We start from the raw sequence: 72089 nt of genomic DNA, 5'->3' as shown, positions 1-72089 counted from the left end.
GTAGCTACGCTGATGCTTGTATAATCGATTATGCTAAAATTCGGTGATCGATACTGATTTTTAAAGCTACAATGACAGATTAATTGCGTATTTGAATAGAAATCCAGTGATCGATATTGATTTTTAAAGCTACAATGACAGATTAATTGCGTATATAAAAAAAGAAATTCAGTGGTGCAAAAACTCCTATTAAAGTTGTCTGGCATGGAATTGGTTTTGTGGCTTACCAAAAGAAACAGATCGGTCTGACCCCTACCAAGATATTGAAAATCTTTTTGACTAGAACAAGATAAGATACAATCCTGATTATATGCATTGATTTTCAGAGCAAAGACTAAAAACTCGCATCCATGTCCAGAAGAAGCTGACACATTAATGTGGGTTGGTGGAGGTGGGATCCGGAGTGGCATGAAATTCCTGTGACCAACACATGACTAATCAAGAGAGCTGAGTAGTGAGAAGTCTAATCAAACCGGGGAGGAGTTTGCAGGAACCCGCGGGGGACCCACCCAACTAGGGAAGAATCGGGAATTCCAGCCACGTACGGCAGACGCTCAAATCATTGAACTGCCAGACAGATGGTCCTAGTCCATCAGATCAGATTATCAGAAGGGTAATTTAGTCATTTTGGCAGATCAGATAGAAACAAGCACCCAATAGGGGGAGTGAGGGGGAGGGGTCTGGCTTCACGTGCCGTCCACATGGGGATGGAGCCTTGTACGGCCCAACGGGTCCTACATCGGGTTGTCGGATAAAATGGACAAAACGAATCCATTCCTTTATTATTGAAGCCTAATTCTTCTGAAATAAATAAGCATCGAGTATGAGCTGCAAATAATACTGAAGGTGATTCTCAGGTAAAACGTCGACATGCGTTGTCGTTTTGCAAGATGTACTAGGGAAAGATCCATGGCTTCAATCATCGTCGACATTTTTTCTAGTTTGGTCTCTAATCATCGTCGACATTTTTGAAAGGCATCTGCTACATTCTTGAACAGTTTTTGAAGGTCCATGTATGGTCAAATCCGGTCTGTAGTTAATGATTATAATTATACATGATGAATTGCCAATTCAGAAGAATATGCCATAAAGAAAGAATGATAACTTTTTTTTTTTTTTGATCAGGTAGTTAGCTGTTAGTAACTCACACACCCATGCAGTGGTATCCCAGCACCAGGACACCTGCACCGACATTGCGGCGAAAGCCAGACTAATCCACTGCTAGTAACTCACACACCCATGCAGTGGTATCCCAGCACCAGGACACCTGCACCGACATTGCGGCGAAAGCCAGACTAATCCACTGCATCACAGACGCACGAATCCAAATGATCCCTCAAATCTGCTGGCCACGGGATGGAGCTGGGATTCGAACGCTAGACCTGGGGGTTCCAGACTAGGCCGTTCGACCAACACACCACACCGAAAGAATGATAACTTAAATATTTTTACTTACTTTCTATTCAATAACTTCAGCTAGTGATATAGAGTTATAGACACAAATTTTGTAAAAATTTCATATCATCGAAATTAGTTAGTGCATTATCTTTGATCAGTGAAAAAAAAAACTTGTAAAAGATTTTTTTTTTTTTTGAAAGAATTGGCATAGAGTGGAGAACCCTAAAACGTTTTAGGGTCTTAATCCAACTATTATAATTTGAATAAAAATACTTATGATTTTTATGCTAAAAAGACTTCTTATTCTTCTTTCATAATCATTTCTTAGTTTGTCCATCTCTTTTAGTCTTTTGTCTTCCTTTTGTTTGTTCTTTAGGACGAGGGTTCTACTACCATGTTTACCAATAGGAAGAGTAGCTGGTAGATCTATTAATTGCTTGTCTATGTTTAGATCCAGCTTGAAAGAAGTTTCCCCCTCTAAGGTCTTATGGAGTTCTTCATAAGAGAGATCAAGGCAAACAAACGTATAATTTTTTTTTTTTTTTTTTTTATTGAAAGAGGTCAGCCCATTATATTGATTCAGCAAGCAGTACAAAAACGAAACACCCCTAAGGGGTCGACAGAAAGAATCGCTTCTCAGAGTACCCTGAGACTCCTATTCTAAAACAAGAACAAGAACCCAATATACCCCCAGTACACCCACCTTTTAGACAGTTCACGCACTTTTATTCCAAACAAAGACCAGTAATCCCCGAAGCAAGAGTAAAAAACCCTCAGAGATTATGATCTTTGCGACCTAACAAAAATTAAATGTTTGCCAGAAGAGGAGCAGCAGCCTCCTCTTCCATGCCTTCTTCCTTGTCCAGTACTTCAGCAATAAATGCCCTTCGAGCCCAAAAGCGAGCGGGTCTAACCCTTGCAGCCCACCCAGAACCCAAGAGCCCTATTGCAGCCCATGACACCAGAACCCGGATCCAGGCCCAGTCCCCTAAGAGAGTGCTCAGGGCACCCAGACCACCAATCCGACGCCGCCAAGCTGAGCCACGCCACCTTTGGATTGCACCATCTCCGCCAGCACTGCCACTGTCGTCCTCTCCAACGGCCGCCGCCATCACACCAGTCCAGGACGAACCTAGCCATCCCACTCCACCGGACGTCCTCAAACTCCCAGATTGGGCTCCATTCTGTCCTCCAACGTCCCCGGCAACCACCAGAGAGCAAACCCAATCACCATCGCAGCAGCTCCGCCTTCCCCATGATGGGGAAAACGCATAACCAGGATCCCAGATCCGATTTGTCACCCAGACACCCGCATCAGAAACATTCCTCGAATGGCCAAATTGCCTCGAACAGCTGATTCCCCGACCAATCTCCTCACTAGCACAACCATGAAGTGTCGAACGGCAAGCCAATAAGAACCGGATGCCCCAACCCACAGGTTGAACATAATGGAATCTCGACCTCGAGGAGGGCGACAGACAGGCCTCACGGGGGAAAGAAATCTCCGCGGAAGCCAACGATCGCGACGAGCAAAACCCTAGAGATAGGGTCTGCCGCCGCCAGAAGAGAGGGAGGAGAGCTCTCGACATTCAACCCAATTTCTAACGTTTAAGGTGAGCAAGAATCTTTTGCACAGTTCCAATTGTTTAGATAAACTCTCAAAGAAAATGAAAATAATGTATCTGTGTTCTTTCAGCACAATCTACGTATAATTTTATTTGAAAACACGAATTTAGACAATAATTAACTTCATATCTCGTAGAATTGGAAAGACACTATCAAAAATTTGGTAAACTAATTTTGTCGAAGAAATCTGGGTCCCGAACACCAAATCTAAATGCAAATATTTTTTTTTAATTTTGGCAAAAAAAAAGTTTATAAAAAAAAGAAAGAAAATAAATATCAAATTGGGTGATGGAACAAGTGCAAAGGGGAGGGACCTTGTTCACGTGAGAATCAGGTGGGAGGTAGGGAAAGAGCCTCGTACGGTCAAAGGGGCCAAGGGCATGATGATGGGGATTGTCGGGTAGTGGGAAGGCCGAATGACTAATGAAGTAATAATGACTAATTATGACGTGGCAATTTTGGGGAACACGTGGGACAGCTAGCATGCACCCGTGGGGACACGCTTAATCATCACCCGACATCTTGTCTACCTTGCAATTATTATTAAATTATCCTAACCCTTCTTTTCTTTTAATCTGTGATGCCCACATCCCCTCTATCATCACCATCATTATAAGCATCATGATCATCCCCATCATGCTCATCATCATGTTCTTTCTAAGTTTCAAGTTCATATTACCTTTTCTGTAGGGCGTTTTTTAGGCCACGCTCTCGTTAGTGGCGGCCTTTTGGGTGTTGGAGAAGGATTATAACCTAATTGCTTTAAAACGTAATACGATTAACAAGTACGTCATGTCTTCATTGGTAATGTTGCATGTTTCTTTGATTTGAAATACCAAACGAGCAATCGTGCATTCATATTTTAGCTATTACATGCTCGATTTGAAATTAACTAAAAGATGCAATGCAACTTTTGCACATACTCAACTGTCCTATTAATTAGTAATCATATCACTAAGAATAAAAATAAAGCTACTTAATACAAGTGTCAGGATTCTACCGTGTTTATAATATTTTTCTAACAATTCAGACGTTCCATAAACGCATGGATCTATTTGTACCTTTTGATGGTATTTAAAAAAAAATAATTTAAAAAACCCTTAACCCACCCCCACGAACCCATGACCTTTATAAGGGTAGAATTATAACTTACCAACATATCACAACTTACCTTTTGATGGTATTACAAAGTCGTATGTTTAAAAACAATCGGTGGTACATTAGTAGGTTATTAATAAGAAAAAAAACTTGTTAATATTTTATATGAAAAATAATTTTTAAGACATAATTCAACATACGTATATTTTAATGTTATCGTGTCAGATAGGTGAAATTTTAATGTCGCGTATCTTTTTTGGAAATATATTAACATTTTCACTTCAATAAGCATAATGCAAGGAGCAATTAGAATTAAAAATTCAAATACACCATTTGGTGTTATTTTTATCTTAACTTAAAACAATGCAAGAATTTCATAATGACATCCAAACAAGAGGAAAGTGATGTAATCTATTCGGGTATCAAAATACACCGTGTTAAGCTTTTGAGAGAAGAAAAAGGTTCTTAGTCACACTCTCATACTTGTCACGAGTGTATTAATTTTTCTTATATCTTAAAAATGATAGGTATAATTGATTTGATGTTAAGGTTTGAATAACAACATATATACAAACGACGTAAATTAAATGATTAATCAAACAATATAAAGTTAAAAAAAAATTTATTCCACTAATAAAAATGATATACGATTAGCCAAAGAAAATTTAAAATATAACTAAAGTATGTATGTACGTGTATACAATGTGCATATAAATGATTAGTTTCCATATAACAAGTCAATGGTGTCGCTATCATCGATTACTCATCATCACCAACGTCATTCCTTTGTCTAAAATGACGTAATTTTTGCTTTAATTTCCATAACATTTTATAGTAAATATTAACCAAAATGACATTACAATCATTTTTCAGTTTTTTGTTTGTCGAAAAAGACAATAATATTGAAGGAAAATCAGTTTTGTACTTTTGTGTGCCTATTCAAACTAGGATTAGTTTCATGGTTGTAATAGGAGAGAAAGTTCTAGAATTCCTAGTCCTACTCGGATTAGTTTTCCTTATAACATTAGAACATGTACTTTGTAATCCCTATATAAAGGGCTCCTATTCTCAATAATGAAATACAATTCTCTCATCAATCTCTCTCAAAATCTCTTTTACTTAAACACGTTATCAGCACGAGCCCTAACCTTGAGATCAAAAATCCAAAACCAGAAAATTCTTCGACATCACCTTTTCACCGTTGCACCTAGCCCGTGCTAGACTAGCCGCTGCTGCCCACATGCGCGCCCCTGCGCTGCACGCTTCCCCTGCAGCCCTTACGCACCCGTGTGCCGCCTACTGCCCCTGCAGTATCGCCGCACGCCTGCTGCCCCTGCAGCACAGCAGGACGCTCGTTCCTGTGCAGATCAGCCTGTTTGCAAGCCCCGAAACGTCTTGATAGGGACCTCATATCAAAATTCTTCCTTCATCAAAGTTGTTCGTCTCTGTCTCTTCTATCTGACCTCCGAATTTCAGCCTTATCGGAGTTGTTTTGAGACCTGTACACCAATCGAAGTGAAAGATGTACAGAGGCAAATCTGCTCCGAATTTCAACAAACAATCCTTGAAAACCGCTGTTGCCACCTTCAAGCATCACTACAGCAGCTCCTAGCCCACGCTAGCCTCATTTTCGTGCCTGCCCCAGTAGCGCCTACGCGCCCCTGCGCACGCATCTGTCGGCCAGCTCCTCGGCTTACCTCGGCCAGACCTGTATCGGCCACACAGCAGGGATTGAAAGATAGTTTGGAATCCCCGACCCAGGATCGTTAGCACGCCTGCAATCCTACACGCCTGCATCAACACGCGCGTGTATTGAGAATTTCAAGTTCCAAAATTCATGAGTAAGTTTTCACAAGTAAGTTGTTCCTGTTTTTGAAATTTAAATTTACTTTTCTTCGGGGACTTACAAAATCTCTTCCTCTACATCCCACCTTTCTGTAACGTGGGTTCGATTTGCTAAAAGCAGAATCGTGAGGACTCACACTATATACGAACTAAGAGCGTTCGTGATCTTCGCGCATCGATTTTTACGAACTAAGAGCGTTCGTAGGCTACGGACTAAGAGCGTTCGTAAGCATAAAAATTTGACCATATAAACGTCATTGGTTTCAATCCAAATCCAAAAAATTTGGACACTATCAACAAAGACAGTAGTTATAACTCTTTCTCACTAGGCGTACTCAAGAGTAATTGTGATGTCTAGGAAAAGTTTGAACTGAGAGAACGGTTTTAAAAGTGAGCAACGCCCCACCAAAATCTCGCCTTACCTTACCTGGTCACAACCAAATTGGAATTACCAAACAAATTGAGTAACTACTACTTGTCTAAGCTTGATTATCCTTTTTGGATTAAATTTAGAAACTTTGACGTAATCATTGACTTTCATTGAAATAAAGTGTCGATTTTGATTCGAACTTTATTCATTCAAGTATGTTTTCCGGAGAGCTAGAATGCCTCGTGGATAGTGCTACTACGCACACCATACTTCGAAATAGGCAGTTATTTCTTGAGATGACGCCTACTCGATCTTCAGTGACTACGATGACTGGGTCATCTAAATTGATTCATGGTCGAGGACCAGCTCAATTCTTGTTGCCACATGGCACAATCATTAATGTCATTGAAGCTCTCTACGCTCTTAGGGCTGAAAGAACCCTTTTGAGCTTCATAGACATAAGAGCCATTGGTTTTCGTGTGGAAACACATTGTGAGAATGGACAAGAGTTCCTTTGCATCACCTCTAATGACTACGGAAATAAAAGAATCTTAGATAAACTTATGTGTCGATTTAGTGGGTTGTATGCAATCATTATTCGAATAATTCAATCCAATCATGTTATGAGAGATGATTTATGGGATTTTGACACATATAGGCTTTGGCATGACCGTCTGAAACACCCAGGTCGTGATATGATCATCCGTATATTAAAGACTTCACACGGACATCCATTCTTCAGAACGAAGAGAAGTAAAAACCAAAAATTGGTTCGAGGAGATGCACATGCGCCTCACGGCGCCAAGACTGTGCAAGATCGGCCACTTAGGGCCGATGCCGTCTACCCCCTACGGCAACAATATGGCTTTGACGCCATGGACCATTGTTTGACTCCTCCTTCTACTTCTAAAGTCAATTGTGACTTCATGGCTCAACTAAAATCCTCATTGGTTGTTTCTCAAGCCCATCATTCGTTCTGCAAAGCCTGCTCTTTAGCAAAATTAGGATCGAGACCATCCTATGCAAAGGACACTAAAGAAAATATACCATTCTTGCAAAGAATCCAAGGTGATATTTTTGGACCTATTCAACCACCATGCGAACCATTTAGATATTTTATGGTGTTGGTTGATGCATCGACACGCTGGTCACATGTCATGCTATTGTCCACAAGGAACGCTGCATTTGCTAAACTCCTAGCCCAAATTATTAAGTTAAGGGCTCACCACCTTGATCATCCTATTAAGTCTATAAGATTAAACAATGCTGGGGAGTTTACATCAAAAACTTTTGATGATTATTGCATGTCCATTGGGATTGAAGTTGAACATCATGTTCCTCATGTTCACACCCAAAATGGTCTCGCAGAAGCCGCCATTAAACGATTACAAATGGTCGCTAGAGCATTGGTAATGCGTACCGATCTCCCTATTTCTGCTTGGGGCTATGCAATATTGCATGCAGCTGAGCTTATTCGTCTGAGACCTACTGCCACTCAACCCTTTTCTGCGTCCCAGATGGTGACTAGGTATGAGCCTGATGTCTCACACTTACGCATATTTGGGCGTGCAGTTTATGTGCCAATTGCGCCGCCACAGCGCACCAAGATGTGTCCTCAACGACGATTAGGCATTTATGTTGGATATGATTCTCCAATGATTGTCTGCTACTTAGAACCCTTGACAGACGATCTCTTTACCGCTAGATTTGCAGATTTTCACTTTGATGAGACAGTCTTCCCGTCGTTAGGGGGAGATAAGAACATAAATGTTCAACAGGAACGACAGGAATTGTCGTGGTCTGTCCCCACTCTGTCTCATCTTGATCCCCGAACTGCATAGTCCAAAATTGAAGTGCAGAGAATTCTCGATCTTCAGAATCGATGCCTGATGCATTTTCTGATATCACTAAAGTGACGAGATCACACATACCTGCTGCAAACGTGCCTGCAAGGATTGATGTCCCTAAAATTAGAGGACATGACGCCATCTCAAGGGCACCTGAGCATGGCGCAAACGTCCCCTCTCATAGTGATGGTGACGTTGTGGCTAGGCCCATGGCTCCTGTCAGGAAGCGCGGGAGGCCTATAGGTTTGATGGATTCTCGCCCAAGAAAGAAAGCGAGTTTGGCGCAAAATAATCCATTAATCATTGATGTAAATAATCCATCTCATGTGGATATTCCGGATTATGGTTATGTCCAAGAGACATCATTGGGGGACGCTCCAATGTCAGAACCAATTCCAGAGAATAGAGAGATCTCCATGAATTACACTAGTGTACATGAGATGATGGATAGAAATTCTATGGCTATTGATGATGCATTTGCATATCATGTTGCAAAAGGAATTATAGAATATGATGATATCGAACCTCGCTTTATCGAAGAATGTCAACGAAGAGCGGATCGGCCTAAATGGAAAGATGCGATCCAGGCTGAATTGGATTCACTAGCAAAGACACCCCCAGATGTAAAACCTTTTGGCCATAAATAGGTCTTTGTTAGAAAGTGTAATGAGAAAAATGAGGTGGTTAGATATAAAGCCCGCCTCGTAGCGCAAGGTTTCTCACAACGCCTTGGAATCGACTACGAGGAGACATATTCTCCCGTAATGGACGTTATAACGTTCCGCTACCTTGTTAGTTTGGTAGTTTTCGAAAAACTTGACATGCAGCTTATGGATGTGGTTACAGCATATCTCTATGAGGATCTAGATTCAGAGATATATATGAAGGTCCCAGATGGACTTCAATTACCCAAGTCAAGTGACTCTAAACAACGGAGCGCATTTTTAATAAGATTAAAACGCTCACTATATGGATTAAAACAATCCGGATGGATGTGGTATAACCGTCTAAGTGACTACTTGATTGGGAAGCAATATATTAATAATGAAATATGCTTATGCGTGTTCATTAAAAGAACAAGTTCCGGATTTGCAATCGTAGCAGTTTATGTCGATGACATGAACCTAATTGAAACTCTAGATGAGTTAAAGGAAACTGCTAAATATTTGAAATCCGAATTTGAGATGAAAGATCTTGGGAAAACACGGTTTTGTCTTGGTTTAGAACTCGAGCACCGTACTGATGGGATTTTAATCCATCAGTCTGCATATACTCAGAAAATTCTAAGGCGCTTTAATGAAGATAAAGCAAAGCCTGTGAGTACTCCCATGATCGGCCGTAGTCTTGAGCCCGGAAAAGATCCGTTTCGTCCAAAGGATGAGGACGAAAAATCATTAGAGGCCGAAGTACCCTATTTAAGTGCAATAGGGGCATTATTGTACTTAGCTCAATGCACAAGACCGGACATCTCATTCTCAGTGAACTTGTTAGCTCGACATAGCTCTGCGCCAACACGCTGCCATTGGATTGGTGTAAAGACAATCTTTCGATACCTAAGAGGTACGATTGATATGGGCCTATTCTATCCCTACAAAGAAAAAAGGAATGACGGAAGGATGAGATCGAACAAAATTGGCTCAAGAGGCATCGTCCAAAATGCCATGGCCGGCAACATTGCCGCCGCCACCACCAAGGGTGGCCGGCCTCACCCTCCTCCACTCGATCAAAATGACAATGATGTTTTGATGGGTTTTGCTGATGCATGGTACCTCTCTGACTCTCACAAAGGTCGCTCCTAAACGGGTTATGTCTTTACCATGGGAAACACTGCGATATCTTGGAGGTCTACAAAACAGACCCTTGTTGCTACTTCCTCAAATCATGCAGAGATTATTGCTCTACATGAAGCTGTGCGTGAATGTATATGGCTAAGGTCTGTAATTAGACATATTCAAGGAAGTTGTGGTTTGAAGTCTACCACGGATGAACCTACATGCATTTATGAGGATAATGCAGCTTGTATTGAGCAAATGAAGTTAGATTTCATCAAGGGCGACAACACCAAGCATATATCGCCTAAGTTCTTTTATAATCAGCAACAACAATCACTTCTAAAGATTGAAGTGAATCAAATCCGATCAGAGGATAATGTAGCGGACTTATTCACTAAGTCGTTACCTAAATCCACCTTCGAGAAACATGTGAAGAGCATTGGATTGAGAAAGTTATCCGAACTCCCATGATTGTAGCAATCAGGGGGAGATATCGACATCAGGGGGAGTTATGATGCCTACATGTTCGATCTCGAAGAGTGAAGGACGTGTTGTACTCTTTTTCTCCTCCTCGAGCTTGTTTTTGTCCCACATGGTTTTTCACTCGAGCAAGGTTTTTAACGAGGCAACGGACGAAGCGTCACCACCAAGTTTGAGCGGCACAAGAGGTAGTATTGAAGGAAAATCAGTTTTGTGTGCCTATTCAAACTAGGATTAGTTTCATGGTTGTAATAAGAGAGAAAGTTCTAGAATTCCTAGTCCTACTCGGATTAGTTTTCCTTGTAACTGTAAACACGAAAAATCCTGCAACTAATGAAAGAATGACACGTGTACAAAATAATATATATTTATTAATGAATTTGCGGGTTACAATCTCTGTAGATGCTCTTTCACAAGATTCTCCTCTGATTCGATCTCTGACGTTGATTTAATCCAAGGGTGGCGAGCACTTGATCTTGAATCAAACGGTTGCAATGTGGACTTCCTGCTATGTTGACGATTTGAGGAAGATGATTGACCAAGGGCTGTAGAAGCTTGATCTTGATCGGATTTAGGCCACGAGTGGTGTCACGTGGTGAGTGTTCTTCGGCTTTGGTAGGGGATGAACCAGCACGTGTGTTTGGTGCTTGTTGATTCTCCACGAGCTTGATGAAGAACTTGTAGAGGATTTACTTTGTTGAAGACGACTTGAAGACGACAGATGATCAAGGGCTGTAGAGGCTTGAACTTGATCAGATTTGAACCACGAGCGGTGTCATGTGGCAAGTATGGCTTTTGATGGTGGATGAATCAGCACGTGTGTTTGGTGCTTGTTGATCCTCCGCGTGTTTGACGACTTCCGAGCTTGTAGGTGATTTCCCCTGCTTGTCTGAAGTCAGCGAGGTGAAGAGACCGGCTATTTGGCAGCTTGATGGTTCTTCACGAACTTGGGAGACTTCTGAGCTTTGGAGAGGTTTCTTCTGTCTGCTTGCGTCCCTCTATCTGTCGTCGTCCTCGATGGTGTACTTGACTCAAGGGCGATTGACGCTTGATCTTGAGTCGTATGATGGCCACGAGGGTTGACACGTGACGAGTGCTTTGGCTTGAGGTTGGTGATGAACCGGCTATTTGGCAGCTTGAAGGCTCTTCACGTGCTTGAGGACTTATGAACTTTGGGAGTGATTTTTTCTCTCCTTCCGCTGAAGTCCTTCTCTTGATTTGAGAGGGGCTATTTATAGTGTCAGCGCCTCTCTCAATTTGGAATGCCTTGATGACACGTAATTAATTGTATTTTCCTTAATTACATAATCAAATCAATCAGCCCTAATTAACTGATTTAATCACGATTATTAAGGAATTATCCAATCAATTTGATGGTTGATTTTAATTGTATTTCATTAATAGCATAATCAAATCAATCAGCTTTAATTAACTGATTTAATCATGACTATTAAGGAATTAGCCAATTAATTTGATGGCTGATTTTAATTGTATTTCATTAATAGCATAATCAAATCAATCAGCTTTAATTAACTGATTTAATCATGACTATTAAGGAATTAGCCAATTAGTTTGATGACTGATTTTAATCTTGATTATCAATTTAAATAAATTGATATCTAATCAGCAGACGAGATTTAATGCTTGATTTTATTCGGAATCAATTAATTTGATTGATCCGCTTTAATATCAATTGATTTAGCCGGAGCAAATTCATTTATTGCCGTCGAGCCTTTCATGTATCGCCAACTGTCATTCTCTGAGTCTGCGTGATTTTGCTGACTCACAAGCCATGTGGACAATTTGCGGGACCCACATGCTGACTAAATTTGTTCGGTCATAATTTCAAGTGCTGACCGAATTATTTAATGAATTTTATTTTCATTAAATTTTTGGTGTCTACAGTAACATTAGAACATGTACTTTGTAATCCCTATATATAGGGCTCCTATTCTCAATAATGAAATACAATTCTCTCATCAATCTCTCTCAAATTCCCTTTTACTTAAACAAATAATTGTTTTTTTTTTTTTGCCAACAATTAATGCTTCACGATCAGAAACGAATAATTAATTTTTTTTTATCGGGAGTGAGGTAGCAATTCACCTTGGTTACGTTAGCGAGTTAGTAACATACCCACCCAGTCAGTATTCGGACCGAGGTCCACGAGAGTATCCCAGCAAAACCAGACTAATCTCTGCCATAAGCGCACGAGCCTGAAGGCCCTTCAAACATGTTGGCCACAAACTGGTGGGAGTTGAGACTCAAACTCTAGACATGAGGTTCCGTACTAGGTAGCTCAGCCAACCTTACCACACCAAGTGATTAGAAACAAAGAATTTATTAACTAGAAGAAAACATAAATGAAATTAAAATAAAATAAGACAATAAGCTAATGTGAAAATAGTAGGCTTACACAAATTGATATCGATCTATACATGAAACTATATTTCGATTTTGACTTGACCTCTCCGCAAGCAGTTTAATACGTACGAAGTGATTTGGGCCACGTTCTTAACTGCAAGTTACGGGAAAAGGGGTATTACGTACTTACGCGGTTTTCGAACTTTGTCATTATATTTTTGTAACATTTTCAATTTTTCATGGTGTAACATTTTTGTAACATTTTCAATTTTTCATGGTGTAGAACTTTGGCACTATAAGCTAACGCTAATGGATGGAGAAGACCTTCGAAATTGGGCACTAGTCACTATAGTAGATGTCACAATAATGTTTGCATGAATCATGGTGTGTCATGCTGTCATCATTGGACTAAGTTTATTGATGTGCTTGGCCTATAAAAGATATTGATTAGCCTTCCCCTTCAAAAGTTTGTGTCGCTTTTGTCAAAATATAATTTTAACAAAAATATAAAGTATTAACGATCTATCATCTCCAATTCTCCATCGTGCGAAACAAATATTTATGAAATGCTTTATTTTATTCTTGTTAAATTAGTACAAGTTATGTTATTAAACACGTAAAAAAATGTATATTTTTATGATTAGGCCACGAGACTAGGAGAGTGACTAGCTACTAGGGTCCCTAGTTGTACCATTTAATTAAATTGGGACGTACATTAGGTGCACATGTCAAGTCAGCTGTAACAAAACCAGCAAGTATGACCTAATACTTTAACTTAAAAATCATTTGGGGGCATCATATGTATAATGTATTGAAGGCAAGAAAGTGACTTGGGGATGAAACAATTTCAAACCCATATGTCATGAATATAGATTCAGTTTTCCCTCAATATAGATATAGCTTATGTTTAACCGAAACTAGGAATTTTAATATTATTTAGGTTAAGTTTTGAGAGAACAATTATAGCGACTTGTTTGCTTATCTGATGACACGTTTAGAGCATCTTTAGCAATGCCATTTTTGAGTCAAATTTTAGCCAAAATAGCTAAAAAGTCATTTTAGCTAGCCACTTTATAAATATGTCTGCATCAATGCTCTCTATTTTAGCTAGATTTGAATTTATATTATTTTCTAAATAAAGATTAAATAGTTTAAATGTATTTATAAATTACATAAAATAACTTAAAAGGAATGTTTTAAATTATAGAGAGTGAGTGAGATAGCTAAAAGTTATAATAGAGACCAACTTAGGAGTCTGGTGCAGCTGCTAAAATAGATAAAAAGCTAAACATGCTCTCCAAAATAGCTAAGAAGCCAAAATAGAGAGTATGCAAAAGATGCTCTTACTTACATAAGATGTAAAATATCATGAATGAGATTTAACTAGGATGAGAGAATGAATGAATCGGTATGAGAATAATTCATTTCCATTAAGATGTTTACTTACCATATGAAATCAAAAAAGGAATACAACCGATTACAATTTAATTGTTTAGAAATGTTCATGGATCAGAATTAAAACTAGTTCGATTATTAAAATACCTTTACAAAAATGAATGTTCATGAGAGAGGTATATATATTTCTAGAGTTATGGGTAATTTGGGAATATTAAAAATACGTAAGGATATTTTGAGTAAAAAAAATACATTCTTGAGGCATTTATTCCTAAACCCATACTCCTCATTGGGTATTAAATTCTAGGTTATTCAAGAATTGATTCATGACAATGAAGTGAGATCCACACCCATTTCAATACCCATATAAATTAGTGAACGAATCAAAACGCATACACCAGAATCATTCCCTTTATTTATATTCTCATCCAAAGTAAGTAAATGTACCATAAAATGAGTATATAGAAGAAGAAAAATGAATTCATAATTTGTTCTCTATTCACTATGGGATTGAAATTCCAAAATCAATACGGTGAACATAATTCTCAAAAAATCCATATTCACCTGACAAAGATATCCTTGCAAAACTTATAGGAATCAAATTTGTTTAGTTCGGATTGATGATTTGTGGTAAATATTATTCAATCAGAATCAATTGCATTTCTATTTGAAGTTTATACAATTAGTTCGACGATGAAATGATTATAATAAACTTCTTTTTAAACCCATTTCCTATCCGGCCAATTCATTTGTGTTTTTTACATGTTAAAGTAATTAAAGTAAATATTAGACTGTCAATATTATTATCAAGCAAAAAAAAATGTCAATATTATTTACCTTTTCAGTTTATTCTTTCCCAATTTTTGATATTTTATCAGTATAGTTTAACAAGTATCTGATGTAGTAAGGTTGGTCGAGTTGCATAATATAAAACCTTCATGTCATTAAGAAATAATTACCAAACCCATTTACATATTTAGGGTATACAAATTCATAAGTTAGGGTTTGAGAGAACGCCGACCCGATGGGTGGACGTTTCTGCAACTTTCTCCATCTCCGATGGAGATCAATGTCGGCACATCCATTGGTGTCGTATACCTCGAGTGCAGTGCATACCGTCTCCTCTTTTCTTCCGGTTTGCTTTTCAAAGGAGTGGTCTACAACTCCTCCAGCGGTGGCGGATCGTGCTCTGTTCTCTTTCTCTTGGGTCTTTACAGCCTGGGATTCAAGACTGTGCTCGACTTGGGCAAGTGGTCGCCGACCTTTTGCTGGGAAATTAGAGTTGTTCGGACGGATCCGGATCTAGGATCCAGGGACTTTGAAGATTTCTTGGAATTTTGGCCGTGAGGTTGGGTGGCGGGGGCACTTGGCTGCACGCCTGAATTATGAGGATTCTCGTCCGGCTCTGCATCAGCCGGGATCTGATTACTGTGGGACGGAGGTTCGGTGGTTGGGGTTAGGCCTTTTCCGGCATGGGCTCATGGTTCTGAGATCGGATCTTCTCACGGATTGGCGGCGCGCTCTGGTATGGCGCGGCGGAGCAGGACGAGGCGTTCTGGGGCTGTGCGTGGATGGTGGAGGCGGCGCCGTGGGTCCTTCCACTGGTGGCCTTCGACGGCTGCAGTGGGCGAGTAGATGTGTGGGTGCCCAGAGAAGGTCTGATAGGGTGCCCATGTACTTGGGTGTCCAAATCAGATTCAGATGGGCTTGGGCTTTAGTCGAGTCTGCTTTGGTAGATTTGACTTTGGTCTCAGGCCGGATTTGGATCCGCATTTGGGATCTAGGTCGTATTCTATTTCGGATCTTGGATCCGACACAGCTGCTCATATGGTTCTGGTTCTTCAGAGTTCGTCTGCCTAAATCTGAGGTTCTAACACCCTTGGTCGCTTTCGATCTCTTGGTGAGCGAATCGCCTCTCCTAGGCGATCATATCATCGGTTACAATTACGGTTACTCTTCTATTTACACTGCTTCAGTGACATATGCAGTGCAGCAATGCCTTACGGCATCAAGTCACATGGTTACCTGATTACCTTTTATTCTCGATGCGATTGTGCATCTAATTATGCTTTATTGTTTTTTCTTCATTACAGATGCGTTTGTGCATCTTGTTATGTTTTATTGCTTTCTTTTGATGTTTTATGCATCACTCCATGTAATCCTCAATTTTCATTTAATATAGTTTGTCGTGTTCCCTTCAAAAAAAAAAAAAAAAAAAAAAACCTTCATGTCTTGAGTTTAAGTCCCAGCTCCCACCAATTTGTGGCTAGCAGGTTTCAGAGGCTTTCAGAGTCGTGTGGAGATTAGAGTATGTTAACCAAATATCTATCAATCTTAATATGTGCTCATCGTCTATAATTAGGGCCGGTTGGATTATCTGTAGATACTTGTATTATTGTCCTTCCCCTATCAATGATTAGACCAGGTCACTTTGAAAAATAAATAAAATATAGAAAATGAAATAAATGATTGGCTCATTATCTGAGGGCTCTCTTGTCATTTCATCAGGTCTGCCCCCTCATCAACTCCAACTTGCATGACATCAACACCTGGAGATGGAGATACAGAGCGCCCCCCCACCACACGACCCAAATGCCCAGCCAATTCAAGGGCGGTGTCCTTCACGTGATTCCGAGAACCGGGGCGTCAGTTGGGGGTGTGGTCCGCACGCGCGGGATGGGAGAGGGGAGAGACGCGAGGTGATGAGTTCAAATGATTGTGATGAGGAGGGTGTCGGGAAGTGGAGGGACAAGATGACACGCACGACTGTGTTGTGTGGGTGCGGGGCCCACAAGAAGCAATTGGGGGAAGGAGAAGAGCGTGGGAGAGCACGTGTCCCGAAGGGCCAGGCAAGACATGTTGGTCCACGTGAGTTGGGGCTTCTTTCTTCCACGCTTTCCCCTCTCCCACCCTCATTTTCAAACTCTCTCCCCCCCCCACGTGAACTCCACTCTCCTCTGCCCCAGTTCCATTCTCTCTCTGCCTTTTTCCTTTTAAAGATTTTTTCAGCTCCGGTTCGGCTGTAAAAGCTGGGTTAAAGTAACTTTATTTCTACTCCTTTACTACAAAAAGGGAACAGCTTCCACACTTGCTCTACCTTGATTTTACATGGAATAACAAAAATCTATATTCGCTGGCCAGAGAGAAAGGTGAATTTCAATAGTAAATAGTAAATGGCGCAGATTGCAATCATAATTATATAATATTTCTTAAATGCGTAACCACAAGAATTCATTTTATATTTAACTAAGACTATGAGTTCTGTTTTTTTGTTATTTCTATCTTCTAATGTGAAATGCCATCGATTTCAGAATCCCATTAGGGGATTGACTCAAACGAGTAATACAAGTGAAATCAAACTAGGTGTCATACATTAATGGTCTTAAGCAGACTTTTACGACAGCATTTATGCTATGTTTGACTAAACGTTATCTACCCAGTTAAAAAAAGTCAACCAACATAATTACAAGGCCAACCAAAAACGTGAAAAACTAAACCACAAATTTCTAGACGCTGTAAAACAGCCCGGGCTCTCCATCCCACGCTCTCTCTTTCGGGTCGTAGCTTGCAATCTCTAATTTCACTGCCCAAGTTTCAAGAGCGTGACCAACACGTGCAATAGAGCGCGGGGTGTTTTGTGCGTAACAGTAAAAGAGCCAAAGAGAACGCACCTGATTTAACCGTAAAAAAAGGTCGAGAAAGCGACGCTTTTGGCTGAGACCCAAAAGAGCCCCCTCGACCCCCACTGCCCTCGTGGGAATCGCATGGGAAAGAAAAGAAGGGATTGAAAAGAAAAGATTGGCCCAAAAAAAAAAAAAAGATAAGACCGGTGGGTTGGTGGGGGCCCACCACGAAGAACTCTAGTAGGAGGAAAAAGCTTATCTGTCTGTTTTGCCGCCAATCATGACCACCCGTTCCACCTGATTTGATGGTTTGTCCAGCTTCCCCTTGTTCGGTCGTAATAATGAAGCACAGAGGATAATGGTTGCGGGCCCACCTGGGTACGAAGTGGTTTTCAGCCGTCCGATATTTACCGTTTTGGTTTGACGGTGGGGTGCGGGGCCCGGCAGATATTAATGCCTGGGATACGGTTGTGATTTGCATCGGGATAGACTTTTTGGGCTACATATATTTACTGGGTGGTTATGAGTGCAACCAAGTCGCATTAATTTGGTTTCATTAATTAATTTTGGGGTATGGTATGTGGACTTTAATTGATCATTTATTCTCTCAACATTTTGTTACATTATTTATTAATTATTCATAATTTTTTTTTACAAATAAAAAGTAATAATAATGTATGAAAAATATTTTAAAAATGCTATTGATCTTATGTCAAAATTCGAAAGTTGAACCGCAGAGTATGATGTTTTAATTGGTGTGCTCGAGTGAGTGAAAACACAAGCGCTGATGTGTTTATTAATGATCACGAGTGACTGCAGATACAGTAAGTTTTGTCTTAAATGTAGTGTATGCTAATATAACAAACCATGTGAGTTTTTGGCGTTACAGACATGAAAAGAAGTGCGGACAGTATAGAAATGTGAACAACGACGTTTTCAATCAGTCGTTTTGTGGGCGCCGAAACTGTGATGTTTACTTGTTGCTATTAATGATTTTGGAGTGATTGCATACACTCTGACTGTTTTCTTGAAATCTTGCACTCCAGCGTTCGATGTATCACATGAACTTCGTCGTGAAGAGAGAAAAGAGATCACCGGAAAAAAGGAAACAAAACTATACAAAAAGAATCTTTTATCTATTCCCAAGTTATTCTCACGCAACATAAATTCTATACCAAAAAATTACACAATCCTCTACTTTCGCTATTAATCGTTCTAAAATGCTATCAGCCTATCACATTAAAAAACGTCTAAGAATGATTATAAAAGGTTATACCATATATACTATATATGATAGTGATTAATAACATTTTTAGCAGACTCTCTATTTTGGCTTCTTAGCTATTTTGGAGAGCATGTTTAGCTTTTTATCTATTTAATAGCTGCACCAGACTCCTAAGTGGCTTTCTATTATAATTTTTAGCTATCTCGCTCCTAAATATAGAGAGCGAGATGAGGCTTCCTATAATTTATGTTAATTTAAAACATTCATTTTGAATATTTTTTTGTGATATATAAATACATTTAAACTATTTAATCTTCATTCGAAAAACAATATAAATTCAAAGGTAGTTAAAATAGAAAGAACTAATACAGGCGTATTTTAAAAGTAGCTAGTCAAAATAACTTTTTAGCTACTTTAGCTAAAATTTAACTCAAATATAGCCAGCATTGCTAAAGATGTTTTAACATGGATAATACAATGAGCTGAAATAGGCAATATCTCTATTGGTGCGATACGTTTCCATTTCATAACTTCAAAATCATATATAATTTTAAAAAATAAATTCTCGAATTAAAATTTATCGTCAATAATTATAGAAAGTGACTACTAATAAATGGGGCCAAGAGACAAAAAAAATTAATTTTACTTCTGATCTACTAGTAAATTAACTTATTTAGTTTAACTCTAGCTAAAAATTTAAGTAAGTTTTCTTCTAACCTACTTCAACCACGCATTTTAAAAATTAACTAAATTTGCATCATACTAAACATTAAGTGCATTACAAATTTAAACAGTCTCCAAGACTTGCAAGTTTACCTCATTTATTAAGATGAATGATCAATGAGAAACATGTGCAAATTTATGCCTACATTTCGTATCCATTAGAAGAAAAAACCTAACATTTCCTTTAAAACCTCGTTGACATTATTTACTAACTTTATGGAAAATGCTTAAAATAGGGTTGATTGATGATTAAGTCCGGATCCGAAGTAAATGAGATTGCAACGTTATCGAAAAACATTAATTGTGATTTACTGATTTTTATTTTGATTTCATTTCCCAAAAGAAAGTTATAAAAATTAAATTCCCCCAACTCCTATGTCAAAATCAATAATTAATTAGTAACCTATAATTGTATGGGAGTCCCATAATTGTATCTGTTTTTTTTTTTGCCATGGTCAGGGGTCAAACACTATAGTTAGTGCTTAATGTACCATGACAGCAATGAGCACAAAATGCACAGTAATATTCCCCAGGCCAGTTAAAAGGGTGGTCCTTTAATTCACCCTTATTAGTTACCATGGTTAAACGAAGGGCCCAGAGAGAGAAAGAAGGGAGAGAAAGAGAGAGGGTATTATTTTCTGAGGGAACAAGACTACAAGTGCCATGATTGAGATAATTAGGCTTCCTTCCCTGACACCTTAGTCATGATTGAACTTCCACACCCATTTCCTCACTTTCTATAAAACCCACCTCAATATCCCCACCACTCTTCTCTATCTCCCTCACAACCCTCTTTCTTCAAACCCTTCTCTCTCTTCTCTCTCAAAGCAAACAAGGAGCTCACACAAATCAAGCAGCTAAGCTCAGAGAGTTTTTCTTTGGCAGAGAAAACCACCAACCAAACCAGCCAACCAACCATGATGGTTCAAAGAGAAGATTTGGGTCTGAGTCTGAGCTTGAGTGCTTTCCCTCACCAGAATCATAATCCCAACAGCAATAACAATAACAACAACAACCTTCAGCTCAATCTCATGCCCTCTTTGGTCCCAACTTCATCTTCATCTCCTCATTCTGGGTTCAATCCCCAAAAGCCCTCTTGGAATGATGCGTTGGCTTCTTCAGGTTTGTACATCTCCCATGGAGTTCTCTCATCACTTTTATGTATTTGCATGGCTTCCATTTTCAGATCTGGCTTTCCTTTACCCCTTTTCGCCTATTTTCTTTACTCATCTTTTCCCCTTTTTCTTTTTCTCAGTTCTTTCAGATCTGTGTAACTTTTGATCAATTTAAAACCAGACCCCTGATTTGTTTCACCTCCAATTCCAATACCCTTATTTGTTTCTATCACTAATGCATCTTGATCCGAACATGCAGATCGAAACTCGGACACGTGTCGCGCCGCGGCCCGGTCCTTCCTCCGGGGCATCGACGTGAACAGGCTGCCGTCGACGGGCGACTGCGAGGACGTGTCGTCGCCGAACAGCACTGTATCAAGCGTGAGCGGGAAGCGAAGCGAGAGAGAGGCCAATGGCGAAGATCTCGACCTCGAAAGAGACGGCTCACGAGGCATGAGCGACGAAGAGGACGGCGAGACCTCGAGAAAGAAGCTCAGGCTCTCCAAGGACCAGTCGGCCATTCTCGAAGAGAGCTTCAAGGAGCACAACACCCTCAACCCTGTAAGTAGTGGATGATGTTTCTGTTGTGGTTTGAGGTTCAGAAAAGTGAAGAAAGAGATAAAAGTTTTCTGTTAGGTTTTTTTTTTTTTTTTTTCTTCCGAGGAAGTTTCTGTTTTGGTGCTGACATGTACGGTTTTGTCTTTGTTGCAGAAGCAAAAGCTGGCTTTGGCTAAGCAGCTCGGGCTCAGGCCTAGACAGGTGGAAGTCTGGTTTCAGAACAGAAGGGCAAGGTGAGCAATTTTGTTCCATGTCTGATGGGTATTTTGGGTAATGATGATTAAATGACCGTTATACCCTTTTTGGATTGTGGTTATTTATGGGGTCTCTCTGTTGAGCAGGACTAAGTTGAAGCAAACGGAGGTGGACTGTGAGTTCCTAAAGAGGTGCTGCGAGAATCTGACGGAGGAGAACCGGCGGTTGCAGAAAGAAGTTCAGGAGCTGAGAGCACTGAAACTCTCCCCACAGTTCTACATGCAAATGACCCCACCAACCACCCTCACCATGTGCCCCTCGTGTGAGCGTGTCGCGGTCCCACCAAACTCCACGTCACCATCCGCCACCATCGATCCCCGGGCACACCATCACCACCACCCGATGGTGCCCGTCCACCATCCGCGGGCCATCCCGGTCGCCGGCCCGTGGGCCGCCGCCATCCCGCAACAACAACCACAACAACGGCCTTTTGACGCCTTCCGCGCCTCGCGGCCGTGAGTGATGCCCGTCCCGGTCCAGGGTATTTTGGTCCTTTTGGTCAGTGGGGCTTTTGATAATGCGATGTTACTGTTTTAGAATCCGTACGGAGTATGTGCAAAAAAGAAGCGGTTGTAATAGCGTACCAATTCTTATACATATTCTGAGCTCGAAGTTTAGGTCTCGGTCTCTAAGATATGGTTGTTAGAAGATGCGATTTGGTGGGTCTTATGTGTTTTGTAGTATTTGACCCATCATTCTCATCATCTTCTTCATCTTCCTTCCTTTATAGATTAGGGTTTGGTGGTGGTACTAATATCTTCCCTCCTTTTCCATAAACAATTTGTAGGGGAAAAAGGATTGGGAAGAAGAGGAGGACTTTTGATGTAAAGTGTTAATGTCTAATTATAATTTCATTTTAACAAATGTTAAAAAGAAGAGCTTGTGTTTTAAATTAATCAATCATGACTATGATAGAATCTCTCACTTTGTCTCCCTTTTGTTTAATGTTGTAGAACCCCCCATTTGTGGGATTTAGATTTGGTGGTGAGTGGTGACTTGTGGGTTAAATATGTTTACAAATTCTTGTGGGGATTTTGGTGTTGAATATTAGGATCAAGATGGACCCAGAAGTGGTATTTTTAGTTTTAATGGTGTGGACAAGTTCCTAGTTCTCGGGGTTTCTCAAGTGTTTGACAAATACTTGTTCCTTAATATTGGCTAATGTTTGTTGCTTTCTCTCGTCAAGAATGTCAAAACTCTTAATTTTGGGGATATTATAAAGGATCACTACTTCTTTTAGCCAATTAATTATTTGCTTGCCGTAGATTGCTAATCACCAAGGTAGCTGGAGTGGTTCACACCTCATAGTATGTTTTGGTTTAGTTGGTACTCAAAGAAATATGCTCAATGATTTTTGGTGGAAAGTAAAGTAAGTAAAGCCACCAAGTTTGGCTGAGCACTAATTTCTGGAGGCTTTCACACAAGGCTTTGAAATCCCAGTTATTGGGCTCAAAGTTCTCTTGCTCTACTTCCATAACAGATTGAGAAAAGAAAGAGGAATTATACTGGAAGCATCAATACCACTTCCCAGAGCCCTATCTTGCATCAAATCTGAAGTTGTTCACATCATACAGTTTCAGAAATTCTTTCATCAAGCAGAATTTCTGTACTCCTACTTTGGAATAATGTGATGTTATCGTGGAAAAAGTACCTCAATTTGCTTTTAAAGAAATTATATCATTGGACTTTAAAGGCATCATCGTTGACACTAGAATGTTATCATTTTCGGACAAGATTTAGTGATGAAATGAAAATTCTAGTGCCCCTGCAAATTAAGAAATATCAAACTATGGTTTTCTTGGACATTTCTCTCAAAGAAACTCGTTGCTCAATTTAGACTGTAGAGGTACTTATTTTGAGTTTTGAGTAAGAAGTGATGCAGTCATTGTGAAGTGATGCCTCTTCATTTGTACCCTACGAGATTGGACGATTTGGTTACTTGATTGGTTAGGCTGTAGCTTCTTTACTTATCTCCACACTCAGTCCTCTTGGAAAATAATGTTTCAGATTCATCAACCTAATTTAAGAAGCAGCTAGAGTTTGTGCCAATTAACCATTTTCTAAAGATGTACTTGCATATGAATTTTGTGCTATAACTAAAAATTATGGTCTTGATATTAATTGGAGAGTTCTGATGTGAATAATGGTATAGCAACAACATAGTGATCCTTCGACATACAAATTGCATGCTAGATCGAGGGCAACAATTCTCGTGAACTTCAACATAATGTTCAAAAGCAAAAGTAGAAGGGCACTTGTACTTATCTAATTTCCGCAGTTTGTTTTTTGCTGCACTTGCGACTCTTTACACCGTCGGTAAAAAAAACTTAGCATTAAGATATTAGAAAAACTTATAATTTTGTTTGATATGTTTGAGTCTTCGCAAAGTATTTTCTCACAAGTTCTTAAGCTTCTCACGTAGAAGAGTGTTTAATGATGAAAGATGATCATTGATACAAGCTAAAAACTTTTACATTCCCTATTTAAGATGAAAACACTATTTATCAATACGTCAATAAGGCAGCCTTTTTATTTCTACATCAGATGGAAACACTAATTCCTACATATTCAAGTGCTAAGGAATAGAGATTACTAGCATTCATGCCCGCGCGTTGCTGCGGGTTTTAGAACAAAATCTGAAAGTTTAGAAGGATAGAGCATCTCGTTAAGAGCTTGTTTTACTAAAATCTAGTGTTCAAAAACAGGTTACAGTTGCTGTTGGAACAGCTTGCCAAAAATAAGTTGTTCTACTTGTAGGCTAACTTAATTACAATGAATGCCTAATCTGCTTGCCAAAAATAAGTGATGATCTCCATTAGCATATATGTGTGCTAAGAAGTTGTTAGCTAGTGATGATCAGTGGTGGAGGTTGTCCAAAAAGTTGCTTCCTCCAGTTCTATTTACACCAAAAGTGTCATGACATTTCAGTCCATTTTTTCTTTGTTGATGGTTTTGGTCGATGGTGTTGCTGATTCAATGCTGGTCTCCCTGTCATTGTGAAAGTAAGAAATTATAAAAGAGACAGTAAAAGTCAGAAATTATAAAGGAGGCAAGTTTCATAATGAAAAAAGGAAATAATTTTTTTTTTTTTATCCCAAATAGCAATAGCCAGAGCAATGGACATGTTTAATACTGCAATGTGCCAAAAGGAAGTTGGATACAGGAATTGTAAGTTTACTTAAACCACAATAAGTTCAAGTTTCAACCAACCTTTTATTCAATACGAATCAACACCCATAGCTCACAATGATTGGAATCAATACTGTAAGCATTACCTCCTTAAAAACGATGGATGACTTAAGCCCTGGAAATAGTATCTTCTCTAATCTGCTAATGATGACATCTGCCATAAGCTCCTTTGATTCATAGTCCTTTCGAGAGAAGTCCCTAATATAGAAATTACCACCTCATTAGCAATTCAAATTTTACAAACACTGATTCTAGAAGGGGTTAGGGAAGAGGGTGGGGAAAGGAACAATAATGGTCAACCATTTATTTATTTTGATAACATATATTTACCTCCCAGTCTTCAATGGAAGAGGTCGTAAATATGAAGAATACGGTGCCCTTCTGGAGCCAATGATGAATCAAGAACAGTTGGAATAGTTATGAATATACTTCCATAAGGCTCCTCTAACCTTCTCCAATCGTCCTGAAAAAAAAAATGCAAGACAATGAGGACTGCATGAATTAAAACACGCCTATTTCATGTACAAAAAAATACCAAAGGTAATATTATAACTGAATTTTATAAAAGTTAAAGATCTTAGTATGGTATGTCTTTCAAATTTACCTTTAAAAGGATTTCTCTTCCATTACGTATTGATACACCTGAACATGTATCAAAAAGCATATTTTAGTAGCAATATTAGGAAGAAACACAAATTTTTTTCCACATCAATTGCCCCAAGATCGATGCATGACCTATCAATTGAACATTTGTTTCACTGTGCTATCATTGGTACGGTTGAAATTGGGATATATGATTCCATTCAACAATTATGAGCTAGACATGATCAAACTTCAAATATAAACGATGCCAAAGCTGCATCAACAAAATAAATTTAGATGTTAATAAGTCAAGGCCAAAGTGACTACAAAGTCAATGTAAATGTTCTGTAAACATTAGAAGTATCAGCAATTCTTTTTTGGGTCTTTAAGTATCTGGGATTAAACACTTTAGAATCTGAATTATTGATATCAAAGGAAGCATAAGAAGACTCCCAGAAGCAGGGCGCATCATTTGTTAGCTTGGCTATTAGTTTGTTTAGTATGTTGAGTATGTTATAAAGAAAAGAAGATTGAACAGAATTAAAAAAAAAAAAACATGGGAACAAAATCAGTCAACAAATAATGAAAATATGCTCCCAACATTGCACACAACAGAGAAGTCAAGAAATTCATTGTTAACTGTCCCAGTGATCTGGCTTGCAGAGACTATGAAGATCATGAACCTATCTCAAAATTAAACCCCCAAACACCTGAAACAGATAAAACCCATATGATATTCCAGGCTCCAGAGTCCAAATTGGCTCTGAAATTAAGTATCACAGCCACCCACACCTTGAACACAAACATGAAGATCATACAATCAATGATCCCAGAAACCATGCAAACACAGCAAACCCAAAAACTCAATGAAGATAAAAATAAAAAAGGTACCGATTGTTCCCGTCCCCCTCTTCCTTTTCTCTGAGTTACCTACCTTCTTCACCTGTTAATTTCAAATATTACCAATCAGATGACTCCAGCTCTTCCAATTATGGGAAACAAATGGAATTTAATTACCAACCTTATCAATCATTGAAATAAGAAATGGAAACAAATGGAATATCTAACCTGACCTCATCGAAATAAGACAGAATCAACTCCATACAATAATCCAATACAGTATGAATAAGAAAGATGCTACACCTGGAACGAAAAAAAGAAGAAAAAAGAAGTGTTCATAAAGACACCAAATGAAAAATTGCTCGCAGAAATAACAACAAAGCAAAAAATGATATATACTAACAGATGCATGACACGATTTGCTAAATCTAACTACTTCCCATATCTAATTCCACATAACACAGCTCTAATGCAAACCCACACAAAACCCAGATTAAAAAAAATGCTAAATCACCCACAAAACCAAATTCAAATGCCAAACCAAACACAGCTAGATAAACCCACATACCCACATACCTTCACATGCATGCACCTGTAAAGCTTACATAAAGCGTCAGAATTAGAAAGACGAAAAGAAGGAAAAATGGGTAAGAAAAAAAGAAAAAAAACTTGAGTGAGGAACCATGTCTCACAAACCTTCCAATCTGTCATATTGCGATGGACTTCTCCTGATGTATCTGTCAATAATGGAAACGCTCATAAGGTTTTGAAATGAAGCAAGCATTCATGCATGGAAACATTCATGAGATTTTGACATAAAGTAATGATTCCAGTTTTTGGTAAAATTTACAGAAATCCATTACAACAAAATTGCATGCACCGACATTCAAAACCAACCGACCAAATAAGAAGCGCTTACTTGAAGCTCAAAGTCTCAAAGATATATGATTGCTCAATCGGATCGTCTGATTTGATGAAAAGATTGCCAGCTCAATCGAAACCGAGAATCCGAAACCCCTGCATAAGCCAAACCCCAAATCAATCACATACAAAGATTCGAAACGAATTTCTTTCACAAAAACCCAACAAATAAGTCCTAAATCGAACAAAAATGCAGTAAATGATGACATGCAGAACCTACCCACTGTTACCAACCCTCTCCCTCTCTCTCACTCTCTGTCAACAATAGAACGCAGAACTCAGCTGAAAAACGAAGAGAGTGGAAAAAGATCGCTTCTATCAGTTCAGCACATTTTATAGGTAGGTCAAACAGCAAACCGTAATTATTCCAACAGACAAAGGGCAAAATGATCTTTTCACATTAACGGCTCGGCTCGAGCCGGCACTGTTACTAAGCCGATGAACAGTTAACTGAGCATTAGTATATAGTAAATAGGCTTTAATAGGCTGTATTCTATTAGGTATTATAGGCTTGAATAGGTTGTATTTTCTCTTATCTTGCCTATTTTATTTTTAACTTTCATAAACATATAAAAAAATAAAAAATAAAGAACTGTTGTAGAGAAACTGAATTTGGGAGGAATTTGCTGTGTATTCTCATTGATAATAGGGGCCTCTTTATATAGAGGATTACAATGCATAGAATCTCAATCGTACAAGGAAAGTAATCGTACATTGAATAGGAATCTAGATCCTTCTAATTTAACCCTATTACCACTAGGTCAAGTAACCTAGAGTTTTGGCCAAACACAAATAGAGATATCCTTAAACACTCCCCCTTGTGTTGTCCAAACGCGGTGCTTCTCTCGTTGCCTCGTTAAAAACCTTGCCGAGCAACAAAAACCCAGTGGGACAAAAATAACCTCGGTCGAAGGGGAAAAAGAGCACAACACACCCTTCACGTTTCGAGACCATACATGTAGACATCTCCCCCTGATGACTACGGTCATGGGAGTTCGGATAACTTCCGTAAACGATGCTACCAACATGTTTCTCGAAAGTGGAATTTAGGCAATGACTTAGTGAGCAAGTCTGCCACACTGTCCTCAGATCGAACCTAGTTCATTTTGATCTTGAGGAGAGTCTGTTGTTGCTGATTAAGCTTGGTGTTGTCGCTTTGATGTAGCCTTGCTTCATTTGTTCAAAACAAGCTGCATTATCCTAAATGCTCGTAGGCTCATCTATGGTAGACTTCAAACCACAATTGTTCGAACATGCGTAATTATGGATCCAATCCATATACATTCACGAATCTCTTCGTGAAGAGAAATAATCTCTGCATTGTTCGAAGATATAGCGACTAGGGTCTATTTCTGTAGACCTCCAAGTTATCACGGTCTTTACCCATGGTGAACACTTAACCAGTTTGGGAAGACTTTTGTGTGGGTCAGAGAGATACCCAACATCAGCAAAACCTTCCAAAACACATGTTGTTTTGGGATGGGGACAGAGGACGCAGGCCAGTGTTGGCGGCGTTCCTGGTGTGTGATGGGACTGAATCCATCATCTCTCTGTAGGGATAGAACAAGCCCATATCAATCGTACATCTTAAGTACTGAAAGATATCTTTTACACCAATCCAATGGCGTCGCGTTGGCGCAAAGCTATATTTTAGTTAACAAGCTTACTGCAAATGAGATGTCCGGTCTTGTGCATTTAACTAAGTACAATAATGCGCCTATTGTACTCAAGTAAGGCACTTTTGCCTCTAGCACATCTTCGTCATCATCCTTTTGACGAAGAGGATCATTTTCAGGATTAAGACTACAAACGATCATGGGGGTGCTTGAAGGCTTGACCTTGTCAAAATGCCTAAGCATCTATCAACACGATACTCAAGTTCCAAACCGAGACATAATCGTGTTCTCCCAAAATCCTTCATCTCAAACTCGGATTTCTAGTATTCAGCGGTTTCCCTTAACTCTTTAAGGGCTTCCAATGAAGATCATGTCCAACATGAACCGCGATAGAATCCGAAACTTGTTATGGAAACGCGTAGGCATATCCCTTCCCAATCAAGTAGTCACTTTAGTGAGCGTTTCAACCTCTTTGTAAACGCGCTCCGTGGTCTAGAGCTACTTGACTTGGGTAAATGAAGTTCACCATGAACCTTCATGTATATTCCGTATCTAGATCCCCATAGAGATACGTAGTGACCACATTTGTAAGCTGCATGTTCAGTTATTCGGAAACTACCAAACTGACAAGGTAGTGGAGTGCAATGACATCCATTACGAGAGAATATGTCTCATCGTAGTCGATTCCAAGGCATTTTGTGAGAAGCCTTGCGCCATAAGGCGAGATTGCCATCTCTTTTTCTCATCACGCTTTCTAACGAAGACCCATTAGTCAATAGGTTTTATGTCAGGAGGTGTTGGCATCACTAGCTCAGAAAACCTTCCTCTTCGTTAGAGAATCCATCTTAACCTGGATCGCATCTTTCCATTTGGGCCAAATCTCTCTACGTTGGCATTCATTCATCAACGGAGCGTGGTTCGATATCATCGGACTCAACAAACTCATGCGCAACAAAATGCGTGACTACATCATCAATTATGATGGAGTTTTTATCCCACGTCTCATGTACACTAGTGTAAGTTTCATAGAGCTCTATATTCTCAGGAATAGGGTTCTAACGTTGAGGCGTCCCCCAACGATAACCATAACCCGGAAGATTCTCATGAGACGGATTTTGAGTGTCGATGATCAAAGGGTTGGAATGTGCCAAAGTATCTTTCGAACTCACGAGCCTCCCACGCATCCTAGCTGGGGCCATGGCCTATAACGCCAGAGTACCACTCTCTTTGGCATTGGCGCCATGCCTACCTCTGTGTAGGGTGGCGCTACGTCCTCTCGTAGGGACTTCCATCCTTGCGGGCGTGTTTGCAGCATATTTGTGTGATCTCGTCACTTTAGTAGGGATCGAGATGAGACATAGTAGGGACAGGCCACGACAATTCTTGTCGTTCCTGCTGAACATCTGTGTTCTTATCTCCCCCTAACGACGGGAAGACTGTCTCATCAAAGTGACATCCGCAAATCTAGCGGTAAGGAGATCGCCATGCAAGGGCATTAAGTGGCGGACGATTGTTGGAGTCTCAAATCCAACTGAGTTGCTCATTCGTCTGTAAGGACCCATTATAGAGCGCTGTGGCGGCGCAATTGGCACATAAATGGCACACTCAAATATGCGTAAGTACGATATTTGTACCCAGTCACTAGCTGTAACGCAGAGGTAGATTGAGTGGCGGTGGGTCGTAGACGAATTAGCATTGCTGCATGCGATATTGCATCACCCCAAGCGGATAAGGAGATTGGGGCGCATTTCCAATGTCCTGACTACCATCGTAGTCGTTTCCGAGAGACCATTTGGGTGTGTACATGAGAATATGATGTCCAACATCAGTCCCATTGCAATATTCATCGAAAGTCTTCGATGTAAACTCACTAGCATAGTCAAATCCAATTGACTGAATAGGATGATTCGGGGAGTGAGCCCGTTGTCATATGATGTGTGCTAGGAGTATTTCATAAGCAGCATTACAAGTGGACAATGGCACAACACGTGACCAGCGTGTTTGCATATCAACCAACATCATGAGATATTTAAACGTCCGCAAGTTGGTGGAATCAGTCCACAGAATCCCTACGGATTCTATGTAAGAACATAATGAGTATTTTCATATCCTTTGCATAGGACGGTCTCAGTCCTAATTTTCCTAAGGAAATGGCTTCGTAAAATGAGCGAGAGGCCTTAGAAGCAACCAAGGAGAGTTTTGGTTGGGCCTGAGCGTTTGAGACGCATATTGAAGCAAAGTTTGTGACTACATCACCCATCATGGTGTCATGACCATGGGAAGTGGCATCCATGGCGTTATAACCATGGGGATTGACATCCATGGCGTCATGGCCATGGGTAGCGCCATATATGGCGTTGTCACAAGGGACTTGGGCGGCCATATGGCGCCCCAAGACAGCTGCAGCGCCAGCTGCTGCAATTGTTGCGGTCTTGCTAAGTCCAGGAACCAATTTTTGATTCTTGCTTCATTTCGCTCGAGGGTGTCCATGTGAAGTCTTTAGTAGACGGATCATCATATCATGACTAGGGTGACTTATCCTGTCGAGACAAAGCCAATATGTGTCTAAATCCAAGAGATCTTCTCTCATAACTTTATTGGATTTAATAGCTCGAATAGTGACATAGAGTCCACTAGAGAGACACATAAACTTCTCTAAGATGCGCATTCGTTCGCAATCATTAGAGGCATTGCAAAGGAACTCATTTCTGTTCTCTACATGCGTTTTCGCATGGCATCCGTTGGCTATCCATAGGTGCGAGTTGCCCTAGGAGCGTAGAGAGTTTCTGTGACATTAATCAAGGTGCCATTTGGCAAAGAGAACTTGGGCTATTCCATGTCCTTGAATTAATACTGATGGCCCAGCCATCGTAGTCACAAAGTAACATGCTCATGAATCAAAATGGAGTCATAATGAAAAGAACTCAAAATTTTATTCATAAGCCAACGGAGTACATCATTGTCTCTTAAACATTAGGAGAATCTAATCCAAATGCTAGCTAATGCAAAACAATGGTAGTCGTCTAACTTCTTTCGGTAATTCCAAAATAAATGTGACCAGGTGAGTAGAGAGATGTCGGTGGAGCAAGGCTCGCTTAAGTACCACTAATCTCAAAACCTTCCTAGACATCACATTTACGTTGAGTACGCCTACTTTGAAGAAAGACTAAATTATTGGCATCTACTACAAAAATGATATGGCAATTGCCTACATCTCTTGGAAAATAAAGACTTAAACAGAATTGGCGATCTATTGATCCTAGCCAGATTTGTAGTCTTGAACCCTTCACTCTAGATCATCTTCTTGATCTTCTTGTTCCACATAGTGAGCTTCTCTTGCTTCACAATATGTTTTGTAGGCGGTGACAATTTCTTCACGAGCTCTACAAATGTGTGCCCAATGATCAGACACTCCACATCGAGAACATACATCTCCTTGCTCAAACTCCATTGATTGAGGCGCTTTGAAAGCGTCATTTAGATGGCTCTTAGTGTTGGTGGCGCCACCAACATGGCCAGAGGCGTTGCCTCCCTCTCTCTTTCCACGTTTACCTCTTCGGTTCCGTGTTCGCCTATTTTGGCGGTTGCCTTCCCAAGTAGAGCGATTATATGGACCAGAACGTCCAGAAGTATCCCTAAGATTAGGGTTTCGCTCTTGGCGCCTTCTCTTAGGGGCGCGACTATAATTGGATTCCGGAGTATGCTCTATTTTCACGGATCTCGAATTATAGTTCTTCACAAGGATGTTGTCATGCTTTTCAGCGACATTCATAGCTCCAATGAGCTCATGAAACCTTCTGATCCGTCCTGCAGCAATATCGATTCGATAGTTCTTAGCAACCATCAATGCAGAGACAGGGAATGTAGAGAGAGTCTTCTCAATCAACATCGCATCTGTGATATCTTTACCACAGAATTCCATTAAGGATTTAATGCGAAGTGCTTCCGAGTTGTAGTCAATAACTGACTTGAAATCACAGAAGCGGAGGCTATGCCATCTCACTTCTAGGTCAGGAAGAAGGGAGTCACGGACGTTGCCAAATCTTTCTTCGAGTGAGACCCACAGCCTTCTGGGGTCTTCTTCATTCATACACTCGTACTGGAGCGAATCATCCATATGACGAGTCATTAGGATGATGGCTTTCGCCTTATTTGCCTCGAAGGCTGCTCTATTTGCTTCCAAAGCTTGAGCTTGCTCAACAGTTAGCACGTCCTGGCTAGGCTCGAGAATCGTATCCAGGATTCCATCGGCCTTGAGATGCTGGCGGACATCACGAACCCACCTGTGATATTCAGAGCCAGTTGTTCCCAATGGAGCAAAGTCCAATTTGTTCAGGTTACTCATCCTGAAAGAGAACAAGAAATTAGGGTTAGTTTCGGAGCGTGAAAGGCTACCATGAAAACATATAAAATTTCTGAGCGTAGTCGTTTCCAAGAAATTAGGAATTTCCGAGCGTAGTCGCTTGTAAGAAATTCAATTCCAAGAGGGGTTGGATTAGATCGAAACAATGATGTGTTTGTGGTCGATCATAACTTCTCAACAAACTCTAAGTTTGGAGGACTCTACAAGCTCTAAGCTTGGAGTGAGCACGAACCCCCACAGTTCGGCTTTTGGTCTCCCCTATGAAGAAGAAAGGGGGGTAGAAGAAAGGAGGTTACAAGTCCCCGAGAAAAGAAGAAAAAAAACGAAAAACTTCAAAAACGGGAACTTTTAGAAAAGTTTACCTTGAAAAATAGCCGGAAATCTTGACCGGAAAAGTCCTTTGAAGATGGCCGGAAAAGGTCCCCTCAGGTCATCGGAAAAGTGGCCGGAATCTGGTGGCCGGAGCTAGGCACGGTTGTGCAGGGGTTGCTGCAGGGGCTGTGCAGGGGCTGTCGGCAGGTGCTGCGCAGGGGTCGGCAGATGCTCGGCAGGTGCTCGGCAGGGGTTAGGCAGATGTCGACAAGTCTCGGCAGGGCTCGACAAGGGGCACGCAGAGGCTGTCGGCAGATATCTGCAGATGCGCGCAGGCTCTCGGCAGATGCGCGCAGCTTCTCGGCAGGGACTGCAGGGGCCAGGCACAGGAGGCAGAGGCCGGTTCAGTTTTTCCGACGGCCGGTTCCGGTGGTTCCGCCGCCGGTTCTGGCCTCCTTGGGACTAAGGCTTCGATATGTGAGGTGGTGGTTGCAGGATTTCGAAGGTTACGAAATTAGGGTTTTCAGGGTTAGGGCTTCGTGCTGATAACGTGTTGTAGAGAAACTGAATTTGGGAGGAATTTGCTGTGTATTCTCATTGATAATATGGGCCTCTTTATATAGAGGATTACAATGCATAGAGTCTCAATCGTACAAGGAAAGTAATCGTACATTGAATAGGAATCTAGATCCTTCTAATTTAACCCTATTACCACTAGGTCAAGTAACCTAGAGTTTGGGCCAAACACAAATAGAGATATCCTTAAACAAGAACGACACAATCTTGCACCTCATAACTATGATTGTAAGTCAGTAAAATCAATGTTGGTGATTTTTTTTTTCTATAGAGAAATGAAGTGGGCAGACATATTTCTTCACTTTAAGCAAATAAGCAATACACGAAGACATCAACTTGGATTTCGCTTGCATGTCCAACAAACTGGGATCCGAGGGTAATTTTTATTCCAGAAAAATCTACTAAAAAACTGAACTGTTTCTTGACCAGAACACTAATTGAAATGAGATTCCTTCTCATCGAAGGAACATAATAAACATCTTCTAAATAATAGAAAACACCAGGCCTAAACTCTAGCTTCACTGTCCCAACTGCCTTGACAGCTACCCTCATCCCATTTCCTACATGGATACTGACTTCATTTGGCCTTGGCTGCCTCTGGCTTTGGAACGCCTGCAAGGAATTTGTAATATGGATTGGTGAGGCTGTATCAAAACACTAAATACAAGTGCTAGTGTTAACCAAATTAACTTCTATAGAAAAAGCTAACTTGTTACCTCTCTTAGCCTTCCAGGTCTTGTAGGCCTCACAATCTCTCTTCATGTGACTCTCTTTTTTGCAGAAAAAACATTTGAAGCCCCCTTTCTTCTTTTTCAGGTTTTCTGGTTTCTTATGAAGGTGGTGGTTTGCCTTAGACTGATTCCCAGGCTTTCCCTTTTTCCACTGAGGTTTAGCAACCAAATTCACAGTCACCTCTTTCCCTTTCTTAAGCCTCTCATGTTCTTGCACACAAACTGCAATTAATTCATTTAGGTTCCACTTATCATTCTGAGTGTTGTAGGTGGTTTTCAGACTCTCAAAGTGCTGGTCAGGCAGGGATTTGAAGGCAAGCTGAATAAAGAACCCCTCATCTACTCTCATGTCAAGGTTGGCTAGCTGACCTTGAATGTTCATCATCTCCATAAGGTGCTCTCTCATGTTCTGATTCATGCTAAACTTCATGGTGGTCAGTTTGTCTAGCAGCATACTAGCCTCTATTTTGTCGTTGGTAGTGAACTTCTCAGCTATGCTTTGAAGGTACTCAGAAGCTAAGGTTTTCTCAGGAATGGCACCCCTCACTGTGTCAGACAAAGTTTTCATAATAGACAATCTACAGATTCTATTTGCCCTGGCCCAATCTTTGTGGAGTTCCTTTTCCTGGTCTGTACTCTCATTGGTTACTACAGGTTCATCCACAGTTAAGCACCAGTCCACATTTTGGTCAAGCAAATAAAGGTCTAGGTCAGTCCTCCACTTCCTATAGTTACTACCATTAAGCTAAACTATATATGGTGTTGATGCTCAAAACTGAAAATAAAGAAAACAGGGAGGTCTAAGTCTCATTTTTAGTTAAAATTCAAAACAAGAAAATGACCAGAAACCTTAATAATCTCAAGGTCACAAGCAATGAAATTATAACCTGTAAACAAGACATTCAGAGTCCCATACCATATAAATATCATCAACCATCAGCAGCATAACACATTAAGTTACAATATGCATATCAGAAACACTGATATAGAAATTTAGGCAGACTGAATTCGTTTTTCAATAGCAAGAGTACCTGTGTGGCAAAATACATGCTATTCTTGATTTTCTTTTAATTGTACCATATTGAAAACAAACACGATATAAATAGACAAATCAATACCTGTTTGGCAAAAAGAAAATGTCTAATTATGCTTTATATGTTTGAATACAATATGTACAAAAACCACAGTTTGTGTTTAAACGATGTAGAGTTAATAGCCATCTGTGGATGATACAATCATTATCTAAACACAATCTATGCAATGTTTCAGTTTTAATATCTTCACAATCAACAAAAGTTTTCCAAAATTCTTTGTTGTATGCAATATGAAATTAAAAAAAAACTCAAGTTGATATTCAAAAACTGAAACTGAAATCCATATGCTCCAGACCATAAACATGTGTTTACTAGGAGCTCTCTTTTACTTGCAATACAAAAACTTGACAATCAAATTTGCAACGGGGAGATAGTTACAATCATTTAAAGGTCAAAAATTCTCACAAGTGGATTTATGATCATGTCATCAAGCAATTATACAATCTGCAATTTTTTTTTTCATCAAGCAATTATATAATCATACCATCTCATTGAAAGCAATTTTCAAGGAATCATTCATCCACATGTCGTTCAACATATAAGCAAATATAATCAACCAACATGAAAAACAATCATCAAACAATTCGAAGTCTAAATTTCATCTGGGCACCAACCTAGTAGCTTAAATGCCCCCCAGGAGAGCTCTAGGGTTCTTAACATGTAATTCAAAGTGAAATTAACAGAAATTTCAATCTTCACAAAAAACATACCCGGATGCTTTCCAGCACTGCAAAACAATTGTTAGCGGAAGCAATTCTATACATACAACATGTTATCGAACCAGTCTGAGAAAGTATCATCATTCAATTCGAGCCGAGTAATCCGAATTCAACAAAAACAATCTCGCCTTGTTAAGAAAACCCTTAGCCCCAATTCAGCGTTCTTTTTTTCCAGAAAAATGACCATTAGAAGACAACGATGAATTTTGTTTAAGTGAGGGTCCGTAATAAGGTTGCGGGTCAAGAAGATCGCTTATTTTTTAAAAAGGGTTGGGTCATGCTCTTTGGGTCCAGAAATGGGTTTAAACCCAAATGATTTGTTTCATTTCATTTCCAACAAAAGAAACATTTCTGAAAATAAACAAAACATGCAAACAACGATTTGTGCGAAATGACTCGTGGCTCTGATACCACTTGTTGCCACAGAATATACAATCAATCATTTAACATCACAAACACATATAAACATGTCATATACATATCAATGAGCATACACCAGAACATATCAGATACACATTGATATAAGCATGATAAGAAGACTTGGGAGACCAACCTTTTTCAGTTGCTTGGAGAGCCATCTGGAAATGAGCAGAGTGCAGCTGGAATGAGGAACTCAATAAAAGCCTTCTGTGAAGCACTCAATATGTGAAAAGCTAGATGGTATTGCTGCTGTATTTTCAGCGTATCTTGAGTGAACACAAGGACTCCTATTTATACAGAGAAGTGGACCACTCTAAGCTCAGTCCCATCAAGGAGTTAGAGTTTCAATCCAACTCTACTGCATGTACATATCTTCATTTATCTTGTTACACAAGATAAATGCATAAGCCTCTTGTATTTATCTAAACAGAATATATTAGATAGATATCACCAAGTTTAAGTTTATTAATTATCTCATGTTATTTATCCTGCTTTTAAATGACAATTGTTATGCTTTAAGTAACTATTCTCAGTCCACTCTAACACCTACTCTCCGTGAACTTCAGGCAAAGACGAGAGAAGCTGTGAATGACACTCATGAATCATGATGGTAAGAGAAAATGTGAGACCTTATGGCCTATTTTCAAAATTGCACATCAAAAGAGCCGCTACATTTTTGACCTTTACCATCGCAGAAAAGAAACATCCAAGGAATTGTATGAGTTCTGCTTGGACCAAGGTTACGCTGACCGCAATCTAATTGCAAAATGGAAGAAGCTTGGTTATGAACGCCTCTGCTGTTTAAGGTGCATGCAGCCTCGGGATCATAACTTTGCCATCACATGCATTTGCCGAGTGCCCAAGCATCTAAGAGAGGAGAAGGTCATAGAATGCGTCCATTGTGGCTGCAAGGGCTGTGCCAGTGGAGATTGAATACTACAGGAATGCCTAAATTATCATTTGTAGTTTGTAGTTTTGTACCATGTATGAGAGTCTGTAACCTCTAACTGACCTTGAACGTTCCAAAGCTGGGACCAGTAAAAATTCAAAAATGTTTCACTAACTGCAACTTAATTGGAAGCTAAAAGAAACCATGCCTTGGGACTTCCATTATTTGAAGAAAAAAATTTGTTAGATTAATTCAAGCTACAATTCAAAACAATAAAGCAATATGTGATTGGTTTAACCTTATGAGTTTCATGTTCTTTCATATAGACTACCATTTTTACAGAAACATTATGCGTACGGAATGAATGCATTTACGCATGCGAAACATTTTTTCTATTATTTACAATTTTACATGTGTCGGTGTAAATTTTTTTATATTGTTAATGTATTCATGTATGACTTCACTTTTCCTTACACACTCCAAAACATTTTTTGAATTTATAGCTAGTCACAGATACATAATGTCACTTTATGGTGTTGAGGCACATGTCGTGTGAAGAGGTGTTTTCCTTTCCTTTTGCTTGTATTTTCATTTTCTTTCTTATGGATATATATCACCCATCTCTTCGTATGTATTAGCTTAGAGAAATTATATTCACACATTGCAAAATAGTAGATACACATCCCTTTTTTTATATACCCAACATCAAATTTTATGGGTACATTCAATTATCAAAAGAGACATTTATATCAAAAATAAAGAACCATAGTTGGAGTATACTATCCCGCTTTAGAGTTTTTTTCTCCTTTACGTGAATGAAGATGCAAACTTAGAACCCTAGTTAGAAACAGTTAACGATCGACACTGACTGATGAACATTCATAGTTCTAAAGAAAATTATCGACAACGTAATGGATCCTATATTGGCCTGTGTTTCTGATCAACACTCAATTGGGGTATGACTTCTCCATCTTTGACGGAATTTTATCTACTACAAAATTTAGGTTTTTAATTTCAGTTGTTGTTTGGGCTAATTAGTTTACTGGCAGGGTTTGTAATCGTTATTGGAACTAAAGAGCTGTGATATATTTCTTAAGACATGGAGGAAGTACACCTTTTGTGGTTGCAGTATTGAGTCTTTTCTTTTCAGGAAGTGTGTGACTGAAGATTTCTTGTCTTTGGAGATTTTCTTCTAGCTTCCTTTGTTAATTGCACTTAGTTGTCAGTTTCTCTTAAACGATCAGTACAGGAGAAGTGCTGCTAGCTAATTCTAACTTAGATATTGGATCTTTAGTGCATAGTGCATTTCTGATACAACTTTACTAATGTTTTATATAAACAGCATACACAACTCATACCTACCACTAGACCACTACATGATCAAATATTCTGTGCAATAACAAGTATGTGATTAATGTGTTTTTCAATTCTTATAATTGCTCAGTTCTAATGTTTATTATTATTGAGATTTACTATCCCATAAACCAACAACCGAATAACTAAAATTACAGTAATAGGCAACAGGGTTTAGCAGCACTAGAGTAACCAAGATAGTCAGCTATGAGCTCCAAGTACTGACACAATAAATGTGGCGTGTATGCATTACAGGGTTTTTGAAAATACAAGAAAATGGTGCATCTCGTTCACTTATTTTTCACATTTTTGAGTTCTCATCTTGTCCTAAACTTGTGAAAAGGTCTGTGGTAATAAGAAGAATAGGAGAATATAGAGATGCTTCGTTATCGTTTTGTTGAGAAAATGAAAATTGTGCATATTATTTCGTTAAGAATGGCAATAACTATGTTAAGTTTGTTGCTGTTGGTACAATTGCTAGCAATCCTTGCCTCTGCGTTTGTTATACAGTTAAAGGTTTGTAAGGATCACTTTGCCCATGCGAATTCTAATGGTCAGGAATTATATTACATAAATGTGAATTCAGTAGAGAAGGCTTATTGTTCATATGTTTTGAGTTTTCAACTTGTCATAAACTATGTTCTTGCATTCTTAAGAAGGATTCAAACTCTTCACTTATTTTAACTTTTGTAAACCCCAGGCTGAAATCTAGCATGGAGATGCCTCTACTAGATATAGAGGAATGAGGGCCAGCCCTGAGGGTTGCCAACAACTGAGGCAGTCGCCTCAGGTCGCCGGCTGCTGGAGAGCCTTTGGACATCTGACTTTCAATATAGTTCATGTATATATATACACTTTGCACATAAATCATATCCTATGTGCATTAGTGTAGTGAGGTAGTCTGACAGTGATTGAACCATTTCAACTGTGGTTCGAACTGCAGTGAGGTCTTTTTAGAGTTTTTCTTCTTCTTTTTTTAGATCAAAACTTGTATTATGCAATTGTGATATTCGTAAAACGCATGGGTTAGCTTGTGCACATGGGATAGTTGAATATAAGCGTTGTGACCGTCCCATCCCAATATCGATCATTTGTGCATTGTCACTGGAGAAAGTTAGAGATCGGAACAACTATGAAAAACTCGGAAGTACCTGAAAAGATTCCTGTAAAAGAATATTTAGATCGATTAGCAAAGTGGGCTGAAGTACAAGATGAGAAAACAAAACGTCAAATCTTTCTGAAGATCGATGAGTTGATGATTTCAGGTTGTACCTTACATAGGGAACCAGCTGAAAAGACAAAAACAAAGGTTGTCCAAGTAAGGTAGATACTAGTACACGCCATTGGCCATCCGGGTTTGAGATTGTAGATACATTGTTATCAGATAGTGAAAATCATTCTTCAGTACCAACTACCGAGTGTTCAAAAGGTAACTAGTACATCACATACAAAGAAAGCAAATGGTCAAGTTGAGAAAACTAAGGTATGATACATATAAAGTAATGGTTTATTTGAGTTTGATAATAGTTTATTAGTTCTTATATATATAATTAAAGTGATTTTTCATGTGCTATTGTACAGCCAAACAAGTCACAAACAAAGAAAGCAAATGGTCAAGTTGGGAAAACTAAGGTACGTATGATACATATAAATTAAGTAATGGTTTATTTGAGTTTGATAATAGTTGATTAGTTCTTATATATATATAAAGTAATTTTTCATGTGCTATTGTACAGCCAAACAAGCCAACTTCAAAATATCCAAGGTTTAAGGTAACTCAAAAGTATACAGTGTAATTCATCTTTGGCATGAGGCAATATATTGCTGGACACTGATTTTGCATCTAGTAGAAAATAGGGCTGGGCACGGTCCCAGACCGGCACTATATTTACAGGGACCGGGACCGAGCCCAACATATTCAGGCCGGGCCCAAAACGTGATATCCATACTCTGGGACCGGAGTACACCCGAACCGAAATTTTTTGGGTCAGGTTTCCGAGCTTTCGGGCCTAAACACGCCACAGAAAAGAGAGGACAAGGAGGAGACTCAGTGCCTCAGTCCGACAGAGACCATGGACAGATTGCAATTGGAAGTGGGAGGAGACCATGGTTGAGAGGAGAAGCGAGACAGAGAGGACGAGGAGGAGACCTCAGTGTTTCGGACCTCGACACCGCCACTGCCGCGAGCCAGATCTATCGGATCCAGCCTTTGTCACTCCTCATTGCTTATTGGATCTATCGAGGGATCGAGGGATGCTTGAGGATGTTTGGATAGAGGAGATTTAGAGAGGTTGGTTTTCGAACTGATGAAGGCTGGAATTGAGTTTTCGAACTGATGAAGGCTAGGATTGGGGTCGCTCGGATTTGATCGTAGACTTTGATTTCGTGGCTGGAGGCGTCGTAGAGGCAGCTGTGGTGGACGGTGAGGCAGGTGAGGTATCTTTGGTTCTGGGTTGAAGAAGATGAAGGGTTTGAATTGGTTTTCCGGTGAAAGATTTGATCTTTGTTTTTGGTTTTCGTCAGTAAAAATGGACAGACTGAGAAAAGGGAATAATGAGAGAGAGAGAGAGAGAGAGAGAGAGAGAGAGAGAGAGAGATGGAAGTCCTGAGAAGGTGAGAACACATAGAAGACCCCATAAAAAAATGAATAAAAATATAATAATTAAGTAGTTCAGGTCCACCGGGCTTTGAAATATCTCAAAACGCAGAATCGGGACCGAACCGGATCTGAAGTGGTTCGGACTGAACCGCCTTATTTTTACAATTTTTTTTGTAGAAACCGGACCCGGACTGGCCAGTTCGGATTGGTTTAGGTCGGTTTTTCAGTTTTCCGGTTGTTTTTGCCCACCCCTAGTAGAAAATATTGGCGTAAGGTGAGAACTGATTTAATAAATGAGTTAAAAGACAGGCCTGATCTTTATGAAGGTCTCTATAGAGGAAATCTGGAGTTGAGAAACTTCATCAATGACTCAACCATGCTGCATCTAGTATTGAACTGAGTATCAATATTTTGCCACCACTTTGTTCTCTTTGTAGCACCATATGAATTGTGTTTGCAATCTAGATCGAGATTGGTGCATTTCTTGTTGCATGAAGTACGAACCAAAGCAAAGTTGAGATATGTAAACTGTTTTTTTTGTTTCCAGGTCTACCATAGATGGATGTCATGCAATGGTTCTCAATTAATTTACTTTGAATTATTCTTTACATATATAGCAGCCTGAGAGCTCGAGCTCGGTGAGGGGATCAGACTGATGGAATTCCGGAAAAATTAAAGAAGAAATACTACAGCTAGCAAACATAATGAATACAAAAACAGAAAGCTCACAGATAGAGATAGACTGATAGACATAAGCTCATAGATTGAGCGAGGTTCAGCACCTGCGGAGACTTCAATGTCAAAGTTTCAATATGCCCTTAACATGTTCCCACAAAGACAAACACCAAGAAGAGTACTGCCAATAAACCTCAAGGTAAACTCTTGTACTGATAAAAAAGAATAGAAAGAAGAATAATGTTGGGAAATGCAAGAGATGAGTGGTAGTGATAACAGGGTGCATTACTAATGGATTGTTAAAGGGATTTACTTCAGCAGTATGCATGAGATTGAGCCTTCTGTAGTTTTGAGAGTGAACTTATAAACACAATGAAACACAATGAGAAGACATCTTGTCAAGGACGAAATATCTGTTTGAGGATAGAATATTTTGTTGAGGAGCATAATTCTTGTTAAGGAAGAAATATCTAGTCAAGGAGGGAATATTTTGTCGATGAGCATATTTCTTGTCAAGAAGAAATATCTAGTCGAAGAGCATATTTCTTGTCTAGGGGGAAATATCTCGTCGAGGAGATTCTAGTTATGGCGAAACCTTTTAAGGAAGATTTGCTCGGGGTGAGATTTGTTCGAAGAGAGATTTGAGTAATCTCCTCGAGAAAGAATCCTCCCGAGGTAATAAAATATACCTATGTATATCTGAGGAAACTAAAAGTAAGCCCAAGTATAAAAAAGTTGCATAAGAATTAGAGTGTTCACAAAATCTACACACATGGCCGGCTTCTGTGTTAGCTAGGCTCAGTAATTGGCATCGTTTGAGTTAAGACGATATAGATTTTGGGAAGTTTGTCAATTGTCCATGGAATTATCAATTATGTGACCTTTACAATGAATTAACTAATCAACATAACTTCAAACATGAGCAAGTTATTTTCTTCTTAGTTTTATGTAGCATAAAAACTGTGATGAATTCCGAACCGCCAATGTCTTAATTACTTTAGTTTACACACATAAACAAATTTGTTCAAATTGACTATGTTGATGATATATGGATATTTATGAGGATCATAAATAAAGAACATTTATATCTTGTGACATTTTAATTAATTTTAAATGAAAAAAAAGGTATCCTGCAAATGGCTAGAACAAAAGAATCTATTTCTACTCTAATAGCTGCAACATCCACCACCTGAGGAACCTAGGCCGGGGAGTTCATATCCGACCGTGATTCCAGATGACTCCTTTGATACTTCAAAAACGCCTTCATGAATATTTTGAAGAATCTTTGCAGCAGTTTTTGTGAAGGCATCCTCAATGTTTTGAGCAGTTCTTGCAGATGTCTCCATGAACAAAAGCCCATTCTCCTTGGCGAATTGCTCCCCTTCCTCTTTGCTGACAACTCTTCGATCATGAAGATCACACTTGTTTCCGATAAGCATGAATGTCATGTTAGGGTTTGCATGCTGCCGGGCATCATCTATCCAGCTTGCGACATGTTTAAACGTCTCCCTCCTGGTTACGTCGTAAACCAGCAGTGCTCCAGCTGCTCCTCTGTAGTAAGTTCTAGTGATGGATCTAAAAGACTCTTGGCCGGCGGTGTCCCATATCTGAATCTTAATTAAACGACCTTCCACAGTGACCATGCGAGAGCCGAACTCGACACCAACGGTGCAATCATGCGCAAGCTGGAAATTCTTGTTTGTGAATTGCAGGAGCATGCATGATTTCCCTACACCTGTGTCGCCGATGATGATGTACTTTAAACAGTAGTCGTACAACATGTTTAATGAATTGTCTCTCCTCCGTTCTCCTGTCTTCTGAGTTTTTGCAGTACCGTACCTCTATAATGATCTCAAAGGTACGGGTTTTATAGATTAAATTGAATCCAGCTGCAATTAGAATCAAACTTGGAATAGAAAACCTAATAGAAACTAATAATATAATTCAATTAGGATCAGTGTTTAAAATAGCGTGTCTTGAGGCACGCCTCAGACGTGAGACATGCGAGGCTTCACACCAAATTGCCTTGAGGCTACCTTTAAAAAACTTTTTTTTTTTTCATGAAGATCAGAACAAATTTTGTATTTATTATATATTAATAAATGTTTATATGCTACTAAGTAAGTATAAACATCATTGTAGATTTTAGAGAAGAATTGTCAATGTAGGACACTAATTCTTTAGAAGATAAACCCTAAATCCTAAACTCTAAAAGATAATGTGCGAAGAGCTTACGCCTCAAGGCCTCAAAGGCTTTTGAGGCATAAGACTTAGGCAAAACGCCTCGCCTTTTAAAACACTGATTTATGATGTGTATTTTCTACACAAGGTTAAACAACATTTATCCTCGATCACATTATTGGTTTCTACAATTAGTCCATGGTACTTAACTATTAGATTAGATATTATTTTGATTCACCAAGTCTCCTGTGTGGGACTTGAGATTGTTACCCAGGTGTTGACGTAAATTAGTTTGATTGATTGCATGTACAAATTAACCTAAAGTTATAACATAAAAAAAAAAAATTGCATCTTTTTTTGTTATCACAATAGCTCTTTGAATTATGCTATTTAAGTCTGGATGAAAAATGGTATCACAATAATGTAGTCAATGTTGATCATTGTACGCAACTAACGCAAGTAAGAACAGTTTGCGTGCATGAATCCTCGACAGAATGTTCTTTTCCTAATGAAGAGGGAAAGTTCACTTCTATCATTTCAATTGTTTTGGTTTTGTGGGAACGACTATAATACATAAATGGATGCATCATATTTCAAATGTTGGAGGAAATTTGTTCAATCATCTGTAACGATTCTTCTGCAAAACATGGTATGCTTTTTAAAAAAGGATAGGTATATATTAAAACATTATAACAGACGGTGTTGGAGGTTTTGGTGCGGTTATCTGTGATTTTTCTTCCAACATTGACATTTCTAATTCTTTAGCGGTTGAGGTTTTGGTAGTTATAACGGCTATTGAACTTGCTTGGGTTCATGATTGGAAGCACATTTGGTTAGAGGTTGACTCATCAATTGTACTAGACTACCTACGTTCTCCCTTGCTTATACCTTGGCAACTTCGTGTTCGTTGGCTTAATTGTTTAAGTTGCATATCAAATATGATCTTTTGATCTTCTCATATTTTTCGTGAATGGAATAAAGTTGCAGATGCATTGAGTAATCACGGTACTTCATTAATTCAACTAGTTTGCTGGGATGTGCCTCCTCCTTTTATTTTGTCTTATTGTCTCCTCCTTTTATTTTGTCCTATTGTAATAGTGACCTTTTGATCAGTCTTCCTCAGTTTTGGTTTTGCTAGTTTTGTTTCATTGTTAGTTTGCTTCAAGACGTTTTGGTTTAGTCCCCCTCTCTTATTATTCACTTTTTCTTTGATTAATTCAATAGAGTGTTTGCTAGGATGTGCCTCCTCCTTTTATTTTGTCCTATTGTAATAGTGACCTTTTGAGTCTTCCTTAGTTTTGGTTTTGCTAGTTTTGTTTCATTGTTAGTTTGCTTCGAGACGTTTTGGTTTAGTCCCCCTCTCTTATTATTCACTTTTTCTTTGATTAATTCAATAGAGTGTTAGGGAGGCTATTCCTCTCATTCACTCATCTTTCAGCCCAAAAAAAATAAAAATTAAAAAATTAAAAATTAAAAACTATACTTCACCATGTCTCTAGCTGCTGACTAGAAAAAGGAATGAGTACATAATCTATTTCTATTCTAGTTAGCTGCAACATCTACCCTATCAAGGAACAACTCCATCATTTGCACCTGATGGACCTTGGGGTAGTCCATATCCAATAGTGATTCCAGGCGTCTCATTCGACATATCGATCACGCCTTCACTTATATTTTGAAGAATCTTTGCAGCAGTTTTTATGAAAGCCTCCCCAACGTTATGAGCAGTTTTTGAAGATATCGATTGACAGGACCCGCCCCAGATTTCACCCTGAAATCTAAAGTGGCCCTGCGGGGCCCACCTTAGAAGAAATTCTACTAAAAATTTGGCAGAACTTCCCCTAAAAATGGACTACCCAAAACTTGTAGAAAGACATTTACACTTCTAAGCAATCCATCCTTATTCTATTGGAGCCACCCTGCTCCCCAAATCACAACATCTTCCAATTCACATTACACAAATCTCAACTTAATAATATTAATCCCACAGGTTATCAGAGCAATTCTAAAACAAAAGGTATAATAGGAATAAAAATAAAGAGGGTGAATGATCGATAGATCCTACAATGCGGAAGCAGTGACAACTATGCCTCAACCCGTGTACGCCCGACCTTAACTAATTTCGCCTGCAAACTAGGCATTTGAAACCGAAGGGCCCAGGGGAAAGTATTGAAAAACACGTTAGTGTGATTGGACAAAAATAAATAATCAAGATAATTTAAAAGAAGCAAACTTGAATACTTTCCCACGTATTTAAACTTATAAAGTCTTGATGCATGCAACATTTATAAAACGTATTTCCTTAAACTCAAAATCTCGTGAAAACATACCAGCCCCGCTGGTTAAGAGAAATCGGACTAGCCCCGCTAGTCAAGTAATAATAGGATATGGGGAAGAAATATCACCATACGGGTAAAGGAGCCCCTTAGGCTCTACCTACCCTCGACTGCCACTCACACATAGATTGTGTGAGGAGGAGAACTAATAACCTCGACTACCACTCACGTGAGGAGGAGAATAAATCACCTCAACTGCCACTCACAATTACAAAGTAAGTGAGGAGGAGACACTAACCGAACGACCCGAGTATGGTGAGGAAAACAATCGAAAACCAGTAAATTCATAAATCCATAAAGCTTCCTCAATATTTCGGAAAATAATTCGTCGAAAATAATATAAATCATAATTTCAAATAATAATCATATATCGGAGATAAACATCGAAAGCTCAATATCCAAAAATAATACCACGAATCCATTTCCCAAATCAAAATCGAGATAAATCAGAATTAATCTCCGAAAATCAATTCATATTACTGAAAGCAATTCATAAATCCAAAACCGAGCATAATAATTTCACCGAAATTCATATGGAAAACAATGCCAAAATTATAATCCAAAGCAAAATATTATGCTCGATAAATAAAATGATAAATAAATAAATCAAGGAATCATCATTTCGGGAAAATAATTGCATGCAACATTATTTTAAAACAAAAGTCCACTCACAATACTATTTAGGAGATCACGCATACGAGTTCCTTCGTTGAGCAATAGCTCAGTACATCGCCCTGTACCCAATTATATTCCGTGAATAACTATTCAACAATTAAATATGATTCCCAAAATAAAATCCTCATAAATCATCTTACACTTCTTCTCGGATTCAACCCATATTTTACCACTAATGCCAATTCGTTAATTTAAAGGTTCCAAGGCAGAACCGAGAGATATCCGACAGTCGGATTCTCGTAAGTCGATAATTGAATTCTAAATTCTGAAAATTGATAATCAACACAAAACTTCTCCAATTTTCAAACAAATTCACATCTACAAGTTCTACAACAATTATAGGATTTAAATGGGCTAAAACAGGAATTAAAAACCAGCCCTACGCACCTCCACGAGCCACTCACAGTGGCAGCCCACGCGCCGGCGGCCACCTCCACCTCCGACCACCAAATTTCAGCCACAACATCTATTCGAAAAGCCTAACACTTTTCTCAACTACAATAAGTTCCAATTTTACCTTGAAGTGCTTGAAATCGGCCGATGAAAAATTTCCAGAAATTTCAAAACCCTAGAATCGGGTTTTTGCTTGATTCTCCCTCTACACTGCAAATTGATGCATGAAACTTGAGGGGAAAGGTAAATGGCCCGAGGCGCTTCCATTGGACTTGGTTTGGTGGCCGGAATTGGAAGAATTGGTCGGAAACACCGAATTGGTACAGTGAAGGTTTTTGCTTCGAATTGGGGTTTTCCGGCCAAATCACCGTAACCCATGATCACTAGTGTGTAGAGGAGGAAGAGACGCTCCTAGGATGGCCGGTTGCATATCGTTTGGTGGCCGGACAGCGGTGAATCGAAGGGAAAAAGGGAGAGGCCGACGGGGAGAGGAGGGAGAGGTCGGGGAAGGAGAGAGAGAGAGTTACCGAGTGGGTTTCCGGAAATGGTTTCCGGAAATGGAAACCTACTGTGGTAACTTTCCATATATATACCCAATTTACCATGAACAATAACTTCCATATTTCACCCATAACTTTCGCATATGAACTCCTATTTTTACGTACCACATATGCACGCGCTCGGTTTAACGCCCTCTACGATTTTCCTGAAGAAAGTTTTATCAAATTTTGACCCGATCAAAAAGTCGACTTTTAGGGCCACTAAAAGTACTGAAACGACAATAAAAAATGAAAGTAAAGGTCGTTTACCGTCCAAATGACTAGTAAATCGATAAATTCAGGTTCGGGACATTACATCGATGTTTCCAAGTATAGAAGTCCATTCTCCTTTGCGAATTGCTCCCCTTCCTTTCTTCTGACAACCTTTTTATGAGCAAGATCACACTTGTTCCCTATGAGCATGATTGTGATGTTACGATTTACATGCTGCCTTGTATCCTCTAGCCATTTCGTGAGATTTCTAAATGTCTCCCTCCTGGTTACGTTGAAAACCAGAAGTGCTCCAGCTCCTCCTCTGTAGAAAGATATAGTGATGGATCTAAAAGCTTCTTGTCCAGCAGTGTCCCATATATTGAGCTTGATGGGTTTACCCTCAATAGTGACCATGCGAGTGCCAAACTCAACACCAATGGTGACATCATGCTCGGGCCGAAACCTCTTGTCTGTGAAATTCAAGAGCAGGCACAATTTCCCTACACCTGTGTCGCCAATGATGATGTACTTGAAGAGGTAGACGTAAGACATTCTTAATAGCGAGGAAGAAGACAATGTCTGTCCTCCCTTCTGTTCTCTTGTAAGAGTTTGTTGTTAAATAATTTGAGATTAGTTAACCAAAACTTTCTATAATTTTATTCTTCATCATCTTTGAGGTATTTATAGGCAATACGTACATGAACTGAATCAAACCCAGTTAGGATTAGGAAACATAATCCAACTATGAATAAAAAAGCTAAATAAAACTGGACTAAATAACATAAATCCATTTGGAAATAGGAAAATTACCAACATTTGCTTTCTATTATACAAGGTCGGTTAGACTAGCTGAAGTATAGCTACGTCTCTACGTTTTATAAAACATCTTCCGAGAAGATACTTCTGCAGATTTCCAAGCAAGGACATAACATGGATTAATTGAAGATATTAAGAAGAGATTGAACCAGTGTGAATATCGAACAGGTGCTTGAGCCTCTTGCACTAGCCACAATACTTGTGCAAAAAATAAATTGTAATGCACAGACTTGTCATTGTGCTAGAAGCTGTATTGACACACACACACACACACCAATGAATTGCTTTGTAGAGAATTAAACAAACTATGAAACTAACAATAAGTACCTGATGAAGACAATGGATTCAGATTATGACAAGTACGTTGAGCATTAATCACTATCTTCTCAGCAGCTTTACAAATCTTATTGACTTTTGTCTCAGATAAGCATTTAATTCCAGTCAAGTTCTGCCAAACAACAATCAAGGTAAGGAAATCCAACTTGAACATTTACAATTTCAAAAATTCAGAGGTGAAGTTGGCTTTACCTTCTTGGTGAAGTTGCCACGTGTAGATCCCTGCGTCCTGAAGCTTCAACATCTCCGGCATTGATTCCCTGAGCAATCATTGCACATAAATCTCATCGCTCCATTAGAACTTCGATTTAGTCACTTTTGAAGCAATTTTCGCTTGAAATTTACTTCCAATAACGGCGAGAAGTCGAGAAAAAACTAAGAAAATCCATCGGGAATTTGAAAATTAACTGAATTCAATTACCAGAGCAAAATGATCGAAATATAAACTGAACGTTTGAATGGAAATTGAATGGAACCGAACGTTTGTGCAGCTTACTCGTATCGATCGCTTCGAAGAGGTCGTCTTCATCATCAATGTCTTCGCGTTCGACGAGCTGTAGCTGGTTTTCTCTATTCGGTTATGAGGACCATCGCAGTGACGACATTGGGTTTCTGGATATCACCTCAGCTGTTGGCGGATATTCCTGCACCGCCGACATCGGACTCCCAAAATCCAATTTGAAAAGGAGATTTGAGATAATGAGTCTCTGTGAGGACGTGGACAATCTCGGCGGCTCCGTCGCCGGAAATGGGAATTATTGGGCAACGCGAGTGGTGAAATTCTTGAGCTCCTCGACGACGCTGTTGATCGAAGGCGGTCCCGCAGAAGAAAACAAGGAAGGAAGGCTGGGTGGCGGGAAAAGGGTTGCGAGTGGAGGAGGAGCAGCAGCAATGGTTAGGGTTTTGGGAGCGGAGGAGATTTTGAGAGAGAGAGTCTTTGAGAGGGAAGTTTGATCGGCCTTCTATATCTTTCTTTTTCATTCGAGAGGGAAGTTCAATATTTGGCCAAAAATTTTGGCGCTTTTCGCTGAATCACGGCATAAAAACAGAGCTCGCCTAGTATTATTTTCTACCAACTAATAAGTTGCTCAATATTTATTCTATAAAGTGTATATAGAAGATCCACCATTTTATAAAAGGTGATACAACATACCTTTCAAAAAAGAGAGAGCGAGAACCCTAAGAGAGAGAGTCCGCTCATCCGGCTGCGCCGCCATGCTTGCCTTGGCCTCTGGCCTCGTTGGCGTGTGTCGAGTGCGGCCGGACGGGATATTTGTGTAGATGATCGGAGACGGGGGTTGGGAGGCCTTCCTTTGCATTGTTTTCAGGTGGCGGCGGTGGTTGCACAGAAGGTGGGTGCGTGGCCGAGGGTGGTTTTCCGTTGTGTGGCTGAGAGCGCACTCGATCTGGATTTCAGATTTGTGGATGGATCCGTTTGGATCTCGTCACAGATCATGGGCAGTTTGGATGTAATGTGGTTTCGGATCACATAACAGCAGGTGGCGGAGGGAGTCACAGCTTAGGGATCATTCTTCTGCTCGGGCTCTCAAGGATTGGGGTTGTGGCGGTGGGCTATTTGATCTGCTGGTGTTCTGCCGGCGGTGTCTGTTCAACAGCCATGATTACACGCATTTATATGCTTGTAATTGTATCTAAAACACTAGAAATAAGCTAATCCTTGAGCCAATTATAATGTAATTAACCCATTTTTATTTATTTGTAGAAAATAAGCGGAGTCACGGTTATCGGAAGAAATTGGCGCGAAATCGAAGCAAATAATGAAGAAATGAAGAAAAGAAGAATTTCTGTTAATTAATTATTCTTTTCATTAATTAATCATTGGATAATGATTAATTAATAGAGGTTTAATCATCAGAGCAACATCACGTGGAGAGGCATGTTGCAATCAAGCAATTATTTGTTTAATTGAACTCAGCCACTCAGAAGATGACACATGGCAGCTGTACAATTAATCACTATGGTTTAATCATGCAAGAGGGAGCAGCGCTTCTTTCTTTCTTTTGCTGCGAAAATGCATAGCACCACGTGCTCTTCCTCTTTCATTTTCTGACGTCACCTCCACCCCTCAACCATTGTAGCCTTGCCACGTGTCCCATTATCCCATTCACCTTTTCCTCCTCCACACGAAATAGCCACCCATTTGATCTCTTTCTCTCACAGAGAACCGATATATATATTCTCTTCACAACACCAACAGGAGGAGAACCCTAGCACCAACAGCCGCACACCCAAATTCCTCTTCCTCCTTTGAACAGCCGCACACCACCACAATTCCATCTCTCACATTCCATCTTTCCCATTCTCTCGTCCATCACCCATATCACCTCACCCACTCTCCCATTTTCCCTCACTCTTCCACATTAAAGTATTGGGCTCTTCTCAAATTTCATCAAGGAAGATCATCAAGACCTTAATTTCATCTTGGGTAGTTAGGAGGATTCAAGCTAGCTTAGTTTTCTTTGCTTTCTAGCATTGTTGAAATTAAGCAAAGTTTATCCTCTCTCTTCTCATCTATTTTAATTGTACATGGTTTTGATGTTAAATCTTGCTTTAATTATGAGTGAGTAGTTTAATTTTGGGAGTTAGGGTTGTGAAGCCCTAACTCATCTTGTATAAATATTGATGCTTTACTTTTAATAAATGCAATTTCCATTGTGTATGCTTTAAATCCGAATGTATTGGTCCTTAGAAGCATGTTTCTAGGCTTTGTCACCCTTTGAAATTATGTTGTGGGCAATTGTGATGAATAGATTGATAAATTGACAACTTATTGGTCTTGTTGCATCTAGGATTTAAGTGTGGTAACCATTAGCTAGCTTAATTGTAGCTAAGCTTGCTTGGGTCTCTATTATCTTGCACTCTAGGCCTCTAATTTTAGATATTGCGGCCTTAACCGGCGTAATGCCTAAGTTAGAGAGTTGATTGTGGCCTTAACCGGCATAATCGATACACCGAAAGGATAATTGGTTTAGTAGCCTTGACCGGTACTAGATACGGGACTTAACACATATAGGAAATGCATGCATTTGTAAAATTGGCATTGATATTTGCAAGATAGTTAGTGTGAATCACCCGACACTCCCATGTTCCCATTAATTTGAAAATCTAATTTTAATTTCTTGCTTGATAATTAGTTGCTTGCTTTTATTTTAGTTTGCATTTAATTTAGTTAATTCCCAATTCAAAACTCCCAAACAAAATTCTACCTTCCATTGTGCATAAATCATTTGGGCTACAAGTTAGTGGCTTTGATTAGGTTTAGTGTGAGCTAAGCCGAGCATTGCTGAGGCTTGGTGCCTTGTGAATATTATTTTACTTTATTTTATTTTTATTTTTCATTGTATGCATTTGAGTGATTCTAACGCCAATTACCTCGGTTAGGTCCAACGCCTAATCCCCGAGGTACGATAATCAAGGTTTTAATACTTCCCTTACTTGACAACGATTCGTACGCTTGCGAGAGTTTATGAACCAAGTCAATGGCGCCGTTGCCGGGGATTAGGGTCTTCGGATCTTAATCCCTTGGTAATTGGCATTTAGGGTCACTTTTAGCATACTTTTATTTTTATTTTTATTTTTATTTTTTGTTTCTTTGTTTAGTTGTTTAATTTCGAATTTTATTTTTTTTCACTACTTGTTAAGTTTCCTTCTTTTCTCACCCTCTAATTAATTGTCAAATTTTGTGGTTGGTAAACTTGGTGAATATTTTGTGGTTATTTGATTATTGAGGTGCTTATTGTTTTAGTGTTTCTTTATAGGTGTATGAGCAACACGTTACTACCTATCAATTTGAGAAGTGGTCGCACTTTTCAAAGACTTCCTAGACAAAGGCCAAGGAATCGTTCACGAACACCTCCAAGGCCAAGAGTACCTCCAAGAGATCCCTCACCGAGTCCGATTAGATCACCGGTTAGAGAGATGGCGGAGAGACCTATTCGGGAGTTCTCTAGACCTTCCATGACCAATACGGCATCATGCTTAGTACTTCTGGAAAGAGATGTGGACTTTGAGATCAAGCCACAACAATTGAGCATCTTGCCTATTTTCCGTGGGATGCCATCCGAGAAGGCCATCAACCATATGCAAGACTTTGAGGCGATTGTGAGCACTATGTCAAAGGGTGGACTTCCGGAAGGTGAGTTCAAGATGCGGTTGTTTCCTTTCTCACTTAGAGATGATGCCAAGGGATGGTTTTTGAAGCTACAACCAAGGAGTATACGATCATGGGATGAGTTGACGGATACTTTCTTGGATGCTTACTACCCACCACACAAGACCACTAGCATGAGGCATGAGCTCTTACTCTTCGCTCAACGAGATCATGAGACATTTTGGGAGGCATGGGATAGGTACAAGGATATTTGCAATGCATGTCCCCATCATGGCTTGACTAAGTCAATGATGATTGACGGTTTCTATGGTGGTTTGTTACCACATGAGAGGAGGAGGGTTGATGTTGCCGCACAAGGTTCACTTCATAGTCATGGTCAAACCGAGGCATGGGATATACTTGAGCACTTGGGTCGACAATCGAGGCAATGGGATGATCATGACTCTAGGAGGGAAAGATTGAGGAAAGATCCATATTATGACACCAAGAGCACTCATGAGACAAGGGTTGCCCAAGAGAGCTCTAGTGCCGACTATAGAAAGCTTGAAAGGAAGCTTGATTTACTTCTTCAAGCTCAAGAGCGTGGTTCATCTACACATCATGTCAAGGCCGCTTCTATGTCTTCATCTCTATGTCTTCTATGTGATTCACCTACACATGCTACTAGTGAGTGTCATCTTGCCCCTAATTATCCGGATTTTGTTCAAGAGCAAGTAAAGGCCGTGAATTCTTATGGTGGGCACCCTAGAAATGATCCTTACTCACCTACATACAATCCGGGTTGGAGAAATCACCCTAATTTTTCTTGGAGAGACCAAGGAGGTTCATCTAGTGGGTTTCAAGGTGGAAAGCAAAGCTTTAGAGGTGGCCAAGGTCAAGACCTATCAAATTTTTCTCATTATGGTAATGCACACCAAGGAAACACTCAAATTTCACAATTTGGTCAACATGGACAGCAAGCGTACGGGCCTAACTCTCAATGCCAATTCACCTCAAGTCAAGGACTTCATGCTCAAAATGCTCCTCCCGGGTTCACTCAAGGTGGTGGTTATGGTCCTAACAAGTTTCAAGGTGTTTCCATTGCATCACAACCGGAGGAGAAGAAGAGTGCAAATGAAGATGCTCTTTCTTCTATGTCTCAATGCATTACTATATTATCTCAAGGTCAAGCCACCATGCAAAAACAAATGGGCCTATTAGAAGTGCAAATGAGTCAAATGGCAAAGGAGCTTAGCACACGTCAACAAGGAGCCTTACCTTCTCAACCGGAGCCAAACCCAAGAGGAAAACTCCATGAATGCAATGCCGTCACCACTTTACGTTCGGGAAAGGTATATGATAATCAAGTTTACATGCCCTCATCTTCTACTTTTCATTCAAATCCTTTATTTGATGATGATGTTGATTTGCATTCATATGGGGCCAAGAGGGAAGAAAATGTACCTCTTGGCCATGTTGTTGATGATAATTTGCATATGCATCATGATTCTTTATATTACAAGGAGGATGGGACCGGAAGGGAAGAAAATGTACCTTCCGGTAAATATGGAGTGGGTGATGTGACTTTGCATACTAAAGGAAGAAATAAGGGGGTGGATAAGGTAGCCGGAGGGGAAGAAAATGTACCCTCCGGAGAAGCTATTCTTGGTAAAGGTTATGGTTTCTTGTCCTTTGAGAATAATGCGAGAAAATATGGTTTGATTGATAGTGGCAAGGAAAGAGCTCTATTGAGAAAGAACACTTCTAGGGATGAGGATATCTCGGCCTCAAGATTAGATGGTGAGGCCATGAAGGCTAGGGACCCATCTAAGGCCGATGACACCTCTAGGAAGGTTCTTGATGAGGTTAGACCCACTCTTCATGAGTTTGAGCCATCTACATCTACCGGAAGAGAGGGGAGAAATAAGGAGGAAGACCTACATGTTCATGGTAGCTCTAGGGATAGGAGTGGTCCGGTCCATTCATCACTAGGCGAGGCCTTGAAGGCTAAGAACCCTAGTGGGACCGTGACTACCCTTAGGGGCACCACCGGGAGTTTCACCTTTGATCCACCTCTTGATTTGAGTACACCGGAGCCTCAACTTCCTTACCCTAATGTGCCAAGAAAAGAAAATGTGAAGAAGGGTGGGAAGAAGAAGAAGAAAGTTGGCTTGATGTCCGAATTGCATGATATTTTGAAGAAGGTCAATGTCAATATACCTTTGATTGAGCTCATTCGACAAATGCCGGTTTATGCAAAATTTCTAAAGGACTTGTGCACCCATAAGAGGAAGATAAAGAATGATGAGCGGTTTGAAATTTGTGAGGAGGTTAGTGCTATCTTGCAAAGACGGATTCCCCCAAAACTCAAGGATCCGGGGAGTTTTAATATCTCTTGCACTATTGGTGAGAAAGTCTTTGATAGAGCTTTGATGGACCTTGGTTCAAGTGTTAACATTATTTCTTTTGAGACTTTTCGAAAACTTGACCTTGGACCTATTAAAGCTACTCCTATATACTTGCAACTTGCGGACCGGAGCATTATTAGAGCTATGGGCGTTGTTGAAGATGTATTGATCAAAGTTGACAAGTTCTACTTACCGGCGGATTTGGTGGTATTGGATATGGATGATGTACCTCCTAGTGACAAGGACATACCTATCATTCTTGGTAGACCTTTTATGGCAACCGCGGGGATAAAAATTAATGTTCAAAAGGGCACTATCAAAATGAAGGTGTTGGGCGAAAAAGTATTACTCAAGAGGCTTGAACCCATTTACCCTCCGGAGGTGGTAAAAAGTGTGCTTTCTATTAACTTGGTCAAGGGCAATGAAGCAAAGAGAGATAGAATTTTTGGCCCGTTGAACCAAGTCCCACACTACAACCAAGAGCCATTGGTTTCTAATTCTTCCTCTCCTTGCCAAGTGTTTGCAATTTCTACTCTTGATGAGATAAATGTGAATGAGGATCTCGCATTGAGTGAGGAGCAAAAGAATCAAATCAAGACAATCAGGGAGATTTGTGGGTTGAAAAAGAAGAAGAAGAAATGGTATCTTGAGTGGAACACACCGGTGAATATCAAGTTTCTTGCATCATCTTGTGGAGGTTCTAGTTCTACCAAAGCTTGTGTGGGTGGTGGTGGAAAGAAGGAGCCACCTTGAAGAGACTAAGTTCTATAGACCGGCTTGGGGTCTTTAAAAACAAGCGCTTCTAGGGAGGCAACCCTAGGTGGTTTTGAAATTTCCTTGTTCATTTTGCATCAATAAGGCTATTTAGCCATCTTTTTGGGAGGTTGGGAGGTGCTTGGAGTGTGGAGAATAAGGAGATATTTTGAGCTACAATTCTTGTGTGGAGGTCATTGAGGATGATTTTGGGTTGTGAGTTGATGGGATTAAGACCACGAGCGTAATGGAGGACCCTTGTCCTTATTCCTTGATGGGCTATTTGTGATGCATTGCTCTTGGACACTACACATTTCTCAATGGAGTTGATCTTTTTATGAGCACCTAGAGCTATTATGGAGCATACGTAAAGGAAGTCAAGGCCTTGCTATTATGGAGCATACGTAAAGGAAGTCAAGGCCTTGTGCCTTGAGGTTGGTGTCTCATATTAGTCTTCTCCAAGGGTCGTGAGCAATGGAGGGCCGACAAAGGGGGTTTTCCGTAACTTTACTCCGCATTTAGTTTTTTTTTATTTTCATAGTTAATTTTTGTGCTTTCGCCCGGACTTCACTCTCATGCCTAACTCCGACACAAATTTAGCTTTCGAGCTCACTTTACAACATTGAGGACAATGTTGGTTTTAAGTGTGGGGGTGAGGGCTCGGGTGCCCTATTTTCGTCACTAAAAAAAAAAAAAAAAAAATTAGATTACCTTTATGTAATTATATTTTAGTGGTTAATGCCTTTTCCAACCCCAATGACGAGCCATGGACTTAACTTGTTATGATTGTGGATAGATTAAGCATGATCTAGGACTATGAATTTGTTTTGTGATTGAGTGTATATGTGATCTATGCTTGACTATATGCGTGCACACAGCCTATGGTTAGGTTGGTTCATCATAATTAGAGAAGCATATAGATGATTTGATTGACTTGCATGCCTTATTTGTGAGCTTTTGTGCCTATATCTATAGTGTATGCATTGTTCATTCACTTTTTCTTCATGTGTGTACAATTTCATGACATTGCGTATCTAGAACTTGCTTGAGACCTCTCGAGGCTACTTTTAGCTTGCGATGGGATAGAAAGGATTGAGGCATTTTAGGTTAATAACACCATGGCCAAAGAAGCATGTGCCCAAAGATATTTATCACTAGATTGCCACTTTGAGCCTATTTATATATTTATCCTTTTTATTCATTTGCACCACAAATTCTTACCTAGCCTATACACTTTTATCCTACCATTCCATGGTAGTTGGTGAAGCGATTCGAGAGAATGACTTTATGTTCGAGTGCTTCAAAAGAAAGAAAAAGTCAAAAGTGTGAGGTTACAAAAGAATAAGTGTGGGGGTGAGTGATTTGTTTAGAAAAGAAAGTTCTCGAAAAAAAAAAAAAAAAAAAAAAAAACAAAAAACAAATAGAAAGAAAAAAAAAAGAAAAAAAGGGGTTGTGTGAAAAAAAAAAAAAAAAAAAAAAAAGTATTACGTAGTTTAGTTAGTGGGTTGTACATTGGGTTTTAGAGTGAGTGACTTAGCATTCGAAAGCAAAAGTCTTAAATCTCTACAAGAGAGAGTTGCTTCATCAACTTCTATGGACTTTGTATTTCCTTATCCTTCATTTCTTTTAGCCACTTGCCCTTAGCCCCATTACAACCAAATAAAAGACCTCTTGATCTTGAATTTTGTGGGTTACCTAGCGGAGATGAGATCGAAGAGCAAGCATATGGAGGCGCATGTTGTGAAATTGCTTTTGAGTGAAACACATATAACCCCTAAACACTTGAGCGGTAATATTTAGTGAACCTTTGTGAGTTTAGTGGGTTGTATCGGGTCTTCTATGTGCCTATTTGATTGTGGTGGATTGATTTGACACACGGGTCAACACATGCATATACTTGAGCATTTCTCACATGTGCATCTTAATTGCCTTACAAATTCAAAAATCTTATGTTGTGCTTTGTCAACCTCATGGTCATATACATAATTAGTTCTCCGAGGGTTGTGGTTGGAAAGGCTAATACTACACTATCTTTATGTTTGTGAGTTAGTAGATTTTCGGATTAGATTTCATTTTGATTGCTTGAGGACAAGCAAAGTTTAAGTGTGGGGGTGTGATTACACGCATTTATATGCTTGTAATTGTATCTAAAACACTAGAAATAAGCTAATCCTTGAGCCAATTATAATGTAATTAACCCATTTTTATTTATTTGTAGAAAATAAGCGGAGTCACGGTTATCGGAAGAAATTGGCGCGAAATCGAAGCAAATAATGAAGAAATGAAGAAAAGAAGAATTTCTGTTAATTAATTATTCTTTTCATTAATTAATCATTGGATAATGATTAATTAATAGAGGTTTAATCATCAGAGCAACATCACGTGGAGAGGCATGTTGCAATCAAGCAATTATTTGTTTAATTGAACTCAGCCACTCAGAAGATGACACATGGCAGCTGTACAATTAATCACTATGGTTTAATCATGCAAGAGGGAGCAGCGCTTCTTTCTTTCTTTTGCTGCGAAAATGCATAGCACCACGTGCTCTTCCTCTTTCATTTTCTGACGTCACCTCCACCCCTCAACCATTGTAGCCTTGCCACGTGTCCCATTATCCCATTCACCTTTTCCTCCTCCACACGAAATAGCCACCCATTTGATCTCTTTCTCTCACAGAGAACCGATATATATATTCTCTTCACAACACCAACAGGAGGAGAACCCTAGCACCAACAGCCGCACACCCAAATTCCTCTTCCTCCTTTGAACAGCCGCACACCACCACAATTCCATCTCTCACATTCCATCTTTCCCATTCTCTCGTCCATCACCCATATCACCTCACCCACTCTCCCATTTTCCCTCACTCTTCCACATTAAAGTATTGGGCTCTTCTCAAATTTCATCAAGGAAGATCATCAAGACCTTAATTTCATCTTGGGTAGTTAGGAGGATTCAAGCTAGCTTAGTTTTCTTTGCTTTCTAGCATTGTTGAAATTAAGCAAAGTTTATCCTCTCTCTTCTCATCTATTTTAATTGTACATGGTTTTGATGTTAAATCTTGCTTTAATTATGAGTGAGTAGTTTAATTTTGGGAGTTAGGGTTGTGAAGCCCTAACTCATCTTGTATAAATATTGATGCTTTACTTTTAATAAATGCAATTTCCATTGTGTATGCTTTAAATCCGAATGTATTGGTCCTTAGAAGCATGTTTCTAGGCTTTGTCACCCTTTGAAATTATGTTGTGGGCAATTGTGATGAATAGATTGATAAATTGACAACTTATTGGTCTTGTTGCATCTAGGATTTAAGTGTGGTAACCATTAGCTAGCTTAATTGTAGCTAAGCTTGCTTGGGTCTCTATTATCTTGCACTCTAGGCCTCTAATTTTAGATATTGCGGCCTTAACCGGCGTAATGCCTAAGTTAGAGAGTTGATTGTGGCCTTAACCGGCATAATCGATACACCGAAAGGATAATTGGTTTAGTAGCCTTGACCGGTACTAGATACGGGACTTAACACATATAGGAAATGCATGCATTTGTAAAATTGGCATTGATATTTGCAAGATAGTTAGTGTGAATCACCCGACACTCCCATGTTCCCATTAATTTGAAAATCTAATTTTAATTTCTTGCTTGATAATTAGTTGCTTGCTTTTATTTTAGTTTGCATTTAATTTAGTTAATTCCCAATTCAAAACTCCCAAACAAAATTCTACCTTCCATTGTGCATAAATCATTTGGGCTACAAGTTAGTGGCTTTGATTAGGTTTAGTGTGAGCTAAGCCGAGCATTGCTGAGGCTTGGTGCCTTGTGAATATTATTTTACTTTATTTTATTTTTATTTTTCATTGTATGCATTTGAGTGATTCTAACGCCAATTACCTCGGTTAGGTCCAACGCCTAATCCCCGAGGTACGATAATCAAGGTTTTAATACTTCCCTTACTTGACAACGATTCGTACGCTTGCGAGAGTTTATGAACCAAGTCAAGCCATCTGGGTCAGAAAGCAGTGGCGCGGTGGTCTGAGAGGTGCGATGGTGGTGGATGGGCTGGATGTGCAAAAACTGTCGTGGGCTGGGGTCGATGTTTGGACCCTCTCGGCTTTGCTCCAAATGTTGTTTTTCTGGTGCGGCGGCGACAATTGTCCGTCAAAGGCGGCAGTGGGATGGTGGTGGTGCGAATGGATCGGGTTTTGCCATGGTGGCGGGATTGGCTGTTACTAGTGATTTAGGGTTTGGTTTGTTTTCTTGTTTTTATTTTTTTTGGTAATAAGACATTACAGGTTGTGGCAGAGGCAATCTTCTCTTCGGCCTTCTAGTGGGACGTTCCTTTCTGGTTTTGGGTCAGCGAAAATTTCTGGCTGTGCACAGACGAGCATTATTGGCCTTCTAGTGGGTTGTTCCTATTTGGTTTTGGGTCAGAGGGCATGGCAGTTTGGAGCAGTTGTGGGTTGACAGTGTTGACAATAGGGTGGTGATGATGTTGGGTTTACTTTGGTCCCAGGTTTGAATGTCCGGCAATCCTTTTGGTCGGGTTTAGGTCACAACGAGTGTTGGCTTGGTCGATCAGAGCTAGTCAAGTGGACTCTGGGTGGCGAGTTACTGTCAACACAAGTGAGTTGTTTAGTTTCAGTGTTCTTATTGGTTGGATGAGAGGTGAGATGTCAAGGATTCACTGCTCAGATGCTTCTTGTCTTTGCCATTTAGTTGTAGTGTTAGTCATTATATATAGAGTTCCAGTGTGAAGTCTAGTGGTCATTTTTGTGTATGAGATGTTGCCTAAAACTCGTTGTAAGCAGTTCATTATTAATGAAGTTCTTCTTGATAAAAAAAAAAAAAAAAAACAGAGCCCGCCTTTAATAAAAACAACATTGCGAGTTTAATGGGGCGCATACGACGCACGCCGTAAAATATGTAATTGAAATGTATCATTCACAACGTGCATTTATTATCCGTCGTAAATACTACTCTTTCACGGCACGCATTGAATGCACGTCATAAATTACGTGTCGTAAATGATCAGTTTTCCTGTAGTGTTAGATATGGATATCTATGGCACGTTTACTTACTTGAAATGGAAAATAATCATGAATCGGAGACAAGTGGAATGGGAGAAGTAAGGAATCGATATTGATTCCGGAGGAATGATTCCTAAACCCATGTCCCCCCTTCGTAATCGAATTCCTGAGTATTCAGGAATCGATTCCTGATAAGGAGGTGGGACCTACATCCATTCCGATTCCTTTATGTGTTAGTAAACGCATGAATTCTTTTACCCAGAATCATTCCGATTCATTTATGTGTTAGTAAACGCATGAATGTTTTTACCCCGTAATCATTCCCTTTCCTTCCAAGTAAGTAAACGTGCCCCTATAGTGATGGTTCCAGTTCCCAACTGCAAGAATTCAATTGCTTCCGGCAAGGTAGTGATTCATACGGAATGAGTCTGGATTGAAGAAAGCTTTAGTGGCCAATACTTTGCTTTGTGTCTGTCCAACAGTTGTGGCCAATAAAATGCATGATATGTGAAGCCCTATTTTTTTGTTTGGGCCAGTTGATATGTAAAATCCTTCGAAAGCAAAACGTACAGGGAGTCACACACCATGCACACAGACACATTGCATTGAGACGATTTGAGCTCAATCATATGCTGTAAATGAGCGAGAAGCGGCTTTCCTGGATTTGTATTTATCGAGGCATATGGTCTAGTTGCTTTGATTCAAAATCCAAACAGAACATGACTAGGTAGAAGAAACCGAAAGCCATAACAAAGAGGGCAAAGTCTTATTAACAAGAACATGCAAGTCTGTATATCATGATCACAATTTGAAACAAAAGCTATAATATACCAAGTCACTTTGAACATAAAACCAAGAAAGTAAACTTCAAACACCAAGTTTAAATCCATCCTCTTTTAACATTGAAGGGGCTGAAACATCTTCACATTTTACCTCGACAAGTTTTTACTAATCTGAGCACTCGATTTCTTGATCGAATCTATTCTCTGAAGCCGAATCTGCTCCCTGAATTTAGCTATGAACTCATCTGCCTTTTTATCCACATCAGGCCCTCCATCACCTGCACTCCCAGAAACAGGTTGATAGGGCCTTGGACTTGGCTTTGGGCTCTCTCCAATGTCTTTAGGAGAAAAACCTCCTTCAGTGTCGTCATCCTCGCTTTCGGTTTCTTCATCTGATTCCATAAGCACCTTATCGAAAAGATTTTCCTTCTCATCTTCCTCGGAAAATTCCTGAAAAGCTGATGACTTGGGGTTGTTGGGAATGCTGCTTTCATGGCTCAATTGCTCAGTCCAGAATGAAGATTCATTGAACTCCACCCTTTTTCTTGTTTCATTCTCAACCAAATTCGCTTCAACTTCCTTAGCGCTTTGCTCCACCTTCCCATTTACATATCCTTGTTCTCCAGCTCTGGTTGTTCTGACAGACTTTCCCATTGAAATGCCATCAACATGGCTCAGCCTATGCTTTGTTTCAACCCCTGAATTAACTCTGCCCATCATAAATTCTCCATTGCTTCTATTCAGGTTCTTTGCTTCACTAGTAAAGCTTCTCCTCAAATCCTTCTCATACGAAACCTCATCACTGGTTGGCCTCAATGATGATGATTTATAAAACATCGGTGGGGGCGGAGGAGGTGGGGGAATAGAAGTCTTGTAAAAGCTCTTCTTCCTCCCCACATCCTCAACACTCTTGGCTTGAGCTTCTGATGACAATGAAGGTGCAGGAGATAACTTCTTCGGAGACAAAAGTGATGTCGAAGGAGACAGCTTTGGTGATGAAGACACTGACTCGGATCGAGATGAACGAGAGCTTTGGGACCTCGAAACACCCCGAGGATCTAGGCGGTTAAATTCAGCTTCCTCCATTGGAGTACTACTAACAAGATCCTCCTTCACTTCCAACCTTCCTGATCTTGATCGCCACGGAATTGGAGAAGGAAGCACAACACTCTCCTTCAATTTCTCCTCCAATTCTTGATGATCTAGACCCCCAATTTCACCAGCTTTAGCCTTACTCGATTTGCTCGAAAACCTTCTTGAACCAGACCTAGAATTAGACCTACTCAGAGCACCACCAGAATTAACACTAGATTCATTAACGGACTCTATGTTGTCCTGGTCAGGAACACGTTGTTTTAGGCTCCTAACAGGCAAAAGCAAAGGCTTTTCACCAAGTATTGAACTGCTTTCTCTCTGCTCATCAAGAACTGAGTGTTCTTGAGCCACAACCACCACAGGTTCATTCCTAAAATACTGACTACTCCATGCCTGGACCTTGTTTTCATCAGGTCCAGGTGAGGTTTCTGCCTCATCATCAAAAACTGAGGACACCTCAAGAATTCTAGACACATAGGAATGAGCATTATCGAATTTCGTGTTGTTTTCTTTCTCTACTTTTTCATTTAGTCTGCTAAATAAGCCATAAGAGACGGCTATACCAACTAGGAGGAGATGAACAAGCTCCCAGCTTCTGGTGACAACACTTCGGTTTATGAACTCAGGAGCTTGTGATGGAAAAAGAGGGAGAATAACGAAGAAAACTACAACTAGAGCAACTTTGTAGAGAAAATGATTGTAGAACTTACTTGGGTTTTCATGGTTTTGATCTGATGAGACCAACTTTTGGGGTTTGGTGTAAGACTCTGATTCTGGCTCTGCCATTGAAGAACACATGGAGAGAATGAAGCCCTTATTGCTTCAGCAGAATTTTAGGAAGAAGAAGATGAGGAAGAAGGTAAAGAAGACTTAAGGATTAAGGAAAAGTGGAGAGAGAGGAAAGTAGGAGACAGTGGAGAGGAAAGTTTTGGAGGAGTGTGGGAGAAATTTTGCACGCATTTGCTTTTTAACCTCTCTTTCCAATTACATATATATCCTTTCCTTTACTTAATTTCCTCAAATTCAAAATTCAAAATTCTTTTTCTTTTTTGATTTGTGAATTTACTCAGCAATTGGAGAAAAGGGTTATATGCCAAAATGGTGAACAACTAAGATATAGCTAAAAATGTTTCAAGAAGCATCATCCACTTGGAAATGAGTCAAACCTACAGGCTATTCTGGAAACCTACTATTCCTTTTTCTTAAAAATCAAAGATGCTTCCTAAACATTCTAATGGACTGTAGTGAGAACATAATACCACTCGGAGTACTTGGAATCCACCACATTTGATTGAATATTTAATTATTACTGTGGAAAAAAGCAGTCTTCCACATTTTGCTGAAGAAGCTCACATGCTAGGGAGAAGGGATAATTGAGGTGTTCTTCTTTTTATAGTTTCTAGATGATATTTAGGCACATTGAAGAGCATACTTATCCCTGCCAAAAATTTGTGCGGTACTTAATTGAACAAATAAATAAGTGTTTGCAAGTTTAATAGTGTGAGCTTGGAAGTAACGAGATCAGACAGGACTGATTAGTTATGTGAAGCATAATCAAGCGGTGAGCTTTGGTCACTTCACCTTGAATTAATACATTGCATGATGACCCAAAAATTATTACTTTTGTTCACACCAAGAAGTTTTGCGAGTCCATCACATTAAGAATTTATTTATTTATTTATTATTTTTTTTTAAAGAGGGGACGAACTTTGTCCCCCACGAACTTTTAATCGGAAGAAGAACAAAAATTACAAACCAGCTGGAGGGCTAGACCAAAAGCCAGCAATGAAACATGGAACCATGCATAGTGATACAATACACATTCGATGTCGTACCCATGCATGAAGGGGCTCACCCTCGCTCAACATCTTTTCTACAAAAATTGTTCTTGTTTTTTTTTTTTTGAATATTTTTTTTTCTTTTTTTATATGTTTTCGAGAAGTATCAAAATGTTCGACAAATTCCATCTCATAATTAGGGTTAAAAAGCGAGCGTGATATATCATGCAATCTTCATTTCACTCAGGTAGAAAAAATCCTGGGTGATTCTCAAATTTTATTAGCTGTCGACTACAGCTTCTGTGTAAATAACAAAAAAGCAGTGACCGTGTAGTTTAATGCTCCACAATTAACAAAAAAGAAGTCCAAAAGAACTGAGTCAGGTTATAGTAAGACTGACGTGAATGTGATCTTGGAGATACGCAGATCGAGTATGAATACTACAGTATTCAAGATAAGGTTTTGCTCGGCTGGAAATCCAAACTTTTCACATCACAGACCGGTTCCTTTCTGCTTTACATATAAGCATCGGATAAAAAGGAATGAAGTGGAAAGTTTGTAATATTAGGGTTTGTTAAAACTCAGAGAAAAGAAAACTTGGGCATTTTAGGGATGGGGCAAATTGGAAGGGGCAAATAGGTTGCGTGGCTGTGGTCTGGATTCTTCTTTTGGAGTGCCTACGCTAAGCTTTTCTGTGGAGGTATAATTTTTATTCATCCAAAGAAAGAAAACGAAAATAGAAAGTGGAATTTTATGATTTTGTATTCTTCTTTTGGGGGGAAATGCTTTTCTTTTCTTGGCTATTTTGCTTCTCTATTCTTCAGATGGTAGCTATACTTGGGAATCAGGATGATGTAAAATCTGGATGCTCTTAAAAGACACGCAGTTGATCAGTTGGGTATTAATTTCTTAAAATTCTAATTATAATAATCAGATTGAGAAATTGAAGGAAGGGAAGTGACTAGTATTTGCTAGTGATTTCCATGCAACCGATAGGTGGAATAAGATTTTGAGAATCTGGTCCAAAAACTTGATAGACTTGGAAAGTTCTGTATCTTTATTTTTGAACGAAGGAGGTCATCCTAATTTTATAGTTCAGCAAACAGTACCAAACAACACTTTAGTGGGGTCGACAAAAATAGCCGTCATTTAAAACATATAAAAACCATATTTTAAAACAAATAGAACCAAGCATACCCAGAGTACACTCACCTTTTAGAAAGTCCACGCACCGTTATTCTAGCAAAAATGTAGATACTCAGAAACAAGTAAATAAATATTACAACCGAGCAATTGGTATATGCGATCTCCCACACTTAAATAGAGAAAAAAGAAGGAATGATGACTAAAATTATAAAACAAAATAAAATAACGAACAAAACCCTAAGGGCCTTTTGCACCCAAAGCAGCTCAACCCAATAGCCAAAAGAAAGGCCCACATCCATGACAACCCAGTAGACCCAATTGGAAATCCACCTTGGCTAGGATTTCTCCATTGCACAACCGCCGTCAACAACCATGCCTCTGCCGCCAGCCACCTTGCCTCCGCCGTGAGCATGTTCTTCTTCACCACCAACATCAAGCGACGAGAAAGAAAAGCAGAAGGTTTCGCCTTGCACAGACGTACTTGAAACTGGCGAGGAGGAGAATGTTAAGCCTCGCTCCATCGCCACTACCACCGCAACAACCGAGGCCCCTCCGATCTTCCCAGCACGAGAACTTGACACCGTCAACCAAGCCGCCACTCCAACTCTCACAGTTTAACAACCCTCCAAAAACTTCCAGTCCGATCCTGGATCTATCACTCGACCTCTGCCTCTGCCCAAGAAAGCATAAAAAACTGAGAGATCCCGACGAGCAATCCCATCGTCATCTCCGACTTATAGATGAGAGAGAGATGAAACAACATCCTTCTCGATCAAAGGTACAACGCCGCCGCCCGCCAAGACTTGCCGCTGCAAAATCTCTCTTACGAGAGTTAGAGAAAACATGAGAACGGAAAGTTCTGGATCTAATTTAGACTGAACAACATGCATGAATATACAAGCCCTTAGAATTAGCCCAGGTGGTAAAGAAAAATTGAGAGTTGAGTTAGAACTAGACTAATTACGGGTTTAGATTCCCTTCATTGTAACAAAAAAAAAAAAAAACATGCATGAATATACACCATACATGACCATAGGTAGTCTACGCGACTAAACAAGTCCGGCAAACCACTCCGGCTTATTTATTGAAAATGGACTGCATACTCCAAACGAGTAATGCTAGATGAACCACCTTTTGGGAAACCATCTAGAGCCCACCTTAAGTGGCAGCTTATATGGCATATCCATATCATCAAACCATAATTTCTGACTTTTATATTATATTTTTTTTTGATTGGGGGAGGTTAGCGTTAGAAAGTTATAATTTCTGACTTTTATATTTCTTTTTTTTTATATTTCTATGTTTTCTTAATTACAAAAATTCTTTTTTTTTTCTTAACTTTCTTGATTTTATCTTTTAAACCCTTTTTTTTTCTTTGTGATATTATCTGGGCAACGTCTTCATTTATCAGTCGTTTTTTTCTTTTCTCCTCCTCTCACCCCTCCTCAACCCTCTCACCTCTTCTTCAATTGATCAACGCCTTACCAATTTGATATCGGTTTCCTCGCAAGCATCGTCAACAAACACTCTGCCTAAACGTGGTTAGTTTATTTATTTATTTATTTTTCTTTTTTAGTGAAATCACGAATAAAATGTGTGGGGGGAGTGGATTTGAGAAGGGCGTTGATCAAATTGAAGAGAAGGTGAATGTAGACGTCTCGCATACCAGATCAGAAAGAAAAAGAATAGGGTATAAAAGATATTTTCAAAAAAGTAAAAGAAAAAAAGTAAAAAAAAAAAAGGAATTTTCATAATTGCAAAAAAGTAAAATATATGAAAATATAGAAATTATGCTTTGATGATATAGATATGCCACATAAGCTCTTAGGTGGTTCACCTAACATTACTCTACTACAAAGGCCCCAATCTCCCGATCTTCCAAGGCTAGATTCAAAACAACGCATTACATACAATTGTGGTACAGTACTTATGAACCTAGCATGCAAAAGTTTCTTATTATCCTTGTTACGCTTGGCTTTCTTTTTAGCTTTATAGGCACGGAGGTAACCACCAAATCCTTTCGTAGCTTCTTATCGCTTATGACGACCAAGATTACTAGGCTGTTAAAGCCACGACATGCTCGCATTTTCATATTTTGAAATTTCTTCTATAAGATAGTATAAGAACATTTCTAGAATTTCCTTATCCCTGATGGTTATAATATCTTATATATTGATAAGTCTGAAATCTGAATACTTGGTTACATGATATATTCGATCAGTTCAACAATAGCTTTACAGATGTTCATTTCTTTTGGCAACGTCGTATTTGCATATTTTGAGTCACATCTTGAATCACACCAAACGTGCATGCATGTAAAGAGTGCTTATCGAAATAATCATACATGTGATTAGGCAGCTTTGGAGAAAAGGCAAAAGCAGGATTAAGAAGATAATCCTCATCTTACGATGAAGAAGGATGAAGAAGGGTGATAAGGTATCCTTCTTTTCTCACATTTGTGGCCGAAAGTATACGTGGGGAGATTAAAGATCCGTAGAGAATGGATCTGATTCCCATACATATACTTGCTTTGGAATCTCCAGAACTGAAAATGTGTGTTTGCTATTCTTCTTTTTTCTAGCCTAAAACAAAGCAGGACCATTGATTTTAAAGATAAAAGCAGACCATTGATTTTAAAGATATATTTTATATGAACATATTTTATAGATGTTAAAGATATATATACTTACATAGTACTACGTACCCATTAACTTGTAGCCATAATGAAAAGTAAGAAAGAAAATAAATAAAACTTGCACTCAAACATGCCATAGGTATATATGCGAACCAGAAATGGAAGGCTGAAGAGTAAGGCTTTTGGCACCTCATTTTTGAAATGGATGCAAACGAGAGGAGATTCTAGCCGATTAAGATACAGATTTTGGAGGCGAGCTGTTCGGTCGAAGGAAAAGTGTTCCTCAGGATTAATTTACTTTCTTTTTTTTTTTTGGTCAAAGGAGGATTAATTTACTTGATCGAATAGTTTCCAGTTACCTCATATTCTATGCAAACTAGAATTAGATACGCACCCTACTGTACTGTAACAAAAGTGATTGAGGTGTTTTATTTCTTCATCTCGGTTATTTATATGTTTGTCTCATGTGATTGTGATAGAACAACACTGTTTTGGTAAGGAATGCGCTTTTGCTTCTTGCTTTATTTTAAGTTTTGTCTACTGTATTACTATTATATATGATGTATTATACTTAAGATTTTTCTTAGGATGGTATGTACCATATCAAAAATAGAGAGAAAAAGCCAATTGATTTTGTAAAAATGTACATTTCAAGTAAAAAAATTAATGAATTAGAGACAAATATTTAATGCTGTCATGTGAAAATACAAAGTAGCAGTTGAAAGCCAACTGGAACTAATTTTGACAAACATATCAATTTTTTTGAATTTTCCCAATGGATGTAATGCTTTTGAGTTAATAAAGTTCCATCTTCAATAAAAAAAATATAAAAAAATTTGACAAACATATCAATTTTTATGATCTTTTAGGTAGATGTACGTTTTTGAATTGGTGACAAATCTTTTACTGATTTCATGTGATAATATAGAGCACCAAGAGAAACAAGAAAAACAACTTGATTTTGAAATAACATTCCATGTAAAGAATTGATGGATTAGAAACAAATATTTTTTGGACAAACTTATCCTTACACATGACTTGCACATGAGTAAACTTTAATCAACTTCGCAAATCATGTCATCTCAATTAGCTAAACCCTAAAGCAGCAATTGAAAGCCAATTGAAATAACTTATGATACCAATAACAATTAATGATATTAATTTTCATGATATTTTAAGTAGAAGTTTGTTGAACTACTAAGTACTAACTACTCTTTCACTAATTTCATCGGAGGTGAGCAGAGGCCTAGCTTTGTAGATTTGATGGTTAGTACGAGAGTGTAGCTTAGGTAACTTTATTCTTTACTTATTGTTGGAGAAACGCTACCTAATCTATAACATTTTTGTTTGTTTTAGAAATATCTCTGTTTTAAGATTTTTGTTTGAAATATTCTATTTCGCTCTTACTCACAATTCTATTTCACTCTTACTCACAACATTTTCACCGTCAACCTCAACGCTACCCACCTTTGCCACCACCATAGAGTCGTTCTCACTTGCATTTGCCACGATCCCACATTTACCTCACCCCACCTTTAGATGTCACCTTATTCTAGCAAGGTAAGTATTAGAGGAAAATCTACAAAATAATTATATATTTTTAGTGGGATGTCACACTAAGTAATCATATTAATATAGTGTGGTGATCGAGATATCCCTCACAATTTTATTTTGATGCATTGTAAGAGTGACTTTCTGGATATTCATCAATTTAGGTTACATTAACTTATTTTGTAGGGTAAAAGTTATAAATGGTCCATGTGCTTTTGGATGATAATCAATATTAATCTTTTAGTTTCATAATGTTTAATTGTATCCCTATGATTTGCGAAGTTGATCAAAGTTTGTCCAAAAGATAATTTTAACAAAATCTTTCTCATGTGCAAGTCATGTGTAAGGATAAGTTTATCATCTCAATTAGAAAACAAATAAAACGAAAGAAAATCATTTAGAAATTTTATGAAATGAAAAAAAAAAAACAAAGAATTCCACAACCTCCTATTTTCTTAGTGAGACGCTGGTTTAGTTTCATTTTTCAGATGCTATTTAATTTAATTTCTTCTACTTTTTAAATTGAAATGACAAATTTATCCTTGCACATGAGAGAGTTTTTTTTTTTTTTGAATGGGTGGTTCTAGTTGGACCTCGAAATTTGATATTTGGACCTCCAACTTTTTTAAATTATTAATAGACTTTGTCAACTTATATGAAAAGAAAAATAAGGACAAAGGGAGAAAAATGAAATAAATAAATAAATACTCTTCTTACCTCCTCCAACCAAATATAACATTCAAT

The 72089-nt window shown here is 39.2% G+C and overlaps 5 protein-coding genes and 1 non-coding gene across 18 annotated transcripts; 1 reads left to right on the top strand and 5 right to left on the bottom strand.

The window, feature by feature from the left end:
- The first annotated feature begins 20460 nt into the window (after window positions 1-20460).
- LOC133745638 (homeobox-leucine zipper protein HAT4-like) lies at window positions 20461-22570 on the top strand. Its single transcript, XM_062173746.1, has 4 exons — window positions 20461-20888; window positions 21141-21442; window positions 21593-21672; window positions 21781-22570. The coding sequence occupies exons 1-4, from the start codon at window positions 20684-20686 to the stop codon at window positions 22151-22153; spliced, it is 960 nt and encodes a 319-aa protein (XP_062029730.1). The 5' UTR covers window positions 20461-20683; the 3' UTR covers window positions 22154-22570.
- Window positions 22571-24354: 1784 nt separating this feature from the next.
- LOC133706458 (uncharacterized) lies at window positions 24355-27543 on the bottom strand. Of its 13 annotated transcripts, none has more exons than XR_009844539.1 (10): window positions 27447-27543; window positions 27225-27322; window positions 27002-27042; window positions 26874-26897; window positions 26534-26608; window positions 26357-26408; window positions 25488-25525; window positions 25214-25346; window positions 24970-25081; window positions 24355-24682 (listed from the first exon to the last, which is right to left on the bottom strand). XR_009844539.1 is itself a non-coding variant. In XM_062131995.1 (7 exons), exons 1-5 carry the CDS (start codon window positions 26891-26893, stop codon window positions 25224-25226), a joined length of 303 nt encoding a protein of 100 aa, XP_061987979.1. In that variant the 5' UTR covers window positions 26894-26908; the 3' UTR covers window positions 24355-24682; window positions 24970-25081; window positions 25214-25223. The 13 variants fall into 13 exon arrangements, 1 of the variants encoding a protein (XP_061987979.1); XR_009844542.1 differs by having other exon boundaries at window positions 26539-26608; XR_009844538.1 differs by having other exon boundaries at window positions 26882-26897.
- Window positions 27544-43592: 16049 nt separating this feature from the next.
- LOC133706594 (ras-related protein RABB1b-like) lies at window positions 43593-44402 on the bottom strand. The gene has a single exon (XM_062132123.1). It carries the CDS (start codon window positions 44352-44354, stop codon window positions 43740-43742), a length of 615 nt encoding a protein of 204 aa, XP_061988107.1. The 5' UTR covers window positions 44355-44402; the 3' UTR covers window positions 43593-43739.
- Window positions 44403-46321: 1919 nt separating this feature from the next.
- Window positions 46322-49462, bottom strand: LOC133744812 (ras-related protein RABB1b-like). Its single transcript, XM_062172854.1, has 2 exons — window positions 49020-49462; window positions 46322-46493 (listed from the first exon to the last, which is right to left on the bottom strand). The coding sequence occupies exons 1-2, from the start codon at window positions 49460-49462 to the stop codon at window positions 46322-46324; spliced, it is 615 nt and encodes a 204-aa protein (XP_062028838.1).
- A 4902-nt stretch (window positions 49463-54364) lies between these two features.
- Window positions 54365-54471, bottom strand: LOC133707636 (small nucleolar RNA R71). Its single transcript, XR_009845245.1, has one exon. It is a non-coding gene; the product is annotated as a small nucleolar RNA R71 (small nucleolar RNA).
- Window positions 54472-63112: 8641 nt separating this feature from the next.
- LOC133745849 (uncharacterized) lies at window positions 63113-65194 on the bottom strand. The gene has a single exon (XM_062174016.1). It carries the CDS (start codon window positions 65031-65033, stop codon window positions 63288-63290), a length of 1746 nt encoding a protein of 581 aa, XP_062030000.1. The 5' UTR covers window positions 65034-65194; the 3' UTR covers window positions 63113-63287.
- Between the last annotated feature and the right edge of the window lie 6895 nt (window positions 65195-72089).

This window comes from Rosa rugosa, chromosome 4 (genome assembly GCF_958449725.1).
Source record: "Rosa rugosa chromosome 4, drRosRugo1.1, whole genome shotgun sequence".
Taxonomy (NCBI): Eukaryota; Viridiplantae; Streptophyta; class Magnoliopsida; order Rosales; family Rosaceae; genus Rosa; species Rosa rugosa.
Note: the sequence above shows the minus strand (reverse complement) of the source record. Positions and strands in the feature narration are given on the sequence as shown.

Excerpts from the sequence above, each read along its gene's own strand:
- LOC133745638 (XM_062173746.1), top strand. The coding sequence starts at position 20,684 with ATGATGGTTCAAAGAGAAGATTTGGGTCTGAGTCTGAGCTTGAGTGCT. Across the intron at positions 21,443-21,592 it reads AGCACAACACCCTCAACCCT|AAGCAAAAGCTGGCTTTGGC; the intron begins GTAAGTAGTGGA and ends TCTTTGTTGCAG. Across the intron at positions 21,673-21,780 it reads TTTCAGAACAGAAGGGCAAG|GACTAAGTTGAAGCAAACGG; the intron begins GTGAGCAATTTT and ends TCTGTTGAGCAG.
- LOC133706458 (XM_062131995.1), bottom strand. The coding sequence starts at position 26,893 with ATGCATGTGAAGGTATGTGG. Across the intron at positions 26,609-26,873 it reads ATGCATGTGAAGGTATGTGG|GTGTAGCATCTTTCTTATTC; the intron begins GTATGTGGGTTT and ends TTTTCGTTCCAG. Across the intron at positions 26,409-26,538 it reads TTCTGTCTTATTTCGATGAG|GTGAAGAAGGTAGGTAACTC; the intron begins GTCAGGTTAGAT and ends TGAAATTAACAG.
- LOC133706594 (XM_062132123.1), bottom strand. The coding sequence starts at position 44,354 with ATGTTGTACGACTACTGTTTAAAGTACATCATCATCGGCGACACAGGT.
- LOC133744812 (XM_062172854.1), bottom strand. The coding sequence starts at position 49,462 with ATGTCTTACGTCTACCTCTTCAAGTACATCATCATTGGCGACACAGGT. Across the intron at positions 46,494-49,019 it reads GGACTTCTATACTTGGAAAC|ATCTTCAAAAACTGCTCATA; the intron begins ATCGATGTAATG and ends CTGTCAATCGAT.
- LOC133745849 (XM_062174016.1), bottom strand. The coding sequence starts at position 65,033 with ATGTGTTCTTCAATGGCAGAGCCAGAATCAGAGTCTTACACCAAACCC.